General features: G+C 43.1%; 1 protein-coding gene across 7 annotated transcripts; it reads left to right on the forward strand.

Annotated features, from left to right (window-relative positions):
- Positions 1 to 18,246: 18,246 nt before the first annotated feature.
- On the forward strand, positions 18,247 to 32,472 carry Mtx3 (metaxin 3). 7 transcript variants are annotated; one of them, XM_003749167.6, is made up of 10 exons: positions 18,247 to 18,406; positions 19,043 to 19,233; positions 19,569 to 19,638; positions 19,987 to 20,063; positions 20,958 to 21,050; positions 21,596 to 21,778; positions 21,876 to 21,952; positions 22,913 to 23,070; positions 24,261 to 24,346; positions 26,662 to 32,472. In XM_003749167.6, the coding sequence occupies exons 2-10, from the start codon at positions 19,153 to 19,155 to the stop codon at positions 26,770 to 26,772; spliced, it is 936 nt and encodes a 311-aa protein (XP_003749215.1). In that variant the 5' UTR covers positions 18,247 to 18,406; positions 19,043 to 19,152; the 3' UTR covers positions 26,773 to 32,472. The 7 variants fall into 7 exon arrangements, 5 of the variants coding, with proteins under 5 accessions (XP_003749215.1, XP_006231850.1, XP_063138900.1 ...); XR_351276.5 differs by lacking the exon at positions 18,247 to 18,406 and adding an exon at positions 23,422 to 23,523 and having other exon boundaries at positions 19,094 to 19,233; positions 26,662 to 26,714; XM_006231788.5 differs by lacking the exon at positions 24,261 to 24,346.
- Positions 32,473 to 51,818: the final 19,346 nt, after the last annotated feature.

Genomic DNA, 51,818 nt, shown 5'->3' on the forward strand with positions numbered 1-51,818 from the left:
AAGAGATATGTATATAGGCCCTTGAATATTTCTGCCTTTCTTCTCACTATCATTATGTTGAAACTCCAAGTAGTGTGAATGGAAAAGGGTACCTTTGCTATTTTGGGTCAATATAATAAACATTTTCTTTGTAGAAACAGAATCATATTTCAGTCCATTTACTTCCCCTTCAGTTAAAAGTTTGTTTTGAAACAGGATCCTGTTACAGAACCTGTTATCCATATACTCACTGTGTAGCCCAGAGTAACTCCCAGACTTAAAACCCTCCTGCCTGAGCTTCCCACATTGCCATACTTGACCTGTATTTTAATAGACTTCACTCTTTACATAAAGTCACTTGTCCTAATATGCATCAGGTCTTAGAGAACTAGCTAAATACATGCTCTTTGTATGTCTTGGGGTTTGGGAGAACAGCCCAGAAGTGAATCCTTAGGAATCTATTTCTGCAGAGCTCTGGAAACTCAACCCTGGCCCATCATGAAATCTAGCTGAGGGGCTGGGGATTTAGCTCAGTGGTAGAGCGCTTACCTAGGAAGCGCAAGGCCCTGGGTTCGATCCCCAGCTCCGAAAAAAAGAACCAAAAAAAAAAAAAAAAAAAAAAAGAAATCTAGCTGAGTTCAAGATGGCCATCTATTCAAAGCACGTCACCGGATGTGAGTATCCTCTCTTTTGCTCTTGCCCAGCTTTTAGCTCCTTCGGACTCTGAGAGTTGTAGGTAGCCTATACCTCAATGAAACATTTTTGCTGTAGTCCATTTGTTAAACAAACTGAAACAGTTCTTTTCCCTCCCATTCCCTCACAATTCATCCCTCTATTGCTAAAAAAGGTCAAAATTCCTAGCTAGAGAGCACACATCCAAAACCCCCCTTGCAGCCATGGTGGCCATTCTAGATATTTCCATAAAAAAGATATAATAGAGTGGTTTATTCAACTTCCTGTTCACATCCCTTCAAGGACGCTGCGATTCACTTCCGTCTTTCCATCTGGAATGTTGATACATGATGGCCCTCCTTGGAAATTGTCTCAGTTGAAAAGAGCTATGTCTAAAGTTATGCTCATCTCCTGGGCAGCTCAGCACCAATTCTTGGCCAAGGAACCCAAAGGGCCAACATCTAAAGCCATCTCTGCAGGATCACCTGAGCTCCAGGGCAATCTGTGCTGGTTGAGGGGAGATTCAGCTGTGCTGTTCACCACCCTAACTTTCCCCACCTCCTTACTGCTTCTTTTCTCTCCCACAAGCATTGGTCCAAGGGGTACCCCTTAATGAATTTACCACATACTTCTCCATCACAGAGTATCTCCTGGGAAGACCACTCTGTAACCTTCCCTTAACCTTTTGCTTCTGGCCACCTCTCTACTACCTTTCCTGCAATTTGAGACGAAGATAGGCTAACAGTGAGTAAGCTTTGACCAGTAAGTGAATAAGGTGAATGCCTTGGGTGTCTGGACATAACCAGCTAGGAAGCTAGTTCCCCACAAACCTGGAACAACTGTTCATCTGTGCGCTTTCGTTCTGCTATATGAGGAAATAGCCAGCTCTGATTTTATGAGAGGCAGCCTACTGTGGGGTCCCACACTAGAGCAACTTACTCTATTTTCTAGGCCGAATGTGTTTCTGCCTCATCAGATCATCTGAGACCTAAAACACCGTGTTAAGAACTTTGGACTTGACCATAATCTAGACAATGGATCTTTCCTTGCCTTCACTCTTTGTAGAGTTGCCTTGACATACAAGAGGAGGAGGAGGAGGGGTGGGGGAGGAGGAGGAAGAGGAGGAGGAGGGGGAGGAGGAGGAGGGGGAGGAAGAGGAAGAGGAAGCATACATACTATTGAGAGATTTGTCCTCTAAATCTACTTAGAATGACTTAGTTAAAAGAATTTTGTTGAACTAGCTTCACAAAAAAGAGAGTTGTAAATTATAAACGAATAAAGGTAGAATAAGATGTTCACATATTGTCTTTGGAACCTTGTGAACATTTGTCCTTTTGAGCGTCTCCCTTTTGGAAGCAGATTTGAATTTTCACTCCAACCTGGCAACCGTGTAGAATTCTGGTGGAGAGCAGGATTATGCTGGAAATTCCTGGGAGGACAAAATGATTAGTGGCTCTCAACACAGGACCAAGGAACAGCTTAGAGACACACCGTCTTGAAAGGTTAATTCTTTAAAGATTCTTTTCTTAATATGTGTATCAGTGCTACATTTTTTTTTTGTTAAATAGCAAACTAAATCCACATGCTTTCTTGGGGAAAATAGAAATAATCCGTTTGCAAATTTTCCTGTCAAATTAGTGTATGAGAAATCAAATAGTAAACAGCTTCCTTAGGTGGGTTCTGATCACATCTCTTGGCCATGTGTTTTTGGACACACACACACACACACACACACACACACACAGAGCTGGGAATCTAGATGGTCTAAGTGGAATTTCAGTTATTACTATCCAAATACAACACGCCTTTCCCCAGAAAGCCGCGCTAACCGTTCTTTCAGAGCCTGGAAGTAATGCTGGGACATTGACTTAGTCACGAGTTCTCTCTGCTGCCTGCTGCTCTCTAGACTTATCAAGCAGAAGTTTCTGGTGGAGACTCTGACTGCAAAACCCTTCCCTATGCACCAGCTAGCTCATCCATTTCCTAGCAACCCTCATTGATGTCTCTCCAAAAATACTGTAAAATGAAGGCTGCATTTTAAAAAAAAAAGGCTTTCCCTTTCTTTTCTTGAGATCAGGGCATGCATGCAAGTTTCCTCTTAAGTATTACACACTGAACCTATAGACATGTTGCTTCCCTCAGAACACCAGCCCTAATCAGGAGAGGGTCTACCATCCATAACCTCTCTGTGGTGTATTTAGGAACATCTGGAGATGCCTCTGTGTGTGTGTGTGTGTGTGTGTGTGTGTGTGTGTGTGTGTGTATTTGTGTGCATGTATGTAAATGTGTGTGTGCATATGTGTGTTTGTGCAAGTAAGTGTATGCATGTACACATGTATGGATGTGCATGTGGAGGCCAGAAGCCATTCTTGGCATTTATCTTATTTATTATTTTCTGAGACAGGGTCTCTCACTAGCCTGGAGCTCACCATGTAGACTAAGTTGACCAGTAAGTTGCAGGGACCCAACCGTCTCTACCTCTCCAGTGCTAGAACTCTCAGTGTGTATCACCAGGTTCTACTTTAAAAACAAAAAATATGGGTTCTAGGGATTGAACTCAGATCCCCTACTTTCAGCCACCTTACCTACAAAGATATCAACCCTCACCTTTAGACATATTTTTGTTGTTGTTAAGAAGAGTCCAGTTAAGAAGAGTCTAGCTAAGAAGGGTCCAGGGGAACTTCAAGACATCTGACAGAACACAGCCCCCCAACAAAGAATTATCCAGTCCAATGTCAGTAGTGCTGATATTGAGAGGCCTCAGCTCTGTGAGATTTGAAACTATATTGACCTATTTTTTCAAAAGAATTGACCATCATTCAGTTTGGATTTTATTCAGCAACGGTGTTCAGAAACAAAACTAATCCTTTACATTATGATAGCCATACTCAGTGAATACAAATACAGGAAGCCCAGATAACTTTCAAGGCTTTGTTTATATGAAATATTATCAATTATTCATACAAAATTAAAATTTAACTGAGACTCTTGGTGTTTTACCTAGTAACTCTGCTGGAGATGAAGACACTTTCTTTAGCTTTTAACTTTGACATCTTAAAACTTTTTCATCTTAAGATTTATGGAAATGATTAGTTTTGAATTTTAAGTGAGAACCACTTTTATACTTTGAGGTGAACAAATGACTGTAGTTGAAAGATGCTCATGAATTGTCTTCCAATGTTAATATGGTATATTAAACAAGCTAATTGTTCCTCATACATACCATAAAACCATGAACACAGAGACTAAAATTAGTCTCTTTGATAAATTGTGCTAATTTGATTTTTTTGGTCACCATTAATGTGATGTGCTAATGAAGTCTATAACCTTCTTCTGCTGAGTCAGGGATTGTTCGCATTTGCTCTGGATGCAGACTCCTCAGATTTTCCTCAGATCTCATCCTAAATAGAAGAGCAAGAGTCACTCATCTGTGTTTCTTGCAAGAATTTCTATTCTTTTTTTTTTTTGACTTTCAAAATACAAAAGTCATTACCATTCCAGAAGAGTGTAAGTAATTGTCTCAGACAAATCCAACATACCAGGACTGAAGAGATGGTTCAGTGAGTAGTGCTTGCCACACAAGTGTGAGGTCCAGAAGAACCATGGGAGCAGGGACACACAGCCATAATCCTGGTGTTCCTCTGGGAGGATGAGAAGTGGAGACAGGAGAATCCTGAAGACTGCCTGCTAGCCTCACATACACAAGAGCAAACAACAGGAGACTCTGGCTCAAACCAAGTAGAAGGTTAGGACTGGAACCCAAGGATGTTCTCTTACTTCCATATTCTTCTCTCTCTCTCTCTCTCTCTCTCTCTCTCTCTCTCTCTCTCTCACACACACACACACACACACACACACACACACACACACACACAAAATAACACCCAAATCACAAATACGAATGAAAAATAATGTTTAAGTTCCAAACAGTAATATATCCTAACAGCGTGTGGTGTGTGCTGGGTGATCTGACATGAACTTCTATCTACTACGGTTCAGTACTGGCTTATGTTGGGCTGCTCACTGGTTTGCAAATTTCCATTTCATTCACCATTTGGGTTGTTAAGCTCAATGGACCCTAAGAGCTGCATCAATTGACAGGGACCCGAGCCTTGGGTTAGAGCCTCAGTGAGAAGCAGAGGCTGAAGAGTAGCCAGGTCTTGTGGATAGGACACATACGTCAGACAGAAGAAGGTGTGGCTGTTTCTCCAGGGCCTGGCCAGACACCAACCAAAGCCTGGCTTTGTGGTATGGTCTAAGTCCAGACAGCACAGAGATGCCTCTGCATTCAACTCCATTTGTGGTAGCTCCAGACAGCACAAGCATTGAATTGTCCCTTTAAGACCAGCAGATCACTACTAGCTAGGACATATAGGAAATGTCGGTAAATATCAGAGAGATGGGTAGGGGGACTAGTTAGTCCATCCCGCACCCCATGCTATTGTACATGTCTGTGTAATTCAGAAGAAAAGGAGTAACTGCTCCAGTCTTTCTTGTTGCCAAGTCTGGGTCTGTACACGTGTGTGACGGGGAGTTAGAGACAAGCATGAGATTTCTTGGGCAGTATCGCCGCCATCGATAGGGAAACTACCATGCTTTCTCCTTTTTTCTTGTCTGTTTGGGACCTTCTGGACATATATTCTCAAGTTTAGATTGCACAGGGGAAGGAATTCTCGTGCAATTTTCTCATTTATGTACCCACGTCACTCAGAGGCTTGTCCGGTTCCCAGCTGGTGCTCAGTAATATTTCCAGAGGAAGAGATGGCGTCCAGAGACAGCACAAGAGACCCTGGGTAATGAAACCTCTAACATCATGGCTCTGTGAAACTTTTTTTTTCTCCATTCTTTCTTTGTTCCTATTACTTTTCAGGAAAAAACAAAACCCTAAAATTCATGCTTCACTGTAAAAACAACACCACTAACAAAACCATACTCGTATACAGTGTCCCAACTTGCAGACGTGTTTCCCGTGCACCATTTTCTCTGAAGACATTCAAGGCCAAACACCTACAGCTCTCGTGTTACTCTTTTCTCCTAGTTAGGGCTTTATTGCTGTGAAGAGACACACCACGACCATGGTGACTCTTCTAAAAGAAAAATATTTACTTCATTGGGGCTGGCTTATATTTTCAGAGGTTTAGTTCATTATTATCCTGACAGGAATCATGGCAGCATGCAGGCAGACATGGTGCTGGAGGAGGAGCCTAGAGTTCTACCTCTTGTCCACAGGCAGCAGACAGAGACTGTGTGCTACCCTGGGCATAGCTTGAACATACATTAAATTCTGCCCCGACAGTAACGCACTTCCTTCAACAAGGCCACACCTACTCCAAGAAGGCCACACCTCCTAATATGACACTCCCTATGGGTGGGAGTTGTCGGGGCCATTCCTATTCAAACTACCATAGCTGTATACGAAAGAAGCCAAGACACTCAGCTTCACTGAAACTAGGTGAACTGCTCAGACCCATAAAGTGGCAGAAACAGGCCTGACCCCAGTTCTCTAGTGCCCACATGAAGGTTCTTTGTGCCTCTGTTTCTCTTTTCAAAGTTGAAGACCATTTGCAGCTTAAGTTTATTCAAATATATTAAAATGACTCAATTCATTCATGTGATTGTCAAATCTGGTAAATTAAAGCTAAAGGAACGTGTAATCATCGCAAACGTACCAATTAAGTTAACTTTTAGCTACTTGTTTTTATTACACGTGGAGCTAGAACATCCAAATTTTAAGAAATCTAGAATCAATTACCTTTTGACAGTATGGAAACCTGGGGATTATTACTATGAAAATGAAAATGCCTCCGACTTCTTTTCTATTGTTTAGTTGCATGGAGGCACTAAAATAAACACTCACCGAAGGAACTAGGAAATAGGCATGAAAACCACACTCCGACCTGAAATCCGTGAAGCACAAATCTTCTGCATGAACTTCATGCAGCTCTCATGATAATTCTCTCCTTATCTTTGCCCTTTATTGAAAATAGGTTTGTTCCTCACAATTATGGCTTCCCCTCCCTCTACTCCACCCAGTTCCTCCCCACCTCCCCTCCCATCTGGATCTGCTCTATTTCTGTCTGCCATTAGAAAAGAATGGGCTTCTATGAGATAACAATAAAGCATAGAAAAGAAAATATAGTGATATGAAGCAAAGACCATCACATCAAAGTTGGACAAACCAACAGAAGGAAAAGACCCCAAGAGAAGGCACAAGAATCAGAGACCCATTCATTCGCACACTCGGTGTCCTAGAGACTGAGGGTAAAACCAAACAGGTCAGGTCTGAAAAAGTAGTGATAAAATGACCACTAATGACATTCTGCTGTATTCCTACATCGGTGCCTTGCTCGGCCATCATCAGAGAAGCTTCCTCCTGCAGCAGATGGGAACAGATGCAGACACCCACAGCCAGACAACACTCAGAGAATCTTCGGGACACACAGCACTCTCTGAATGGTGGGACATCTCCATCAAATCCCTCCCCTCAGAGCTCGGGGAAGAGGAGGCACAATGTTATATATATATAGAAAGCATAGAAAAGAAAATATAGTGATATGAAGCAAAGACCATCACATCAAAGTTGGACAAACCAACAGAAGGAAAAGACCCCAAGAGAAGGCACAAGAATCAGAGACCCATTCATTCGCACACTCGGTGTCCTAGAGACTGAGGGTAAAACCTCAGTCTATATATATATATAGACTATATATATGTCTATATATATAGTCTAATATATATATTAGACTTCTAGCTTAGTGTTTTTATAATTATGTAGTTTAATTAATTAAATTAATTAATTGAGACAGAGGCTGACTACACAGCCCTGGCTGGACAGAAACTCACACAGAGCTCTGCTTGCCTCTGCCTCCCAACAGCTTGGATTAAAAGCATGTACCACCATGCCCAGCTCTCTATAACTCTGTCTGATCATTCATTCTTTATTTGCCATAGCTACAGACTGCTAAAAGTTGCAGCTTTGTCTTAACGTTCAACCAGTTCGCCAGTCATTCCTATACTTTTCTAGAACTTTTCTAGACGATATCAGAGGGATGACTGACTATAGTGGATGAGAAGCAACAAAGTCCAACCCAATATCCTGCAGAATGAACGTGGAGAGAGCATTGAGCTCTGGGCTGAAGGCTCTCAAGTCCAGTGGCAAGTGGGAGTGCCCTGTGAGGGTCTGTGTGTCATGTCACAGGTAAGGGAGGCAAAATATGGGGGTAGATTTGACGTATTGCCTCCGATTCTCTAGATTAAAAACCCACCCATAAGAAATGACATCATGCCACTTATGAGAGCTCCATCCCCAGGGCTCAAACTCCTTCCGACCAACCCTGCTGCATCACGAAGCAAGTTTCCAACGCCTAGGTTTGGGGACAAACACCCAAATTACAACAAATTTCTGTGAAATGAATAATCTATTTTTTTCCATCTGGGGGAAATATTAAATGTCAAGCCAATCCCGAATGATGTCATAGAACAGTCAGCTTCACCTTAGCCATCAAGGCTCAGGGGCTCTGTGAAAGCTGACTGCCACATGTAGAAACGGAGGCAGCCAACCAGATCTGAAGAACCCTGTTAGCTGTGAACGTTAGCATCCTTTATTTTCCCGTCTGGCCCGAACTCATTCAGATGACATCAGAACCTCTCCCCACACCTGCTGTCCCAGAACTCCCTGAACTCATCTTCACTTTCTACGTTTTAAGGAACAGACCTGGAATGCTCTAAACCTACAATATATGATGAGCCTCTCCGGGATGCCTCAGCAGGCTGTTTCTGAGGACAAATACCAGATGCGAAAGAGGAAGATTAACTATGCAGACAACGAGCTTGTAAATTACAGTAAATTATACAGTGACGGCAGCAGAGGGGTCTGGAGGGAAAGGCAGTTTCATTTTGAACTTGGCTAAGGCATCTGTTTGTGTCCCCAAAGGGAAGGAGGCACAGTCAGATGCGCATGCTCACGGCTTTTCCTGCTCTTTGGGGCAGCTGCGGCTGCCGGCCTCTTCTCTCCTCTTCCATGTCTGTTGCGGGAGTTGCTTTAAATTTGGATGAAGTTATTTTGTGAGTGGGTTTTAGAACCCCATGTGCTGCTGGCAGTTGACTGAGGCTTTCCATCAGTGGGAGATGATTACAGAGTTATCGATCGGAAAGTCGATAGGACCCTTAACCGAGCAAAGTGCATGGTGGCCGCTATCTAGCCCTGTTCGTAACCAACGTTTCTCCTTTTCTCTCTTCCTACTTATTTCTTCTCCTTAACCTCTGGCCTCATTCTTACACCCTCTTCCTCTCCCCTCCTCTAAATCTCACTTGAGCCTCCCTTCTCCTTTGAAGAACAATGGCAGCTTTGTAACATCTAGGCAATTAAAAAAAATATGTGGAATAACAAACATTTGCTCTGATTAGACTCAGCTAACAGGTTCGTTATAGGAAACCACTGGGGCTGCTTCTGTCCCTCTACTGATGGTACTCATTGTCATCTCTCCCACCCCAGGAGTCAACCACAGAGCTTCGCAACAGGCAAGTAGACAAAAACTCAAGGTGACCTTATTGCCCATGCCAACAACCAAGTGAGAAGGCGGCTAAGCTGGGCTTAGTCACATAGTCTTGCCCGCACCTGTAACAGAACCAAAGGGAGGAACAGAAGGCAGCGGCAGAAGGCAAGAGCTTCCTATTGGGAAAATGGTGAAATGGCAATGTAGTGCCTCAAATCAGGACAGGATTATAGAAGGAAAAAGACAAAGTGAAAGGAGAAAGCAGACATCGGAGGGAGCTGCTAGAGAAAGGGCTGGGCTTTGTGCTAAAGAGCAGAGTGCTTTGGGGGCATTGGCTGTTGAATAAGACATAAGCATTTATTACATGCTTGCTGGATATTGTAGGTCATATAAGAAATTTGCATAGGGAATCAGGTGAAAACTTCTCAGGTAGGCAACCATATATAATTTGAACAAATAGAATATGGATGAATGATAGCTCGCAAGTGTTTACGTTCAGAACTATTTAGTAGAGAAACTGACTCATATGCCAACCTCTCCAATGGCACCCCTCTTCTATACACCTCTTTATCTTCCTACGTTACTACTTTGGGACCCAGATGAACACGGACATCAAGATACTCAGAGCTGTGAACCGTCTCACAGTCTTCTTCCGGAGATTTTTCTGTTACCCAAAATGTACACTGACTTCTTTCAGGGTGTAGGTGATATTTAAAGCATTAATGCAAATAACATGCAGGTCAGAAGACGTCAAACTTCGCAAGATTTGCTTTTTGTTGGCACTTATAAACAACCTCAAAGAGTATGTCAGCTTCCTAAAAGCCAAGCTCTGGAAAAAGCTAAGATTGTTTTGTGTCTTCAATTTTATATAAACCAGCAAGTAAAGTCGTAACTGTAACTTTTCAATCACCGCCATAAAAATTCAAGGCATGTGAATTTATTGTCTCCTCTTAATACGCTGGACTAACTCCATGGAGGAAACAGAAGGCAATGCATGTAGTATAATTTACATTTTTGTACATATTTTTCCTTAATGAAAACTTTTGAAACTGGTCTGCAGTCAAAGTAAGGAATGCAGGAGGATTTGCAGGTTGTAACCAGGAGCCCAGTGATTTCCAAGGATGACTGAATCCCAGAGGCATAAGGAGGCATACCAGTGCCGAGACCATGCCCTGGGAGCAGCCTTCCTCCAGAGGCCAGTCTTAAATCATTGTTATTGATTCTGGAGAGCCATGTGGTCAGCAGAACATTCAAGGCATCGCTCTGGGGAGATATTTAAACGGCACAGTCTTGCTGATGAAAAGTTATAAGTCTGCAAATCAGTTGGGTAAATACCCAGGAGCACAACTGCTGTACTGTGTGGTACATTAGTTTTCTGGGGCTGTTGTAATAAATTATCATGAACTGGGTGGCTTAAAAGAATAGAAATTCACTCTTGTGGTTCTGGAGGCTAGAAAACAAGGTGTCAGGAGGTCTGTGCTCCCACTCAAGGCTGTAGGAAAGAATCCTTCCTCTCACTACTTCCCGGCTTCCTGGGGTTCCCAGCAATCCTTGGTCCACGGCTGCATTCTTCTGGCGTTTGCCTCCATATTTATGCGGTCTTTGATAACTTTCTCTTTGTGTTCTAATTTGCTTTCTGTGGCTGTGATGATAACACTGAAAGCAACATGGGAAGGAATGGATTTATGTAGCTTATTAAGTTAAGAGCTTATCGTCCAGGGATGTAGGAACGTAGGAATTCAAGGCAGGAACCCCAAGGCAGGAACTGAGGCAGACACCATGGAGGAACACTGCTCACTGACTTGCTTCCTCCGCCTTGCTTAGCTATCATCTTATACAACACAGAACCACTTGTCGGGGGATACCACTGCCCATGGTGGGCTCACACATCAATTAGCACTAAGAAAATGCCCCATACACATGCCCACAGGACAGTCTGATGGAGACAATTGTTCAGTCGAGACTCCCTCTTCCCTGATATGTCTATGTTTGTGTGAAGTTGACAAAAGCCAGCATGTCTGTGTCTATTTCAGCTTCCCTTTTCTTCTTCTCTATAATTAGTCACTAGACTTTGCACACATCCTAATCCAGCATGTTTTCCCTGAAATTTGACTGTATCCTCCAAGACCCTATTTCCAGATAAGGTCACACACACACAGGTACTGGGATTTGAGGTTCAACGTATCTTTTTGTTTTGCTCTGTGTTTGTTTTCTGAGATAGGGTCTCAGGTATCCCGGCTGACTTTCAACTCTCTATGTAGTGCAAAAGACCTTAAAACTGTGATCATCTTGCTTCTGGAATCATGGGTACAATGTGTATGCTTTGTGTGATGCTGGGTATTAAATACAGGACATTGTGTGCACTAGACAAGCATTGGACTGAATTGCATCCCCGGCCCCTCTGTATACTATTTTGAAGGAGCACTTTAACTCACAACACACAGTACGATAACATTTATTTAATGTTGTCTTTCAAAGTTTTACATTCCCAGCAGCAATGACTGACAGTTCCTTCACGCTCTGTGGGCTTGCAAACTATTTGGTGATGTCAAGTTTGGATTTTGGCCATTCCACTCTAAAGAGATGTGTAGTGATTTACCACGGTCGTTTTAATGCTCAGTTCTCAAATGGCAATAAAATTTACCATTTCCATATGCTGGTTTCCTTTCCTAGAACATCTTCAGGAAGCTGTCGTCTATAACTTTTCCCCACTTTTAAGTTGGGTATTTTGCTTTCTTGTTGCTATGATTTGGCTGAATGTACCCAAATGCCGACGATGTCTGAACTCTTCGTGCGAGTTCTGGAACTATTGGGGGTTCTCAGATGCCTTTGAGAGGTGAGGCCTTGACGGGAGTCTCCAGTCAGTCTTGTGGACATGCACCCTGGAAGAGGAGTTTGGCACCCTGGCTCTTCATTCACCTTTCGCTTGCCATCAGCCATGACACATGAGGTTACATTACCACACACTCTCTAGCATTACATATAGCCTTGCCATGGCCCAAAGCAATGGATTTAATTGATTACAGGCTGGCACTTTCAAACTATCAGCCAAAGCAAACTTTGCCCTTTTTGAATTGAGGATCTCAGGTTTCTGACACAATAGCTGAAAGCTGACCAATAGCTGTTCCATTGTTTTAGGATTTGGGGTTGGGGTAGAAGTCTTTCAACAGATGTGCACTTTGTACATTTTCCTCCTAGTGTGTGATTTGTTTTCTCATTCCCCCAGCTTGCTTTGCTGTGTTTGTAATCATTTAGGTGTAGGATTTTCTTTTTCCTTTGTGACTTCCTGTTTGACTATGTGATTATTTGGGCTTATATTACTTTCCATGTTGAAAGTTTTACTTGTATCTTTCTATTATTCATTTCTAGTATGTTTAAGGCATATGCTACAGATGTTTCATTAGCTCATTCAGTTGGTAGTCTGCTCGATGACTCAGGGTAGCCTGCCTTGAAGAATGGTCCATTCTTTTCTGGAAAGAATGAGTCGGTGTTCTGGTATTACCGAGTAGAGCTTCCTATTGGTTTTGACTAGATCCAGTTGTTTAGTTCGTGGACAGGTTTATTTGTATTCAGTCTGGTGTTTGTGCCAGTTGCACGGGGAGGAGGTAACCGGGTTATAATTTTGCTTTTGCCCATTTCTTCCTTCACACTTATCACTTACTGCACACACTCGAGAAGCTCACGCTTGGCATTTATGATGGTTAATCTTAGTTGTCAACTTGGCTGGATTTAGAATCGCCATGGTAACACAACTCTGTGTGTCTATGAGGTTGTTTCCAGGAAAGTTTCAGGAAAGAAGGCCCATCCTTAATGTGGGCAGCATCACCCCATGGCCAGCAGTCAGGAGTCAATAAGGAGGAGGCTGCGGGCCGAGCTTGCTCTCCTCTCTCTGCATCCTAACCACGCCCAGCTCCTCATACCTGACACTGTGCTTTTTGCACTCTAATGGATTGTGTGTCCCTGCCCCAAAACTGTAAGCTAAAATAGACCTTCTCTCCTGTAAGCTTTTTTTTTTTTTAGATTTTATTTATTTTGATTTATATGTTTCTACAGATGTTCTGAGACCAGAAGAGGATAACAGATTTCCTGGAATTATAGTTATAGGCAACTGTGAGCCCCCACCCCCCCACTGTAGATGCTGGGATCAGAACTCAAGTCCTCTGAAAGAGCAGCACACACTCTTAAACCTCTAACTACTGAGCATTAAGCTGTTTAACACTAGGAGTTTGATCCCAGTGACAGGGAAAATATCTAAAGCAATGCTGACAATTAAAATTGCCATAAATTTTTAGCAAGTGGTCTCATTTATCATCCCATAAAGCGTTTTCTTTCCAACGTTAACTTTATCTGAAGTCTACTTGATCCACTATTAGCACATTCACTTCTGGTTTGACTCCTGATCAGCGTGGTGTCCTGTAACTTTCCCACCCTTTTACATATGTTTAAAGCTCACTCACCTATATCACTGTGTTTGAAGTAAATTTGTCATAAGGCAGAAAGCATTGGTTTATGATCTCTACTCGTCCGACAGTCAACTCTTAACTGTTGTGTTTAGACCACTTGCATTTAAAGAAATCACCAATAGTTTAGGGTATAAGTCTATTTTGTTGTGTCTTGATTCTACTCCCTCGCCCATATACACACTTATCACCTCATAGGTCCTTCCACTCTTTAAAATCCTGTTTCGATGCTTCTAGCTCTTACAGCACTTTGTGCCTTCTATCAGTTTCTTAGTGGTCACCCTCAGTGTTATAATGCCATGTGTTTAGCTTATCACACTTACCGGTATCTGTTTCACCACTTTCACTGTGACATAGAAACCTTATTTTTATTTAGGGCCTATTACCCTCATCACTTTAAAAATATAATTACAGTTTAAAACAGAATTACCATTTTATTCTTTCAGCATACATCGAATACCGTATCAGATAATTGTTAGATTTTAAAATTATAATTTATAGACATATTTCAATTTGCATTGTGTATTTTCTATATTATATTTATATAAAATATAAATTATAATAAATAATTTTTAAAATAATTTTTGTTGCATTTAATTTGTTTCCGTGCAAAACACATATCTCGAGCTCACTATGTTGGAAGGGCACAATGAAGCTCTTAAATACTATCACCTCCTGACAGCCTCCACTAGCTACTAAATGAACGCCTCTAGGTAACAAGGTATCTTTGGAGGAAGCCATAGGCTTGAACAGATGAAACTAGACTTAGTAATGGCTGAGCTTCCACCACACTGAAGCTACTGATGCCATCTTCTGTCAATCCCTAAGTGTCCTTTCCCTTTGCTCACCACCATTTTTAAGCACAATTCCTTAAGACTTACTAAACATCAGGTATCCCTATAAATCTTAACAAAGTTGGTAAAATGTAAATTGATCTAGTTACATTTTGAAGTCAGTGTCATTGTCACTAACAAAGGTTGAAAATTTAAATAATGACTGTTCGAGGTCGCCTTGTGATCAGCTGGTCTTTGGCGTTGTTATACATCTTCATGCTTTGATTTTTAGCACTGTCAGCAATGTTTCTAGTCACTATCAACCAATTCCCTGGAAATAGTCTATCTCTGTCTTTCTGTCTGCCTCTCTGTCACGGTCTCTCTCCACCTCTCCTCCTTCCCTCCCTTCCCCTCATCTCCCATCTTTTGCGCCCCTTTGCTTTCTATCGTAATAGAAAAGTTTGAAGCTTACTCAGCCTCCTGGGTTCCTACTTCAAGCTTCCCCAGTGTCAAGGAGAAAACATCCCTATCATTTCCAGTGTTAGCCTCACAGGTCAAGTTCTTAATGTTGGCCTCTCAGCTTTTAGGATCCATCCTTCCTCCCAGTGTTTCAGGCTTTTGCTCACAAAAGGCCATTTCTGTCTTCACCTCTGTATAAATCTATTTTGACATCTCCTTCAAAAACTTTATCTTCTATGCTGATAAATCTTCTGATATTTCTATTTCTTCTATGTCTTCAAGGTCTTCACCATCCCCCTTCCCCCACACTGCTTCTTCTGGTGAGTCCTAGCAGTTTGAGTCCCAACAGCATAGCTGTGAGAAATGCTCAGTCCTGCTGGGCCTTCCCTGATATTCTGCAAAGCTTTCTCATCTCATTTCCCAACACATTTTTTGCCTCATTTGATGATACTTATGGATTCATAAAACATCTTCTATTATATTCATGAAATAACAATTATTCCTGTCGCCCTTGACTAAGGAATCTATTAGTTCTGTTCAGGTGGTTTATTCTTCCTTCACATGCTTCAAAACTACACATTCCCACAAGATCCGATCCTGGTAACCATTAGTCAATCTTCACCCCTTGACCAACATCTGTCTTATAGTTTCTTGCCATAGACACCCCCATTTCCATGTCACAGCTTTACCCATCTAGTTTAGCTCATATGACCTCTCTTTCTTTGTGCTAAACTAAACCCAGTGGGCTTATGATTCAAGGTCAGCAATGCTCTGTTTCTTTCCTTATGTCTTTGCCAAGCATGGAAAGATGTTTAAATCCTTTGTCTAAAAACCTACACTAGGGTGTGGTCTTCTTGACAAAATGGTACGTCGTGTTAGTATCTAGTTATCTCAAACACAGAGTTTTTACTTCCCTAATTATTCATCTGAAAGCATGGATGTCAGATTTGTTTTCTTACTCTCTTACCATGTGCTAAGCACATAGAAGCTGACCAACTGATTTGGTCAATGTTTTAATGTTAAACATCTAAAGAAGTACTATGTATATTGTGTCCCAAGGGGGACTTTTAAAAATCTTAATAAAGTCTCTTCAAATGAATGAATGATTTCTCATAGTAATGCACTGTGGTAGTGGCTAAAAAGGAGTCTTAGCTTGAAAGCAGATTGCCTGGGTTTAAATCCTTGTTCTCCCACCTAGCTCGGGATTTGGGAGTTGATATCTCTCCATGAAAACAGGAGGAGATTAACTTGAGATCAGATGAGTTATGTCACATACTAAAAACCATTCTGGTAGTTATTGTTCCACAAATGTCAGTTATTATTAAATGCTCATTACACATATAATGACAGCACTATTTGGAGCACTCAGAGCTAAAAGAACCTTCACTTAATAATTGAAGAGTTGAGAAATCAAAGTAAATAACCGGCTCACAAATACATAGCAAACTTAGAAGCTAAATACAAACAAATAAACAATGACAAAAACCAGTGCTCGTGACCTATTTTCAATGGGATTTTTCTCCTTAAGGATTTCTAAATCTGAACACTAACTAAGGGACATTCAAGACTCTTCAGTTTAACTCCCCCATGAAGGTCCGCACCGCGTGATCATTGCTCACAAACAATGCATCTTTGTTGGGAACGCCACTTCACAGATTCTTAGTCACAGGAATGGAGCATGTGGGGATTCTAACAGAACTTGTATCATGGCCCCAAGTAAAACTGAGAAACACATGAGCAACAGGACTGGATGCCAAGGTCAGGTCCTCTGAGTTCAGACAAAGCCACTGAATGAGCATTTCCTGAAAAACAAAAGTGTTCAGGGGAAAACGTGGTCTGGAAGAGTCATTATAGAGCTGTGCTCCAGGCCATCCTGCCCATACACAAATGCCTTGCAGACTGAGAATGCTTTGCTTGGGGAGAGTCAGAAATGACAATTTTGATGAACTCTGAACAACCTCCTTAACAGCCAGGAAAGATACAGGAGACAAGCATCCTGATGAAACCAGCTTTCTTTCTCATTGTCTGGAACAGTATTCAGCCTGGTTGTGCAACCAGGTACACCAGCATTCTAAAATTCAAGCTAACAGATATAGACTCTCAGAAGGAATTATGGCAACACAAAGATTGCTATTAAGCAGGCACACATAAACCTGTAGATAGAATTCTCTTGTCAGGTTGGGGGAAATGGTGTTCTCTGCTTTAACTTAATAAGGAAATGGATTTAATTTCTAATGCAGATAAAATCAGTATAAGTAACAGGAGCAATGGAGAAAACGTCACACTAATTAATCACCTATGTGTCCACAACAAAATGATCACCAACCTCCTCGACAGCCAACAAGACACAGAGAACCCTCATTCTCACTGTAGGGTTATTTAAAATGCCTCAGGGTAGGACACAGACTCTGAACTTTGTTTTTATTGCTTAGAATTTTATTTCTCAAAGCATGGAGTTTCCATTACATTGAGTCAGAAACTCAAGTTCCCTTCTTTATATTGAAGATGGCCCAGACACCCTCCAACAATCCTACAGTGATGCACGGTTCCTCTTTTGTGATTATAATATTTTATATAAATCTCTAAATTTACTTGTGACAATGACTTTTTATAGTTTTGATTGTAACCTAGCCTTTAACAGCTAAGCCATCTCTTTAGCCCAATGATGACTTTTTATATTTACATATGTGTAATGTCTGATGTGTGGACTATACATTCCTGAGGAGAGACTCCACATCCCATCTATACCTGTGTTCTTCCAGAGCCTCCTAGTATCTCGGATGCACTATTTGCTCGGTAAATGTGTTCTTTAGTTTCAACTATACATTTGCTAAGCATGTCCTACTTAAAATTGTGACTAAAGGAGTTTTAGGGTTGGAATGTCTTTCCTTTCCATTTTTGTGATATCCTAGTTTTGAAGCCAAATATTAAAAAAAAAAAAAACATTATCGAATCAGCTGCAACTTTAGACTGCTGCTTCCTTACTATGCAAAAAGCGCCTAGCAAATTTTGCTAAATGTTATTGTTATGACAATAGGTTTCAAATGAAGGGAACCCTACCATCTTTTTGTGATAGAGGAAACCAGAAAACCCAGAGGTGTATCAAGCGGGCTGTTCCAGAAAGACTATTGTGCTGCCTATAAAAACTTCACAGCACCCAGGTCCTGATTCTGAGATCCAGTGAGTATGCCCAGGTCTCCATATTGCCAAGTTTTCTCTCTAATGGTTTTTCTGAGAAATTAATATTCAGTACATGCCCATTAGGCCCATAGACAAGAGTGGCTGAATGATTTACAATGTTTAGTCTAAAGTAAAAAGGCAGAGCTCTTTGAGCCAAGATTATGACATCAAGAGAGTGACAGCAGAACATGAGGTGAATTAAGAGCCTTTCTAAGCACAAGACCTTCTGTGTCTTCACTGGTCCCACACCTAGGAAGCCAGCCCTGTACTTCCTTAAAGAACTTCTGTACAGTGGATGGCAAAAAGCCTGTGGCTATGGACAGAAGAAATATTCAAGTGCATACAAGGAGCTTCAGGAAGCTGGAAGAAGTTCATAATTTGGAAGAAGGTAAGTTTAACTTTAAAAAAAAGAAATCTTTTTATGTGTGTGCTTTGCCTGCATGTACGGATATGCACCACGTGAAGAGCTAGTGCCGGTATAGGCCAGAAGAAGGCCTCAGATCTCTTAGAACTGGAGTTACAAAGACTGTGAGCTCCGTGTAGGTTCCGGGAACCAAGCCAAGTCTTCAAGAGCAGCCCTTAACTAAGCCACCTCTCCAGCCCCACTAAACTTAGTTTGGGGAGAGCCGCTACGGAAGAAAGACATTCTGGATTAAAGGAGTGAGCAAGCAGGAGTCCCATGTTAAAAACTTTAGAACAGGGTTAATGTTTAATGAGGTCGAACCACATTAACATAAGAATGGCAACTGAAATTGAGACTGGAAAGGCAGGCAAAGGGCCACCATAAAGACTAAACATCACAAAGGCCCACTGTGTACCCACTAACTCCATGTCATTTTAAACTACATTTGTGTGAATAGATTTATGTATACAATAGTGATGCTTGCAGGCTTTGTTATACATTAATAATGAATGTAATAAATACTTTGAGGACGCCTAGCAGGTCTGTCCCCCTTAGGGCACAGTTCCTAGTCTGGTTGCTAAATTTTCTTCCAAAGGCCTGATGCTGTCCTTTCTCACTCAGATCAGAGCCCCAAGGAGTCGGCCCCTACTCCTCGTCCCGCCCCCACCATTCCACGTGCTGAGAGTGGGCGGTAGTAGTACTTCCGGGTGACGGAGGTCAGCCCCGGCAAGATGGCGGCCCCCATGGAGCTTAGCTGCTGGGGAGGAGGCTGGGGGCTCCCTTCGGTCCACAGCGAGTCCCTGGTGGTGTTGGTGAGGCTGCCTCGCGGGCTGGGGCACAGGGGGACTGGGCTGGCTAGCGGCGGGCTCCGCTGGGGAGGGCGGGCCGCTTGCAAGCGTCAGGTCCTGTCGGCCTGGCAGCGCTGTCCCGGCAGTGGGAGAAGGCACGCGGGCCCCGCATTCTCAGGCCCTCCCTCCTGCAGTCCGTGGTCCCCCGAAGCGGGAAGCCTGCGCGTCCCCGACGGCAGACGGGGGAGGGGCGCGGGCAGCTGCCTTCTGCCTTTGCGGGTGCAGCTTTCAGAGCTGCGCTGCAGACTTGCGTGACTGCTCTAAATGTCTAAAATGTCTTATTGCAAACTCTCTTTCAGGCTTATGCCAAATTTTCTGGCGCGCCCTTGAAAGTCAATATTATAGATAACACCTGGAGAGGTCCAAGAGGTACAGTATAAGCTTTGACACGCCCCTCTCTGCTCTTTTTTAACAATTGCATCCCTTCTTGCATTAAAGCCATATAGCCCAGGAGGACTTTGGGTGTCTTAGCTTCTTAGAATGACCTTGGCTGTTCGTTGGTCGTGTTTAGTCATTCTGAGTGAGTAATAACTCAAAAGTACAAGCCAAATCTGGAAAATAGGAGAAGCGAGAAAACATCTAGAGCTGCCCTAAGTAAAACCCACAAATGTTTGTACCTACACTCTCCCATATGCCAACTAGTGCAGTTTTTAAGGCATTGTAATCTTCAGAATAAATCACGGTGTTTGCTTGCCTGTAAACTGTTTTTGATTATAGGTGATGTACCAATTTTGACAACTGAAGACAGCATTGTTTCTAAGCCTGAAAAAATTCTAAACTTTTTAAGAAAACAGGTGGGTGGCTCCTTTAGAAGTAGAGTCTTCTGCATGTTAATTATTATTATTATTATTATTTTTATTTTTATTATTTCAGACCGCATTATGCTAGCCAGCCACTATGCAGCACAAAGTGGCTTCAAATGCTAGAACTGTGGGATCTGGCATCCTGTATGACTTGTTTTTAATTCATTATAAGGTGGTTTTAATTCTTTGGGCAGCTGGGAATGCCTGGATCTTGACAACGGATCTAACTGCTTACCAGTGCTGAAAGGCATGCATTTTACTGTGATTTGGAAATATAGTAAAGTATATGCAATGTATTTATTATGAATTTATTGAAAAGGGTGTAGGATTCAATTTAGTTATTCAGACTTATTCTTGTTGGTAACGTTGTCACTTTAGTCCTATTGTTACTATACGTTTCATGCTAAGTGTGACACCTGAGTTCCCACTATATAGCAACTGTTTTATTTGATCATTTTTTGTTGCTCTTGTTTGTTTTGGTTTGTTTTTATGCTGGGTATTGAGTACTTTAAGAAAAAAAAATCCTGTACCATTAAAATTTGAACCTTTTCTAAATTGAGAAGTTTCCTTTTCTTATGGAAAAAAAATTATATAATGAACTGTGTGATTTTTTTTCTTTCTTCTGAAAAATAGTTGCTTTTACTCATTAGCTTTGTGCCACAGGCCATACTCTGATCAAAGGTCATTAGTAAGCATTAGTTGACAAGTTGTCAGCAATATTTGGGGTTTTGTGTATGTGCATTAAGGAGCAGTTTTTATTGGCTTAGTGTTCCTCTCACCTAACGTCAGGTGACAATTGTGAGGGAGAATTGGGAGTTTTAATTTTTCTCTCTTGTCCTAGGAATGTCCTTTGACTTCTGAGAGACTTTTTTTTTTTTTTAATAGAAATTTAATGCTGATTGTGAGCTCTCAGCAAAACAAGGGGCAGATACACTGGCGTACATCGCTCTCTTGGAGGAGAAGCTTCTCCCTGGTGTGGTAAGCATTTCTGAATATGACAGTATTTTAGTGACTAAGTTGAAAATGTCGTAGTCCATTTAGAAAGAATAAAAAGGGTTTGGGGAGGAGGGCTTAAAGGGGAAATATCCTGTACTAGTCTTGATCTTTTATATTATGACAAAACTGGATTCTGCTGGACATTTAACCTCCCACTGAAGTGGATAGTCTGTCTGCTTTGTTTGCAATGGCTGGCTAAGGAAATGTCCCACTACTGAGTTACAGTCCAATACAATGATATTATTTTGGAAATAAACACTATTGGTGGAAGATGAAACTTTGCTTCGTGTATAGAATTGGTTATATTGTAGTTCGTTCCGTGAATATTTTCTGAGCACTTTCTATGTGGTAGGCTTGAGGTACTGAGATATAGCAGTGAACAGAATTCATATGTTTAAAGTAACCTCATTTTGCCTTGAGTCATTTCATCTGGAAAATTTAAATGAAGTTACTCAAAATACCGTCCCACCGATTGGACGGTGTCTGTCTTGGCGGAACACACCTGTAACTGTTACCTCCTTTCGCAGCTTCACACCTTCTGGGTTGAGAATGATAATTACTTCACTGTGACAAAGCCATGGTTTGCCTCTCGTATCCCTTTCCCTCTGAGTTTAATCCTGCCGGGAAGGATGTCTAGAGGAGCCCTGAATAGGATTCTCTTGACGAGGGGAGTACCTCCCCTCTACCATGTCCAAGATGTGGAAGCCCAGGTACAGCCTTGAATTCTCCCAGCAGGCCCTCTGTCGGGAAGGGAGAGGTGGCCTTACCCAGAGCTACTACCTCCAAAGCGGTTTCCATCCTGTTTAGATATACAGAGATGCCAAGGAGTGCCTCAATCTCCTGTCGAACAGACTGGGAACATCTCAGTTTTTCTTTGGTGACACGTGAGTGAATTCCCTTAAAAGTCATTTTGCTATAAGCCACTGTTTTGATATTTCTACCAGTGTATTTCATAAATGCTTGACTTACTGCTTTCTTTGTTCATGAAAATGTCATGAAACCGATGCCACATCGAGAGCCCTGCATGGAGCAGCCCAATCCTGTGCTCAAGAATAAGCTATCTCTTATCTCTTAACACATCAGAAAGTCGGGCCAGTAATTCTGCTGTGGAAGAGGAGAGCCCCTCTGACTGAGGCCCCCTCCTCCCACAGGCCACCCAGAGCACGGGCCTCTTACCCACTGCACTGATCATGAAGCCTCTGACACTGTCACGTGTGTTGCACACATGCTACCGTGCCCTTCCTGATGAAACCCTGGAGACTCACCCAGCTGTTTCTCAGCCCCAGGGCTGGGTGGGTGGTTCTAGATTTGTGTTGATTTATACTAACTGTATAAATATACTCTGGCACTCGTATCATGGAAAAAATGTAATTTTGACATATGCAGTTGTATTCAGTAATATGTGAATTAAAACCAGTTCTATCACTCCCCAAAAGAGCAGTTTTCTACTTCAAAGGGGGTTCTGGGGGCTTATCTGAGTGGCAGGGCTTACACAAGGCCCTGGGTTCTAGTCTTAGCCCAGGACTTACTGGGTTTTTATAGGGTTTTTTGTTGTTGGTGGTATTAATCTAACATTAGCTTAATGTACCATGTATGTAGCTATAAAAATTTCAAACATCATTCTCACCCTGCTTCTACTCCATAACATGTAGTTCACAACCTCAGCTGCTTCTGAATAAAACAGATGTTAGAGTATTTTTAAAATTACTTGGAAGGTAAAGCTTTGCCTCACCTTTGGGAAAAAAAAATGGTAACAAACGATTTAAAATGTGATGTTGTCTATTAGACTTGACAGACAGTTTGAATTCTCAAAGTGTCCCTGAAGGAGAGTTTTTTGTCTCTAGGCCTTCCACCTTAGACGCATATGTGTTTGGCTTCCTTGCACCTCTTTATAAAGTGCGTTTTCCCAAAGTTCACTTACAAGAGCATCTGAAACAGCTCCCCAACCTGTGTCGCCTCTGCGATGACATCCTGGACAGCTACTTCAGGCACGGTGCTGGAGGTGAGTCGGTGTTTCTTCAGTTAATGGTTTCCAGTGTTGGTATTTTAACAGTCTCCCGACAGTGCAGAAGTAGAACACGTTTGTGGATTGTCTTGGATTCTGGGTCATAGCTTCAAGACCTGGTGATTTTCTAGTCCCATTCGCTCCCATGTTCTTACATGGAGAAAGAGGCGTTTGTCTCCCACCGTCCTCTGCACTTTGCACTTTATGTGTGTCTATAAGTACGGCCCCTGAAGTGAGTCATTTTCTTCTAAAGGTTAAACCACACGTGTTGAGTCCCTGCTGAAAAGTAGTGTTTATCCTCATGCGAATGGGCAATCACTTTAAATGATTCTTACCTGCTGCTTCCAGCATTTTCCTTCATGAACAGAAATCAGTAGCAGATTGACTTTGGTGAGGTACACTCCCATGATCCTACTACTTGAAAACTGATTGCACCAAACTGGAGATAGAGTAAGTAGAGGGCTCTCGGCACTTAGGATGGAATTCTCTGTGACTGGGGACCTTGTGCTTAAGGGACGGGGCACTAAGTTCACATTTGTGGAGGTGGCTGAAAGTATCCTTTTAAGAAACAAGTTACAGAGTAGCTGGCTTAGGTAGAGAGGCTTTTTGGGGGTGGGGCTTGGGTTATGTGCTTTATGTACAGGGAGGTCCAGGAAATGGGCACTTAGGGAACCAAGTAGCATCCGACCTTGTCACTCTGGAGCAGTGGCTAGCAAGCCTGACTGACTGCACAGCTCATTCAGTCTTCCTGATTAAATGTCCTGGATCAAGCTCACCAAGTTCTACTTTAAAAACCCCTTTAAGTGTCTTGGGTGCCTGGTGAGTAGCTGGTAGGAAACCACTGCCTTAGCAAGCGGCCTGTAGTGTTTCGACAGGGACCAATGTATAATGATTAGAGAGAGCCAACATAAGACCATCATGCCTTTACTAACCACTATGGCTGGCTGCGTCTCCGTAGATAGAGTTTTGTGTTTTCCTTTCCGATTTCTTCCAGAGCGCTGTTGTCCCTCCTAACTCTCCCCTTGAACCCAAAATGATTTTTTTCTCCTTTTCCCTTGTTTCCTTTGGGGGAGGGGTGGAGTAATTGGGATGGTAGGTAAACTGAAAAAGATTGTTTTCGATCTTAAACAGCGTGAAAGTCTTTCAGAGTTCCCTGTCTTTCTCCGATTTCTCTCCTGGCTTCTCAGGCATCTCTCCAGCTGGACAAGAAGTGGATGCAAACCTGCAGAAACTCACCCAGCTTGTAAATAAGGAGTCCAACCTAATTGAGAAGGTCGGGTTTCTTCAGTCACTGCTTTCCTATCTGTGGGAATGTTGTGATTTGGCCTGTGTGTTTACTTCCTCTTAGTTTTTAAGAGTTCACGTTTCAAAAGGCTGTTAAAGTATACTTTTAGCAAAGATTTATTTCATACAGTGTTTTGAAGCCAGCAGTGGCCTGTTTGCATTGAGGAAAAATGGAATAATTCTATTGGTTTGCTTTTTACTATGTAGTTTGCATTTATGAAGTCAGAAGCAAGCCTGGCCTGCTGTCCTGTCTCTGTCCTGAAGTTATTTCTGTAGGTCTAAGCACCGGTGCCCCGTCTTCCTTATGAGTTATGTCTCTTCTTCTTTCCCAGTGTCCTCCTCCTTTCCTATCTTCTGGCCTACAGTGTTTTTAACCAGTTTAGTTATTTTCTCACTTTGGAGAGTCTCAGTTTGTGAGAGACTAAGGACCCAGGCAGTGGTGAAAGAGCCAACCATGGAAGATTTGAAAAAGATTCTAGTTGGAAGTGGTGAAAGGCTCTGCCGATTCTCCCCAGGTGTCTGATAAACTCAATGTCCTTCACAGGTACTGAGGTGTAGAGCTTCATGGGTTAGCTTATGCAAGCCTCCTGGAAGCTCTGTGTGTAGATTGTACTACTGTCCCATTTCACAGATGTGAAGGTGTGAGCAGTTCCATCACCGGCCAAGGTCTTTGGACTGAAAACAGTAGAGTGTAAACTTGACTGCAGACACTAGCTGGGGCTCCAGCATGAGTGCTAAAGCTTGTTGTTCTCTCCTATAGACTAAGTGAGATTGTGTGTCTGTTACTAGGGGCCGAGGAGGCTTGCCTCTGGCATTCTCGAACATGGCCTTTGGTCCCAGTGTTCCACGTGGCGGTATATTTTGGTGGTCTGAGTGGGTTCAAGCCTTTACTTAGTCCGGCACACATCCTATCAAAGTGCTATGTATGGTCAAAGGATCTCTCTCATCTCATAGATGAAGGCTATTGACAAACTTTTCCTTTTCTATGTGTGAGGATTTTGTGACTGATGAGGCTTGGGAACTGTGCAGTACCCACAGGGAAAAAAGCTAGGAGTCCAATTACTGCTTTGTACATGTGTACCTTGGGCCTTCATCAGTTTGAGAGTCTTGTAAGCTGGACACCAGTATGTGCTCTTGTGTGGGAGGCGTGTGATGGCTGGTGTAGGCCAGCAGGTCTTCGTAGACACACTGTTAGAGCAGAAGTCTAGAGCATAGAAGACTGGCTGGCTGGTGCTTAAGAAACTTCGTTCTTGCTGGAAGTAAAAGCCACTAGTTGCCGTTCTCTGCTCACACCCTTTTCTCATTTGAAATTGAACATTAATCTTTCATTTTCTGTCTTTTACAATCCTTGCACATACACACTTTGCTAAAATGTCTTCTTGTGTTGAAAGAGCATCCTGGGAAACAAGGGACGTTTTAAATAGTCTGCATTTATGCAGTACTCTGAAAGCCGCCCGTTTACTGGGTGAGCGGTAGGATGTTACCGCTTTCAAGGAGTGAAGTTGGTCAGGAACTCAACACCAGATCTGCAGCTTACACCTTCTGTGTCCATCTCGGTGAAGGTGGTTTGTGGAGATCTGAGTGCTACACCATCCCTGTCCTAGTGTTCAGGGGTGCGAGTGTGTGTGTCTGCACTTCTTGGGCATTTAAAAATGTACTTCGTATGAACTGTCCCTGAAGTCAGCTTAGAAGTGACCAGTGCTTGAAAGACCTCTAGATTAGACCTAGAGAGCATGTGCTGGCCACATTTTTTCCCAGCATCCTTTGGTCTGCATACTCTCAGTTGGTGTGGGGTGCTTTTGCATGCTGGCCACTCTCAGTTTGGAAAAGGAGTATAATTAAAAAAACAACTGTGTTAATAAAAAGACCTGGCCTCAGCTTCCGCTCTGATACTGACTTTGGGACCTGGAAAAGGGACTTCCTTCTGAGCTGCGTTTGTTGTCTCATATGTGGTGGGGCCGTGCCTGTTAGCCAGTGTGTATGGAAGATTAGCAGAGCTGGGAAGCATTCCGTCCACACTTACTGTAGCTGGTAGACAGTGCCTTACGTGAGGCTCGGATCAAGCCCAGCAGCTCATTTTCTCTTGTGGAACTTACTGTAAAAAGCCACATTGCTTTTCATGGATACCAAGGCAGCTAGTATTCATTTGTAATTTTTGAACAATCGTTTGTCAGAGGAAGGAAGTCCATCAGTCCTGTAAACGCCCACTTCTGCCCTCTTCCAGGCTGCAGACTAGACGGGGAGGCCACTCTCCACAAGAGTAGATCCGCAGCCTTACTCAGATGTGTCTTGTACTTCCTACAGATGGATGGCAACCTCCGCCAGAGCCCTCAGCTTCTTCCTCGGAAGCTGCCAACCCTCAAGCTGACCCCAGCAGAAGAAGAGAGTAACTCCTCACAGCTGCTGTCGCCCTGACAGTCACAGCCAGAGTCTTGGTGACTGTGGGAGTAGCTGCTGGGGCCAAGTGTACGGAGACCCGAAGAACACAGTAATGGGTTTAAGACTAAAGCAGAGGGAGCTGTGTGCGACCATTTTAAATTATGAAAGCTGTGATTTTAGCCGGGCAGTGCATTTTAAATAGAGGCGAATGCTAAGTGACCTGGGGGGCAAGCGCGAGGCACTGTGTATGAAACCCCGCCTTAACCGGGGCCGGCCTTTGCCTTTGGGTCAGGTGTTGCGGACCAAAGCTGCAATGCTTTTCTGAATGTGCGCTTTTTAATTTATTTAAGTTAATTTATTAACTTAGTTTTTCTTAGACTGTCTCAGTACATAATATGTGGTATTTGGCTGAGATCTTATTCTTCCTTTTAGAAGTCTGATGCCTATTTTAGGAACCAGGAAAAATAGGGATTATTTCAATAGAAAAGCCTGTATTTAATTTTAAAAAGCAATGAGGAATGTGCTTCTTAATTATTCTCTCTTAAGTCTGCTCCTTTGGCACTTTAGTACCACATATACAAGTGCTAAAGGTGGTTTATGTAATACCGCGATGACGCAGCTCGCTCGCACGCACGCACGCACGCACGCACGCACGCACGCACGCACGCATGGAGGACTAAGTACTTGACGATAGGTTTGCTCTGAGCTAGGGAAGGTGAACGTGGCAGCATCAGGCCTGTGTGTGTTGCCTGCTCGTCTCACGTTTATGTCAGTTCCAGAGCTGGAGTCTGGCTCACCTGACTGTGTTCGCTGAAACCCTTGTTGAAGTGTGCCGAGTTGACTGTTAAGCCTCCGTGAGATGAGCCATGCTGAGGGTCCGGGAGCTCTCCCATGTGTCAGGTCTCTGCCTCCTTGACTCAGCAGCTTGTTTCATAAGCATATCATGTAGTCACACTCACTGACAAACTATCATTTCCTGTTATTTTTAATTACAGGTGAAGGATCCAAAGGGAGGAGTCAGAAATAGCAGGTTTCTAAGACAATTTACAGTTACTGGTTGTAAACGAGCCCTTCAAGGATTTGCTGTGTAGTGAATTTACATACAACAGAAACTTGCTCATTATAGTGGCTGAGGTGCTTCTGTTGTTGTAAAGACTACTTCTGGGGTTTTTTAAATTGGACCATGTTTGGGATTAGTGTCTTACAAGATTACCATGGTGCTCAGAACATTTTACGGAGTTCTGTAGAAATCAGGCTAGAGACTCGGCTACTGTGAGCAGAGTGGAGCTCAGCTGCATTTGACCTGCATCTCCAGATTGCTTTGCTTTTCGGTACACAAAAGTCTTAAGTCACTGTAAATACTCTTTCTTGAAAGCTTTAAATGAGACCCAAGGTTATCCTCACAGTCTTGTCCACCTCTATGAGTGTATTTGCATTTAAGACACATAATCAATGAGTTTCACAATACTTCTTTAACAAAGGGTGTGTGTGTGTGTGTGTGTGTGTGTGTGTGTGTGTGTGTGCGTGCGCATGTGAGGAAGTGCATGTGATGTGGGATGGATGTGTGCTAGTGAGTGTGGGTTTATGCATGTGTGTGTGAGTGAATTAGTGCAGGGTAAGTGTATGTATGTGTGGTGTACATGTGTATGTATGAGTATATGTATGTATGTAATCTTCTAAGGCAAGTTACGACAATCTGAAATCTGAGTATATCAGTATTGTGTTTTAAAATTAATGATCGAGAGGCTTTATAGTCTCTAGGATTGGTTTTGTATTGAAGGATGATTGACACATTAATCATATATCTGTTTATGCTTTAATCGGGGTTAGTCATTTTCAATTATTAGTAGTAAGCCTTCCAGAAAGTATTTGAAGTAGTTTATAATTGTAAAATGCATGTAAAAATAGGATTATTTTTGAAAGATGTCTATTCCTAAGAGGGAGAACCATATCCACAGCACTAGATTGTAAAGTCTCCCTCGGCGGGGGAAGGCAGAGGGTAGCACTGAGGTAGTACTGCTACTGCCTATGAGCATTGCTTACGTGGGAGATGAACGCAGCGGGCTGTGTTCAGAAGACTCTGGACTTCAAGGAGTGCACTGTACCCTTTGTGCACTGAACGCCTTGTAATCATTTTAGAACAACAAGCATTTGTTCTTTTTAGTGGAGAGGATGTCTGTAAAGTGAGTGTTTGTTTTATGGTCACCCTGCTCTGAACTGCCTTTAGCCTTATGTTCTGTAGCCCATGTGCTTCAAGACCACATTTCTGAGATGCAGAACCTTGGTTAACTGAGTAAGAACTTAGACATCAGTTACTTAATCAGCCTCGTTGTCTAGGCGAATGGGACACTCGGGAGCTGTAACTGAGCACAGGATACGTCAGGGACAGAGAAGCTCTTAGAAGGACAAAGGGCCTGTGGTGGCTATCAGGACGTCTGTGCATGTGTCTGTAGGAAAAGTGGTTCACGGCTTTGACCAGACACTGTGATGTTGTGCTTTGGAGGTGGTGATCAAGGACAGGATGAAAGCAGACTGCTCACCTTTATTTTTGTTAATTGTACAGAGCTAGAAAAAAATGGCTTGCTGGTTCCCACAGGAAAACATCCTCAGTGACCACTGTGGTCACAGTGGTGACCTAACACTGGAGAAACTGCAGACAAGGAGGATGGGGCTCTGTAGAACTTGACTTCACAAAAGGCTCACAGGAACAGATTTCAACTTAGGGGTACTAGAGGACCATATACTTTTTAGAAGCAACCATTTTTATTTCCAATTATAATCCTTAAAATTTTATAATTGATTTATACAGTAACACAGGGAACAAAGATACTTAAGTTAAAGCTAAGTTAACAGAGGCAGGAAGATGTAGAGTATTTTAAGAAAACACTCCGTTCAGGCAGCTCCATGTGATAAAGTGGAATTGAATTTGGTTGGTGGGGCTCCACAGTTTTTCAACAGACACAACCATAACCACTCAAAGGCAGAATATAAATATTTAAATATGCTGGGGAGCTGAAAGGATGGCTCAGTACTTAGGAGAACGTACTGCTCTTGCTGAGGGCCTGGTTTCAGTGCCCAGGACCTACAGCGGGTGGTTTACGACCTTCTGGACTCCAGCCTCTTCTGGGATCCATGAGCCCCTGTGCTCACAATGTGTATGTATGCCACGCACGCACATGCACACACACACACACACACACACACACACACACACACACACACACACACACAGAGTTAACAGTAAAATACATTCACATAGGCACAGGAAGCTGGATGATGGGCCATGGCATACTGCACATCTATTTTTATAATGCCGTAAGAGTCTATACTTACTTCAAAATAAAGGCTTTAAAAAAGCAAACCCAAGAGAGTAAGATTATCACTATGTATCTATACCTTAAAATTTATCACTGCTGACCTAGTATTTCCAAATGAGAACTATATTATTATTGATAATTTTTTATTTCACTCTTGAGTTCACAGAAAACACAGCTCAGGTTTCTAACAGATGCTTTCCCGAAGAGCTCTCCTGCCTTATGAGAAAGTTTCTAACAGCCTCACAGCAAAACTCACTTCCCTCAAAATATCAAGATGCTTATGATTTTGTGTTTCTAATGTGCATTTTCCCCTATGGCACTGGGTTCATAATTGAGGACAAGATATTTTGAGTCCTCTCCTCTGTCTGAGTGTGTGCATTCCTCTTCGCCTGCTGTTTCTCTCTGTGTATTCACAATGTGGACCATGTGCACTGACACCACCCTGTGTGGCAGAGGTATTATGACCCAGCCGTGCACTTTTGTTTTTGCTCAGAGGCAGTTTGTAATTGACTTTGCTTTGTCCTGCCTGTTTTTAGAGTTGAAATCCTGAGCAGAGCCACAGAGATCGACTGGGTTGTGATGATAGCCTTTGTATCCATTCTTGGAGGTAAAAGTCAGATGTTGGTCTCCCCGCCCGCTCCTGTGTTGCTCAGTTATGCGAAGCTTACATTCATTTCTCAGTGTTTTCACGTCTCTTAAACTAATTTTAAAGAAATCCATGGATACGTGAAGTCACAGATCAGTGGGCCAACCCTGAAAGGGTTAACTGAAGTGTCATTGTCACCAGATCTGAGTGCTGCTCTTCTTGATGAAAAGGCCAGGAAGACTTTTGCTGTCTGTCTTTAAGTGTGTGTAAAATAGTTTAGTGTAGAAGTCGCTGTTGGGTGTTGTAATCTCTGGGAGCCCAGGGTGCTTGTTTTGCACTCAGGACTATTGTGTCCAAAACAAATGGGCACTCTGGGAATTTAAGAGGCTAAAAAAATATTTTTCCAGAAAAACAGTCCTGAATTACTGAAAAGAATTAACATTCTTGAACACGTAGTAAAAGGGCAGCTGGAGCTGATGGCTTGTGAACAGTGAGGGCGTGTTGTGGCGGGGTCGCTCTAACAGAATAAGCTGGCTTCTTTCAAAGGGGGCAAAGGCTAGTTGTTTTGTGCCCTCGTTATTCTTAACTTGAAGTTGGAAGGTAAAAACATTAGTTTATGCAAGAGTAGATTCTAAGAGGGTATTTGGCACAATATATTGTCCTAATAAGTTTGGGAAACACTGGATCATGCAAAGCTGACTTGCTGTAGGCTTTTCAGAACCTTTGATGTGTAAATGTGTGGTTTTGGTTTCCAGCTTCAGAGATGTTTCATTAGCAAAGAGGACAGTGAACCAGGCTGTGTGCAGGCGTGGGCTCATCTCCCTCCACTAAGCATCTCCGGTTAATATGCCACTTCCCTAACTTATTTTACTGAGGATTTTTTCAAAGTAGGTGTTTGATGGGATTTGTGTTCTGACAAGTTTACTTAGGAGAACATTGAGTATTTTGTTTTCTGTGCTCATTACAAAGTTTCTGCTTTTGAGTGTTTTTCTCTGGTGACAGGAATGGTAACTAAGTAAGCTTTATTTCACCAGAGTATAAACTAGCTCGCCAATGAGGCTATGGGATTCTGTCAGCCTTTGTAACATATATACACAGTGGCAGGCTGGGCATTCCAGGGTTTGGATGTCCATTTGAAGCACAACTTGCCGCGGGGTTCTGAGTGCTAGTGTCATGGCGAGCATCCAGCCACATGAAAAGCTCTTGGGTCTTACTTAGTTCTGATGCTTCGGTTTTCCTCTTGAAGATTAGAGCAATCAATGCCTGTAATCATGTAGTTTACATATCCCAGATCCTTGCCAGGCACAGGAAAGGACCTGCCAGAGTTTGCATCAGCCCTTGGAGTCACTGAGATGGGGAAGGCCACTCTGGCTGCTTGTTCTGTGGTCCATGGGCTGCTGGCGTCCTGATCTGATGGAGGAGGGTGTACACGGGCCTGTAAGTGCATAAAGATGACTCGGGTTTCTCTTATATCTTACTGTTTGTAAAAGAGAAACTGTCTTGCAGTGAGACTGAAGTTTTTTAGTTTCCTGGAAGATCAACAGAGGAAAGGACAAGAGCTGCATATGATGCAAGTGGACCCCGCCTCCCCAAGGAGTCTCAGGATGGGAAACAATGTAAACATCTGTTCCTGTATGCAAATACTATATCAGCAATGCCGGCCATCGCCTCGTAGTCTAGCCTTGCCTACTGTGAATGTATTTTTCCTAGAGCTGCTGTAGAAATACCCAGAAGCGGAATTGGTGGTCATTGTTAAGAATTTATTCTAATAAATGAGAAACTGGATATAACCTCAAAATAGCTATTTTTTCAATAAAATTTCAAATCACCTGAGTGTGTGTTGATTCTTGGTGTCTATCATACACTCACTCATGTGGTTGTCTTCCTTGAGGTGAACTTTAGTGGCTAAAAATAGTGGTTACTGGGTGCTAAGGCTCAGCTGGACAAAGTGCTGTCCCTTCTCACCCACTTTGTGTAGGAAACATGGGTGCCATTGTGAGACGTGGACCCCATGCTAAGTGGGTAGATGCCCACTTTCTAGGCCACTGACCTGCATGCCACGCCAGACACCTACAGCTGTGCACGGTTGTGGCTCAGGTCTGTCCGTCTCCCTCCCTTCCTTTGCCCTTCAGTCAGCCCCAGTCCAACAAAGCTCCATTCAGCTGGATGGAGACATTGAGGAAAGAACAGTCTTAGTCTGGTTGGAAGGTACAGGGTTTTTTTTTTTTTTCCTCTAGTGTGCACTCAAGTGTGTGTGTGTGTGTGTGTGTGTTTGTGCGTGTGCGCGTGCGCGGATATGTGAGGGTGGGCAGTGCACAGGCCAGTAAATATCCTTGAGTGTCATTTTTCAGGTGTCACCCTTTTCCTGAGTCTTTACTGCCCTGGAGTTCACCAAGTAGGCCAGGCTCTGGCCAGCAAGTCCCACCTCCATGTTCTCAGTGCTGGGATTACAAACCTGTGTTGCCACATCCAGCTTTCTCAGTGCTGGATCTGGGGGTCAGACTTAGGTCCTCTTAAGCAAGCACTTTATTAACTGAACCATCTCCCCTCCCCATGCACACAAACACACCCTTTTTCAATACTGTAGGACTTGTGTCTGTAGAGAACATTGTGGTTTATCTGTAGCTGTTTTAGGGCAGTTCCTGATAGAAACCTGATAGGTGACAGCCAGAGTTGTTTTCATTGGGATGTAATTAGCATGTGCTAAAATGTGGAGCTTTTCCAGGACCTGTTCATGTAAGTATTTCTCACTTTAGAAACTGCTATGTCTTTGCTGAGTTTTGTGTCTACAAAGAGCCTGAAGTGGCTGAGGTGACATGGATGTCACCTGCTTCCTGCAGGAGGGCAGCATAGAGTGCTGCAGTTGAGGGGCACATGGAATTCCCCTGAGGAGAGAGAACTACCTGGCTGAGAGCCATTCAACAAAGAGGTCAAGGAATTCCTACTCTGAATTGCTCCCGTCAGAGCATTGGCCTTGTCAGCTAGTATTTGGGCCGCTGAATTCCTGAGTATGTAGTGGATGGGAGGCCACAGCACAACTGTATTTTGCTGCTCCTTTTTCACAACGACAGCTATTAGGAAAAGTGAAGTTTCGCTTGTTTCCACCTGACCCAGCAGAATGGAGGTGAGGACGTGAGGAGCTGAGGGACTGGGTGGAGAATGGCTCAGTGGTTCCCCATGCCAGCTGCTCTTTCTAGAGGACACCAGTCTGTTCTCAGCACCCAAAAGGCTGCTCACAACCACTTTTACTTCCAGAGGATCTAAAGTCGTCTTCTGGCCTCCTCCCTCAGACACTGCACACATGGTAAAAAGGCATGCAGGCAAGACACTCACACAATTAAACTTAATTTAGAAAAAAGCTGGAAACTTTGGCTGGGTTAAAGTGGAAATGTTGGTAAGGAGCCAGGAATTGCCATTTTGTGATCTAGATCCCAAGTGATGAACTTAGCCTCTTGGTGATGTCACAAGAGCTTCAGGAGAAAAACCATGGTCCATCTCCAGGTACAACGGTCAGCCTTCTGAGATGCTTTTCAGCATCTGTGGCCAAGAAATGAAGGCAGCTGTGCTTCATCAAAGACATGTCTAGTTTCTAATGCAACCAACTGAGGCCCCGAAAGTTGCACATTTCCAAGTAGGGGAGACACTATTAGCCTTGTCCTTTGGAATAAGAGAATGGGAAGAACAGATATGCTTGCTTTCACATTATAAATGCAATTAAGGGTTGGTTCCTTAGGTCTCACTGGGGGGCGGGGGGTGACACTCTCAAGGGTTCACGTTTAGAAAAAGTTGAATCTTGCTCTAGAGGAAGCATTGCTATTTCTCTATCAGGACCAAACAGACTTGGGGTTCATTTAAATGCACAAAGTGATCTGACTTATGTAAAGTCTTCTCATGTTCTTCCAGGTTTGATATACAGTATCCCAGTTTTCCCCCACAGGAGAGAAAATTATAACCTAATAAACCATTTGCATTTTGAATCATACATAAAATCTTTACCCCTGCTAAAAAATGGCTTAGGGTAAAAGTGTGTGTGTATGTGTGGGGGGTACAGTAGGTATAGAAATTAAGAACAGAGGAAAACATTGCATATGTATACAATCAAAACTAGTTCCAAAGACGTGCAGAAAATGTAATCATTGGAGCATATGGCTGGGAGTGAACTCCTGCGAACTTAATCCACTTCTGTCATTTTGAAGCTGTTTACCTCTCATCCATGCCAGGCTCAACACACATCTTCTAGTCTCTGGTGCCTTGTAGAAGCTAAGGTGTCCACACCATTTGAATCCCGTTTCCATCCTGCTTCCTTAACCTTCTCAAGGAGAAAGCTTTCATGATGGTACTGAGCACGGATGGGTTCCAAACACTAACTAGTTCATTTGAGGGAGGGAGTATATAAGAAGGCTTTCAGAGACTGCACTTGAGAAACTTGCAGTGTGAGGTAAGTGAGTGTAGTTTCAGTCTAGGACTGTCTGCGCTTGATTTAGACAGTTTTATTTCATGTTGCTACAACTGTTTTGTGCTCAGCCTAGGTGATTTATAGAGAAAGGAAACTATTTCTTACCGTTATTGAGGCTGGGAGGTCCAAGATTAAGGAAGTGGCCTCTGGTAGTGGCCATATGCTGTGTTGTCTCACGTGAGAAGATCAGTGGAATGGAAAAGAGCGAGAGATGGAGGGGCTGAACTCACCCTTTCTTAGAAACTCCCACAAATAGCTAACCCGTGGCTGCGATGCTCGCACTAGTCATTCACGGGGCTGAGCCCTTACTACCCAATCCCCTCCTGAAGCTTTCAACTCCCAGTTACTGTGTATGGCTTAGGGGTTAAAGTCCTAACTCGTGGTCTTTGAAAGAAACCCTAAAGCCATAGCAAGTAGCAGTGACTTGCCATCCACATAGGTTTCTTCTGTCCCAGAGACATAGACATAGTTACAGATACATCCCCAAAGGTCAAGGGCAAAGGAGACTGCATGTGTAGGTTTCAGGTCCCAAGCTGCAGTAGGGAAATGTGAGGCATCTTTTCACTTACTGTTGGGAAGCTTGAAAGGAACTCCTGACCAGTCAGGGGCTTAAAAGACAATGCGCATGCTCTGGGCAGAGCCAAGCCTGGCAGCCTTGACCCTACACAAAGAACTACAGGCAACTGAGGAAAGCGAGACCAGGAGAGGTGGCAGGAAATCCTCTCCACTCTTACTTTCCTGTATGTACAGGAGGGCTGTGGGAGATAGTGTGCCTGAGATGAAACTCGGGTGTGGAGGATCAGGTTGCTTCACGACATGTTCTCAGGCTCAGGTAGACGTGTGGTGAGGAGTTGGATGTCATAGCGAAGCTCTGAAGACAGTTATCTGGGCAGGATGGGAGATGCCCCTGCCCAACAAAAGATTGTTGAACCCACATACTGGTGGGCATCTGTGAGAGACGCAGAAACCTTAGTAAGCCTTAGTCAAGTTTTACAGACACAAGCAGATCATGAAATGGGGTGACCCGCCTGGTTGCTGCCGCTGCAGAGAGCCCCTGGGCAGCACCCCACGAGCGAACCTGAGCCTCGGGACCACAGGTAAGACCAAATTTTCTGCTGCAAGAAAGCTGCCTGGTGAGCTTGGGACACACGGAAGCAGAATTTCTCTAGAACCGGGCACGTTCTGTGTTTACCGGAAGTCCCACACCCGCGGATCCTGGGCCCGCAGCAGCTCTCTGCTCCCAGACCCGGTGAGAGAGAGACCCAACCGCCTGGTCAGGTGGGCACTCCTGAGGCTGCAGAGCAGAAGAGACCACCAACACTGCTCACCCCTGCCCACATCCCTGGCCCAAGAGGAAACTGTATAAGGCCTCTGGGCTCCCGTGGGGGAGGGCCCAGGAGCTGCAGGACCCCTGCCAGAGACACCGCCGGACCCTGAAGGAAACAGACCGGATAAACAGTTCTCTGCACCCAAATCCCGTGGGAGGGAGAGCTAAACCTTCAGAGAGGCAGACAGGCCTGGGAAACCAGAAGAGACTGCTCCCTGCACACACATCTCGGACGCCAGAGGAAAAAGCCAAAGACCATCTGGAACCCTGGTGCACTGAAGCTCCCGGAAGGGGCGGCACAGGTCTTCCTGGTTGCTGCCACTGCAGAGAGCCCCTGGACAGCACCCCACGAGCAAACCTGAGCCTCGGGACCACAGGTAAGACCAAATTTTCTGCTGCAAGAAAGCTGCCTGGTGAACTCAAGACACAGGCCCACAGGAACAGCTGAAGACCTGTAGAGAGGAAAAACTACACGCCCGAAAGCAGAACACTCTGTCCCCATAACTGACTGAAAGAGAGGAAAACAGGTCTACAGCACTCCTGACACACAGGCTTATAGGACAGTCTAGCCACTGTCAGAAATAGCAGAACAAAGTAACACTAGAGATAATCTGATGGCGAGAGGCAAGCGCAGGAACCCAAGCAACAGAAACCAAGACTACATGCCATCATCGGAGCCCAATTCTCCCACCAAAACAAACATGGAATATCCAAACACACCAGAAAAGCAAGATCTAGTTTCAAAATCATATTTGATCATGATGCTGGAGGACTTCAAGAAAGACCTGAACACACTTAGGGAAGCACAGGAAAACATTAATAAACAAGTAAAAGCCTACAGAGAGGAATCGCAAAAATCCCTGAAAGAATTCCAGGAAAACACAATCAAACAGTTGAAGGAATTAAAAATGGAAATAGAAGCAATCAAGAAAGAACATATGGAAACAACCCTGGATATAGAAAACCAAAAGAAGAGACAAGGAGCTGTAGATACAAGCTTCACCAACAGAATACAAGAGATGGAAGAGAGAATCTCAGGAGCAGAAGATTCCATAGAAATCATTGACTCAACTGTCAAAGATAATGTAAAGCGGAAAAAGCTACTGGTCCAAAACATACAGGAAATCCAGGACTCAATGAGAAGATCAAACCTAAGGATAATAGGTATAGAAGAGAGTGAAGACTCCCAGCTCAAAGGACCAGTAAATATCTTCAACAAAATCATAGAAGAAAACTTCCCTAACCTAAAAAAAGAGATACCCATAGACATACAAGAAGCCTACAGAACTCCAAATAGATTGGACCAGAAAAGAAACACCTCCCGTCACATAATTGTCAAAACACCAAACGCACAAAATAAAGAAAGAATATTAAAAGCAGTAAGGGAAAAAGGTCAAGTAACATATAAAGGGAGACCTATCAGAATCACACCAGACTTCTCGCCAGAAACTATGAAGGCCAGAAGATCCTGGACTGATGTTATACAGACCCTAAGAGAATACAAATGCCAGCCCAGATTACTGTATCCAGCAAAACTCTCAATTAACATTGATGGAGAAACCAAGATATTCCATGACAAAACCAAATTTACACAATATCTTTCTACAAATCCAGCACTACAAAGGATAATAAAGGGTAAAGCCCAACATAAGGAGGCAAGCTATACCCTAGAAGAAGCAAGAAACTAATCGTCTTGGCAACAAAACAAAGAGAATGAAAGCACACAAACATAACCTCACATCCAAATATGAATATAACGGGAAGCAATAATCACTATTCCTTAATATCTCTCAATATCAATGGCCTCAACTCCCCAATAAAAAGACATAGATTAACAAACTGGATACGCAACGAGGACCCTGCATTCTGCTGCCTACAGGAAACACACCTCAGAGACAAAGACAGACACTACCTCAGAGTTAAAGGCTGGAAAACAACTTTCCAAGCAAATGGTCAGAAGAAGCAAGCTGGAGTAGCCATTCTAATATCAAATAAAATCAATTTCCAACTAAAAGTCATCAAAAAAGATAAGGAAGGACACTTCATATTCATCAAAGGAAAAATCAACCAAGATGAACTCTCAATCCTAAATATCTATGCCCCAAATACAAGGGCACCTACATATGTAAAAGAAACCTTACTAAAGCTCAAAACACACATTGCACCTCACACAATAATAGTGGGAGATTTCAACACCCCACTCTCATCAATGGACAGATCATGGAAACAGAAATTAAACAGTGATGTAGACAGACTAAGAGAAGTCATGAGCCAAATGGACTTAACGGATATTTATAGAACATTCTATCCTAAAGCAAAAGGATATACCTTCTTCTCAGCTCCTCATGGTACTTTCTCCAAAATTGACCATATAATTGGTCAAAAAACGGGCCTCAACAGGTACAGAAAGATAGAAATAATCCCATGCGTGCTATCGGACCACCACGGCCTAAAACTGGTCTTCAATAACAATAAGGGAAGAATGCCCACATATACTTGGAAATTGAACAATGCTCTACTCAATGATAACCTGGTCAAGGAAGAAATAAAGAAAGAAATTAAAAACTTTTTAGAATTTAATGAAAATGAAGATACAACATACTCAAACTTATGGGACACAATGAAAGCTGTGCTAAGAGGAAAACTCATAGCGCTGAGTGCCTGCAGAAAGAAACAGGAAAGAGCATATGTCAGCAGCTTGACAGCACACCTAAAAGCTCTAGAACAAAAAGAAGCAAATACACCCAGGAGGAGTAGAAGGCAGGAAATAATCAAACTCAGAGCTGAAATCAACCAAGTAGAAACAAAAAGGACCATAGAAAGAATCAACAGAACCAAAAGTTGGTTCTTTGAGAAAATCAACAAGATAGATAAACCCTTAGCCAGACTAACGAGAGGACACAGAGAGTGTGTCCAAATTAACAAAATCAGAAATGAAAAGGGAGACATAACTACAGATTCGGAGGAAATTCAAAAAATCATCAGATCTTACTATAAAAACCTATATTCAACAAAATTTGAAAATCTTCAGGAAATGGACAATTTCCTAGACAGATACCAGGTATCGAAGTTAAATCAGGAACAGATAAACCACTTAAACAACCCCATAACTCCTAAGGAAATAGAAGCAGTCATTAAAGGTCTCCCAACCAAAAAGAGCCCAGGTCCAGACGGGTTTAGTACAGAATTCTATCAAACCTTCATAGAAGACCTCATACCAATATTATCCAAACTATTCCACAAAATTGAAACAGATGGAGCCCTACCAAATTCCTTCTACGAAGCCACAATTACTCTTATACCTAAACCACACAAAGACACAACAAAGAAAGAGAACTTCAGACCAATTTCCCTTATGAATATCGACGCAAAAATACTCAATAAAATTCTGGCAAACCGAATTCAAGAGCACATCAAAACAATCATCCACCATGATCAAGTAGGCTTCATCCCAGGCATGCAGGGATGGTTTAATATACGGAAAACCATCAACGTGATCCATTATATAAACAAACTGAAAGAACAGAACCACATGATCATTTCATTAGATGCTGAGAAAGCATTTGACAAAATTCAACACCCCTTCATGATAAAAGTCCTGGAAAGAATAGGAATTCAAGGCCCATACCTAAACATAGTAAAAGCCATATACAGCAAACCAGTTGCTAACATTAAACTAAATGGAGAGAAACTTGAAGCAATCCCACTAAAATCAGGGACTAGACAAGGCTGCCCACTCTCTCCCTACTTATTCAATATAGTTCTTGAAGTTCTAGCCAGAGCAATCAGACAACAAAAGGAGATCAAAGGGATACAGATCGGAAAAGAAGAGGTCAAAATATCACTATTTGCAGATGACATGATAGTATATTTAAGTGATCCCAAAAGTTCCACCAGAGAACTACTAAAGCTGATAAACAACTTCAGCAAAGTGGCTGGGTATAAAATTAACTCAAATAAATCAGTTGCCTTCCTCTATACAAAAGAGAAACAAGCCGAGAAAGAAATTAGGGAAACGACACCCTTCATAATAGACCCAAATAATATAAAGTACCTCGGTGTGACTTTAACCAAGCAAGTAAAAGATCTGTACAATAAGAACTTCAAGACACTGAGGAAAGAAATTGAAGAAGACCTCAGAAGATGGAAAGATCTCCCATGCTCATGGATTGGCAGGATTAATATGGTAAAAATGGCCATTTTACCAAAAGCAATCTACAGATTCAATGCAATCCCCATCAAAATACCAATCCAATTCTTCAAAGAGTTAGACAGAACAATTTGCAAATTCATCTGGAATAACAAAAAACCCAGGATAGCTAAAGCTATCCTCAACAATAAAAGGACTTCAGGGGGAATCACTATCCCTGAACTCAAGCAGTATTACAGAGCAATAGTGATAAAAACTGCATGGTATTGGTACAGAGACAGACAGATAGACCAATGGAATAGAATTGAAGACCCAGAAATGAACCCACACACCTATGGTCACTTGATTTTTGACAAAGGAGCCAAAACCATCCAATGGAAAAAAGATAGCATTTTCAGCAAATGGTGCTGGTTCAACTGGAGGGCAACATGTAGAAGAATGCAGATCGATCCATCCTTATTACCCTGTACAAAGCTTAAGTCCAAGTGGATCAAGGACCTCCACATCAAACCAGACACACTCAAACTAATAGAAGAAAAACTAGGGAAGCATCTGGAACACATGGGCACTGGAAAAAATTTCCTGAACAAAACACCAATGGCTTATGCTCTAAGATCAAGAATCGACAAATGGGATCTCATAAAACTGCAAAGCTTTTGTAAGGCAAAGGACACTGTGGTTAGGACAAAACGGCAACCAACAGATTGGGAAAAGATCTTTACCAATCCTACAACAGATAGAGGCCTTATTTCCAAAATATACAAAGAACTCAAGAAGTTAGACCGCAGGGAAACAAATAACCCTATTAAAAAATGGGGTTCAGAGCTAAACAAAGAATTCACAGCTGAGGAATGCCGAATGGCGGAGAAACACCTAAAGAAATGTTCAACATCTTTAGTCATAAGGGAAATGCAAATCAAAACAACCCTGAGATTTCACCTCACACCAGTGCGATTGGCTAAGATCAAAAACTCAGGTGACAGCAGATGCTGGCGAGGATGTGGAGAAAGAGGAACACTCCTCCATTGTTGGTGGGATTGCAGACTGGTAAAACCATTCTGGAAATCAGTGTGGAGGTTCCTCAGAAAATTGGACATTGAACTGCCTGAGGATCCAGCTATACCTCTCTTGGGCATATACCCAAAAGATGCCTCAACATATAAAAGAGACACGTGCTCCACTATGTTCATCGCAGCCTTATTTATAATAGCCAGAAAATGGAAAGAACCCAGATGCCCTTCAACAGAGGAATGGATACAGAAAATGTGGTACATCTACACAATGGAATATTACTCAGCTATCAAAAACAACGAGTTTATGAAATTCGTAGGCAAATGGTTGGAACTGGAAAATATCATCCTGAGTGAGCTAACCCAATCACAGAAAGACATACATGGTATGCACTCATTGATAAGTGGCTATTAGCCCAAATGCTTGAATTACCCTAGATCCCTAGAACAAACGAAACTCAAGACGGATGATCAAAATGTGAATGCTTCACTCCTTCTTTAAATGAGGAAAAAGAATACCCTTGGCAGGGAAGGGAGAGGCAAAGATTAAAACAGAGACTGAAGGAACACCCATTCAGAGCCTGCCCCACATGTGGCCCATACATATACAGCCACCCAATTAGACAAGATGGATGAAGCAAAGAAGTGCAGACCGACAGGAGCCGGATGTAGATCGCTCCTGAGAGACACAGCCAGAATACAGCAAATATAGAGGCGAATGCCAGCAGCAAACCACTGAACTGAGAATAGGTCCCCTGTTGAAGGAATCAGAGAAAGAACTGGAAGAGCTTGAAGGGGCTCGAGACCCCAAAAGTACAACAATGCCAAGCAACCAGAGCATCCAGGGACTAAGCCACTACCTAAAGACTATACATGGACTGACCCTGGACTCTGACCCCATAGGTAGCAATGAATATCCTAGTAAGAGCACCAGTGGAAGGGGAAGCCCTGGGTCCTGCTAAGACTGAACCCCCAGTGAACTAGTCTATGGGGGGAGGGCGGCAATGGGGGGAGGGTTGGGAGGGGAACACCCATAAGGAAGGGGAGGGGGGAGGGGGATGTTTGCCCGGAAACCGGGAAAGGGAATAACACTCGAAATGTATATAAGAAATACTCAAGTTAATAAAAAAAAAAATCAAAAAAAAAAAAAAAAAAAAAAGAAATGGGGTGACCCACCAGACGCTCTGAAGAAATGTCGGAGCTGCCTGCTGTAGAGGAAGGTCGGGGCTGCAGAGTTTAGAAGCACGGATTGTCTAGTTGGGAAAAATCAATACCGTGGTTAAAAGGCAGAGGATGAAATCAGACAGGCCATCAAGGAATTTAGCAATGACTTGGTCATGGTTAGGGGCTGAAGAAAAATAAGATGGAAAAATACAATGGATTTGGAGTTTAAAAGCCAGGTTTAATTCAACATGCCAGGATGGTGGTTTTCGGTGACTCGTTCTTTATTCTGAAATACTCTGTGTTATAATGATATAGAGTGTAGATGTTTCTATGCATTTTTAAAAGTTATTACAATGTATAGTGTGGAGACATAGAGATACAGCTCCCAGCCAGGGTCAAGTAAGGACTGGTGACAGGTGCAAGTAGGGACTGGAATGCCACCCTTGAGAAGAAAATACTTTTCTCACTTGGCCTTAAACTATGTTCTGCTGTGTCCTGTTTCTGTGGAAGCGGTTCTCACACTTTCCTGGTTATGGCGAGTATATTTTGATAATAATAAGAGGGGTGATTTGCTATATGAATATTTTGAGAAGAAGCCTTTATCATATTTCTTTGTTTAGTCTTGCCTCAGTTGTTCCTGGTATCGTGGGAATAACAATCTTGTGGTATCTTGCCAAAAGGGAAATTGAGGTAATGCATATTCATATCTATATAAGGATTAATAAAGCTTGCAACTGCGTGCAGTTGCTTCTGCCTTTGCTCTGCACCCCCTATGTCCTGGTTGTGTGCGACCGTACCCAGGGCCCGCAATGCACTAGACGTTGACAGTGTAGGATAATAGGACTGAGGGGATGGCTCAGCTGACAAGGTGCTTGGTTCACAAGTATGAAGAGCTGAGTTTGGACACTCAACACCCACATACAAAGCACATGACTGTTACCCCGGTCCTGGGGGGCTCAGAGACAGGGAGCTCGCTGGGGCTTGCCGGCCAGCCAGTCTACTTAGACCAGTGAAGCTCCAGGTTCACTGAGGGACCCTATAGCAAAATATTAAAGTGGAAAAGCCACCACGGGAAACATTCAATGTTGATATATGACCTCTACAAACACATGCACCTGCGCATCCACACACATGTGCATATACACGTGGACTCACACATGCTTGTGCACACATACAAACATTACAATGCGTAGGCTACCAATAGATGAGCCCTATACTAGTCCTTATGAATAACTTCAGTTAACTAGTTAGTGTTTGTTTCTCCAGTCTCCTTCTCCTTTCTTTTGGTCCCTCTGACTCCTCACTCTTCTCTATATATCATAATCTCATGGTATTTGCTATTCTGCAATAAACTTTTAATAACCAGAAAGTCCCTATAGGCCACTTAATACATTCAATCTTGCCATGTTTTTTAGGAGCAGAATGGGGTTTTATTGTCTGGACGGAGGGAGCATTGCTCTATTTTATCCCTTCCAGGGGCCGTTGGGGTTGGTTCCTCTTACATTGGTCCATAGTACCTACACTAAGCTGTTCCTCAGAAACATTGTACCATTTACATCCCCTGTGTAACAGAGACCATACAGATTACAGCAACCCTGTCAGCTCCACAAACTATTTTTTCTCTTTTACTAACTTGGTACAAAGTAGCATTTTAATTATTTAATATGTAGACCTAGTAACTAACAAGATGGAATATTTTTCCATGTGTCTGTTCTTTGACTTTTGGTTGTAAGTTACTGTTGCCATTTGGACATAGAATCTATTCAAGGTTTGTCTATTGGGAAACAGTAGAAACTCTTAAAGGGTGCTTCCCACTGGGAGGCACACACCCTTAAAGGGGTCTGTGGGACTCCATCTCCCTGCTCCCTTTTGCTTCCTGCACTATGTGCTCTCAGTGTGATGTGTCTGTGTGACATCGCCTTGTCACATAAAGCAACAAGGCTTCATGGGTAGAAACGTCCGAAACCAGCAGCCAAAACAAAAGTGTAGTTTCTTTAGCAATTAACTGATCATCTCCAGTGTCAGCAAACTTGAGAGTCTGTCCATCCACAGTCTGCATCAGAGGCAACCACTTACCCTCGGAACTCCTGTTCTGCCAGTTGTTAAGTGTGGTTCCGGTGAGAAACTAATGGGCTAATGCATAGTGCAAATCCAGATGTGGCAAGTACTCAGGGGTGTTTGGAAGGAACGAAGCTTATCTGGGTGTGTGTTCCACAGGATCTGGTGTGTGTGGGGGTGGAAAAAAATAGCCTTCTCAGAGACAGTTTCAGTGAAACAGCTCACCTTTATTGGGGGTAACAAGGGCTATATAAACCTTGGGGAATGGCTAGGGGTCTTGGGGCTGGGTGTACATTATTCCTGGTGCTAAAGTTTGAGGAATGTTTAATTTGCATGAAGAGGAATCTCAGGTGCTTGTTGTATATGCCCTTACATAGAGAAAGGGGAAGCTAAACCTGTAATCTGGCCACCAGACTACGTTACTTCCTCAAGGGTGGCAGAGGTGGGAGTCATACAGGCTTCATGCCCCGAGCATGTAGACCAAGAACTGAACAGTCATACTCCTCTGAGACCCAGACCCAGACCAAAGAAGGAACAATCATATTCCTGCCCGTCTCAGGGCAAGATCCTCAGGGTTTGGACATGTCTCCATCTCACTCTGGACTGGCTCCCCTGGTCACACAGCTTTCCAGCTCCACATTGGTTTTTCTCTTCAACCTCTTTGCTGGATAGAGAAGCCCTCAGGGCATCAAGACACCTCTTTGCTGTGGCCCAGCATCTGGAGCTCAGAACAGAAGATACTAGAGGAGTTTTGGGTATTTTATTTATTCTAAGACAAGGCCTCACTCTGTAGCCCAGGCTGACTTTAAACTCTCCATCTGCCTGCCTTGTTTCCCTCTGCAATGGATGACAGGAATCCACCATTGAATCAGGCTCTGAGGTTGTTGAGAAAAGAATAAGATCTGAAAACGTGTTGAATAATATCAGAAAAGAGTAGGAAAGGTTAAAGCCAAGAGCCAGTGAATCACGACAGACCCAGTGGCTTCCTCAGAGTCTCACTGTTAACACTCAATATTTGAATCATATTCTTGAGATTTACGAAGACGCAGTCTCTTATAGTCTGGCTAATCGATGTAAAGACCTCTATTCAAGGCTGAATCTAACTTTAAGAAGTGGGGTAATACATCGTTTTCTTTTTTGCAAGCTAAATGTTTTAAGTATACTAGGAGACATGACTTATTAAAGGTATTAATAATTAATTGTTCTGTAAAGTGGATATTAACTCAGTTTCTTCCCTCTGGTAGCATTAGAGTTTCAAACTCCCAGGTCTTGTATATCCTATGACATCTCCAGCCCTTCTAACTCACTTAAAAAACATCATTAATCTGGATGTCACATATCTAGATTTGGCCAAAACTGGGAGCATAAGAATATATGTGCAATAAGACTATAATCATATTTAAAAAGGTAATGACCAAGAGCAGTCAGGATAAGTATTTCTTCAACTGGAGAAGAGAGAATTGGTGTCAACCCTGTATTCAGCACATCCTGTAATCTTGGGAGAGGAGTCAGCATCTCACTAATGAGATTTGCAGATGGCTTTAAGTTGAGAGGCATTGTAAACGGAGGAATGACTGAGACATGATACAAGAGGCCCTGGAAAGGTTAGGAACATGGACAGGAAACCAAATGATTCAGCTCGGAGTAACGCAAGCCAATCTGACATTTGGGGCCAAACAAGAAGAAATACAGATATGCCAAAGAAGAAACAAACGTGGAAAATAGTCTTCTCAAGGCTACTGGGGGCGAGGGAGGAATTGGCAAGATGAGCACACAAGCCAGAAAGACAGAACTAGATGTTGTTAGTTTCCCATGTCTGTCCAGTGCTTTGCTTGACTACTGTTAACCGGCTCTGTGCACGGAGAACAAGTCACAGTGCTTCTCTTGAGGATTGACTGTTCAAGGGAGCTCCTTAGTGAAACAAAAAGCCAGCCTCACTCTAGCTGTTCCTAACGTTACAGGAGGTCAACAGCACAGGGAGGGAGTCATGTGGAAGTAACAGGAATCTTTAAAAAGGTTTAGTAGGAGAGGTCACTTACCACACACTTACTGGACCGTTTCCAGGGATGCTGAGCAACTTCCCAGCTATTCCCAGCAGCAGCCTGGCCTGGAAGTCTGGCTTATGAAAATAGGATGCACTCTCATGATGGCTTTACACAAGTGATCTGGTTTTTGGGTTGTTTGTTCTTTCTGGTAGTGGCCCTCTTCCCATCTTCAAGAGCCCTCATGTTAACCCCTGGGTTGGGAACCGCTCCTATCCCAGTGTTTTGCTTGGCTTGGCTCATCAAGTATCCTTCCCCTTACTATAAAAGTTTAGTGAGTGTCTGTGCTCCCTCTAAATGTCAGTGAATCAAATAAAAGTCACTGGTGATATTGACTAATTTATGAATCTCCATATTTTTCTTTTTACTCTTCTCATTTTTTTTCTATTATGGTGACTGTGTATGTGATGACCCAGTTTTTCTAATATTGGGTCATAGTGAGGACTGCATGGGGATGAGAAGGAAAAAGATGGAGTTCAAGCAAGGACACACCCTCAGCAGACACTGTTGTACAGATCCATTCCCCATCCCGGGGAGAGCAGAGCATGAAAATGAAGGCACATGGAAGGAGTGAGTTAGAAAGCAGACCCTTGTGAGGTACATCAATGGCTCCCATCAGAAGTCTGAAGCTCAGTGTATCATTTGTTTCTGGTAATATCTGCCTTTCAACCCCTCTGTATGTGTCCATTTCACACCCCAGTGAAGATATTGAGTCAGCCCTTGTGCATAAAGAAACTTATTGTTCTTGAAAACTTAAAGGACTCATTCGCTCACCTACCATATGTTTCCTGAGTGCCTCTACGGTCCCGGATCTTGATACTGCTGTGAACACAGCAAGTCTCTCTGGCCTTGTGGGACTGACGTTCCAGCAGGGGGAGACAGTTAATAATGGACACAATAACCAAGCACGTTGCATAGGACAGTAAAAACGATCCATGCTAGGGGAAAGAAAGAAGGCGAAACAAAGAGTTGGAAGGCTGAGATGAAGCGAGTTATGATAGTAAACATGGCGGATAGGAATTGTTTTTTGAAGAAGGCATTTGTATAGACTTGAGATTAGAGTGTGGGGTTGGCCTTCTTGATCACGGAGGATGAACAATAGAGCTTGTTGGGCATATTTGAGAAACAGTGAGGAGTCCAGGCTCTTTGAAACAGGGTGTGCAAGCAAATAAAGGATATAATGAGGTCAGTGAGCCAAGGAGTAAGAGCAGACTGGGCAGGAATGTGAGAGCCTTCATGTAACTTTGTCTTCCTGCACCCCTGTGTGCGTGCACATGTGAGCATGTATGTGTGAGCATGTGTGTACGTGTGTGTGTGTGTGTGTGTGTGTGTGTGTGTGTGTGTGCAGGAACATATGAAGGGTTGCATGCCCATGCTATCATGTGTGCACATTTCTGTGGCGGTCAACATCAGCTCAAACTGAACCTAGAAGTCACCAGTTCAGTTAGACTGGCTGTCTGGCAAGCCACAGGGTCCATCTTGTCTCTGCCACTCTAGTACTGTGATTACGGAGTCATGCTGCTGTGGCCAGCTTTTTGATTGGTGTTGGTGTCCATATTTTAAGTCCTCATGTTTTTGAGGTATGCACAGAATGACTGAGTCACCCCCTCCCCACACAAACATACCATCTGATTGCTTTTTTAAAGGTTTATTTAAGCTGTGGTACTGAGGATAGACAAGAGGGGGTGTAGGCATAGATACTGAGTATATTACAGCAGTGTAAAACCAAGGCAGGAGCAAGAGGAGATTTGCATGATGAGTATATTTTGCCAGGACTATAGAGATTTGGATGTGCATTATAAGAGAAAGAGAAGAGACATTTCAAGATTTTCAGCATGGACACTAGATGGATCAATTTGCTATTAACAGAGCTAGGAGTGGGAGGGGAGACGGGCGTTGGGAGCATGAGTATAACAGCTGTGGAAAAAGACTGGTCTTTCTGACATGTTGTGTTTGAGTCAGTGTCTATGCAAGACCCAAGAACATATTTTGAGTGAGCACAGTGTGTAAGTAAGCCTGGAGTACTGGAGGGACACACTAAAGAGTTGTCAGGGCATTCAAAGATGTCGTTCAAAACCGTGAGATGGGAGGACATCGTTAAGGACTGGAATCACAGAGAAAAGAAGCCCAAGAAGTGAGCCTTGAAGTGTTCCAGTCACTTAGAGACCATGAGGCCTGATGTCATCGAAGACTATGATAGGACAGAGGGAGTGACTGGCCACTCTGGAGGCTCAGAAGATTCAGCCCAAGGCGTGGCTATGCAGTTTGGCAAAGTGAAGATCATCAATGATCTAGGTGAACAGTTTTGATGTTGGGGTACAAGGTTGACGGGAACAGGTTTAAGAAAGACCAGGAGGGGGCTGGAGAGATGGCTCAGTGGTTAGAGCACTGACTGCTCTTCCAGAGGTCCTGAGTTCAAATCCCAGCAACCACATGGTGGCTCACAACCATCTGTAATGATATCTGATGCCCTCTTCTGGTGTGTCTGGAGACAACTATAATATGCTCACATACATTAAATAAATAAATTTTTAAAAAAAGAAAGAAAGAAAGACCAGGAGGAGGGAATTTGAGAAGGAACTTGATGAATATTCTCATCATGAGCACCATGGGCTGGAGTGATCTCTAGAGAGCTCCGTATGTTCTCTTCAGGAGCCACAGTGGTCACGTTTGAAAGTCAAGGAGTCATGGCTGCAGAAAGTGTTGGGATTTCTGTGAAGAGTGAGGATGTGTTGGGGAAAAGGCAAACCAGAGTCTTGGTGTCATCCTCTCTTACTGTTTCTAACCAGTAAGTCACCTAGTCTCTGTGGTCCCTCACCATGGTCTTTGCTCACCTTTTGCACAGCCCTGGCTTGCCTTTGCTGCTCTGGATCCCTGAAGCAGAAAGACCTCAGTCTCCCAGTTTCTGCATGGGACCCCACCTTCCCAACCACTCTCCACACAGCTCATATTTCCAAAATGCAAAGTGAGCAACCCTCACCTTTGCTTGGTGCCCTTAGTGGCTGCTCCCCTCTAGAAACAGTTGATCCTCTTGGTCTAGCCTAACGATTCCTTCACCTTCTGTCACCAGCCACAAAGCCATCTTGATCTCCAAATGCTTCAGGCTTTCTTTGAAGTCTTTGGATAAGATGACCCCACAGTGATTGATAGAAGTCACTGAATCGACTTAAGAAGGCAAAGCAGAACATTTGACTTTTAAGCTCAATTAAACCAGAAACAGAAGGTCCTCCCGTTGGTTCTAGTATCCCATATGTTGGTATTGTAACAGGTATTTTTATCTCCTCTTGTCTAGCATGTGTACATAACAGCATTGCACACAGTTCTGTGGCCAGCCTGTCTGCTTGGCCTTGAGATTCCTTGTAGACAATCATGCCCTACTTTTTACACTTTCCTTCAGCCTTAGGTATTGTGTGGTGAGGCTTTGAAGACTGACATTTCTAGATCAAGCATCTCTTTTGAGATCTGAATCATAGTCAAAGATAGATGCTCCAGAGTCTGTAGCAGCCCTGGGGTGGTCTCTAAGCTGAGTACTCACTGATCTTTACCACCCAAACATTTCTCTTTCTTCTCTCAATAGATGTCAAGCTCTCAGTTAGTGTAGGTTTTCCAGTGCTGACTAGACTGGCTGGCTAGCAAGCCTCAGGAATCCTGTCTCTGCCTTCCAGGCTGCTGCAGCTGGGATTTTATATAGGTTCTGGGAATCCAAACTCAGACCCTCATGCTACATTGCTCTCCCCAAAGATCTGAAAGGTCATTTATCCATTTCAGTGAGTAAGAAAATCCACATTCAGAGCAGTGTGTGATGGTGTGGAGGCAGGAAGGTCGGGAGCCCAGGGTCATCCTCAGCTACATAGTAAGACTGAGTCCAGCATCGGCTACCGAAAATTCCATCTCGACCACTCTGTACCCCAGAATTTAAAAACAAAACCTATATATGTGCGGTGGTCAAAATGTTCCATAGATAGTAAAATTTTTCAATTAACTATGATTTTTTTCAATTAACTATTAGCTATGATAATCACTTCCTTTGTAGAACAGGAAACCAAGGCATAGTGAAGTTGAGTGATATGCCCAAAGACACACAGCTTACTGGGGCTGAAACTCAGATACCTGACCTTGGCGTTCATGAACTTAACCTGCATTTGTCTGTCTTGCTGTATCCTTTGATTCATCCCTCATACAACCTATCAGACAAATAATCAATTCCGTCTCTGAAAATGTCCCAAACCTACTGACTGTCATAACAATTTTATGTACTTCCCCATTCTACTGATTCCTTCCTGGGTCCCTCTTCCCAGAAGAGGCAGGCCTTAGCTTCATTGTAATTTTTTCCTGACCACCTTCCTGGACTCCCCATTCTATCACACCCTGTTTTTTCTCTCATTGTATCATTGTTTCCTTCCACATTAAATTTTATAACTGAAGGGGATATATTTGTGTATCTTTTAAAGTAAGCATCATGAACGCAGAGGTCTTCATCATGTCTTCCCATCTACCCGGCACTGGGCATACAGCAGAAACTTCATTACACTGGGAGATGGGCTGATGGGTCAGTGAGTAATATGTAAGAAATATCTGTAAGAAATGGGGGCTAAGCAAAGTTTCATCTCTTTAGGATGAGCTAACTGAACTTGTATCAATTAGTGAGTGTGACACAGTTCATGCTTTGGAAAAGTAAAATTTATTTTTATCATTTCAGTGAAGGACCCTGTGGAGTTCTAGTGAGTGTACCCTCATCTTCTTTAAAACAAACAAACAAACAAACAAAAAAAAAACAAAAAAACAAAAAAAACCCCAAAAAACTCCATCCAGAATTTCACACCCTGCTCAGCACATCAGACCGAGGATGGGTGTCAGACCCTCCTGGGCCCTGTCAGTTTTTCACCCCGGCAAAGCCTTGCTGATGCATGTGGAAGTCTTTTGTTCTTAACGAAGGAACACCCTGACCTTTCTGTTTGCCCTGGACAGTACA

Source organism: Rattus norvegicus, chromosome 2 (assembly GCF_036323735.1).
Source record: "Rattus norvegicus strain BN/NHsdMcwi chromosome 2, GRCr8, whole genome shotgun sequence".
NCBI lineage: Eukaryota > Metazoa > Chordata > Mammalia > Rodentia > Muridae > Rattus > Rattus norvegicus.

Coding starts and splice junctions, on each gene's coding strand:
- Mtx3 (XM_003749167.6), top strand. CDS start 19,153: ATGGCGGCCCCCATGGAGCTTAGCTGCTGGGGAGGAGGCTGGGGGCTC. Junction 19,234..19,568: donor GCGAGTCCCTGGTGGTGTTG/GTGAGGCTGCCT, acceptor ACTCTCTTTCAG/GCTTATGCCAAATTTTCTGG. Junction 21,953..22,912: donor CAGTTTTTCTTTGGTGACAC/GTGAGTGAATTC, acceptor TTTTGTCTCTAG/GCCTTCCACCTTAGACGCAT.